The following is a 71,892-nucleotide window of genomic DNA, read 5'->3' on the forward strand; positions in this document are numbered from 1 at the left end:
CAAATATTTCAAACTTATTCAAATTTGGTTCAAATTTGAAAGACATACAAGTTATAGCACACATATTGCATACATTTTCACACAAACTGCACTAGATGCTAACCCTATAATTTGAGGTCATTTGGATGAGGTCGAAAAAATTCTTGGATTAGAATCGTGTTGTTCGAACCCCGTAGTTGGATTTTTTTGAACCCTTGATCCGTAGAACTGGGCAAAACCCGAGTTTAACCTATTTAATTATAGATTCGTATATCGATTTTTCTACTACCTTTTTATTATTACTATGCAGCACATGGGTGTTTGCCCGTCGAGTGAAACTCGGAGGAAGAGGGATCACTCGGAAGGAGAGAAGAAGGGAGACCATTATGGTGTCTCCCCTTTTTCGGGTGATGATGTTGACTTTTGTGCAGGGTTTGTCAGTGAGCAGGAGGTGCGAGCGAGCGAGTCGAGCGAGGCCGAGAATGAGAGAGATTTGTTTTTTTGTGAGAGGGACAACCGAAGGATCCAGAAGGACCCACAGACTTCCAATACGCATCCTGATGCGTCTTCTCTTGACAAAGAAGATGGCTGGGAGTTTGCGTACCTATTGCACGTGACTTGTGCTCACTGAAGTGTGGGACCTCAAGCGTGGGCACCACACGTAAGTGACATACCTGTTGGTGTAAAAACTTGATTGATTATTATAGTGCATTAGAACAAAGTTTCCTATGGTTTCAAGGGTAGGAAATCCAAGTTAACTCATTTACGTGTTAAACTTGTCTAAATCTTGGTAAAACCTAGGATTTGACCAAGATTCAAATGGGCAGAAAAACAAAAAAACAGAAAAATGAAAAACCAAATCACATAGTCTTCTTATGTCATATAGTAAGCATTAAAGTTGATAAACAAGGTCTAGACATATTAAACCAGACAAATCATGTATCTATACCCCTAACCCCTAAACTCTGTCTTATGAAGTCAAGCATGTGAAGAGAAGTGGTTTTGGGTTTCAAACATGGAAATTTCAAAAACCTCCCAAAAACTACATTTTAGAGTGACTAAGAAGGATACATGCTTCCCTTTTCATATTCATGTTTTAAGCTTGTTTAAATTATCTTGGTCAAACCTAGGATTTGACAAGATTCAAATGGGCATCAAAATTGAAAAAAAAATCAGAAAAAGAAAACCAAAGCAAATAGTTTTCTTATGTCATATAGTAAGCATTAAAGTTGATAAACAGGGTCTAGACATATTCAAACTAGACAAATCATGTATCTATACCCCCTAACCCCTGAACTCTGTCTTATGAAGTCAAGCATATGAAGAGAAGTGGTTTTGGTTTTCAAACATGGAAATTTGAAAAACCTCCCAAAAACTTCATTTTAGAGTGACAAAGAAGGATACATGCTTCCCTTTTCATATTCATGTTTTAAGCTTGTTTAAATTATCTCGGTCAAACCTAGGATTTGACAAGATTCAAATGGGCATCAAAATTGAAAAAATCAGGAAAAAGAAAAACCAAAGCAAATAGTTTTCTTATGTCATATAGTAAGCCAATTAAGTTGATAAACAAGGTCTAGACATATTCGAACTAGACAAATCATGTATCTATACCCCCTAACCCCTAAACTCCGTCTTATGAAGTCAAGCATATGAAGAGAAGTGGTTTTGCTCCCAAAAGCTTCATTTTAGAGTGACTAAGAAGGATCCATGCTTACCTTTGCATTTTCATATTTTAATCTTGTTTAAATCATTATCAAGCCTAGGATTTGACCAAGATACAAATGGGTGGGCACAAAATTCAAAAAAATTAGAATAATGAAAAACAAAAGCACGTAGTCTTCTTATGTCATATCGTATGCATTCAAGTTAAACGAGGTCTAGGTATATCCAAACCAGACAAATCATGTATCTACCCCCTGTTGATCTTATGAAGTCTAGCATGAAGAGAAGTCGTTTTGGGTTTCAAACATGGAAATTTCAAGAACATCCCAAAAGCTTCATTTTAGAGTGACTAAGAAGGATACATGCTTCCCTTTTCATTTTCATGTTTTAAACTTGTTTAAATCTTGGTCAAACCTAGGATTTGACCAAGATTCAAATATATGAGCATAAAATTCAAAAAAAACAAAAAAATGAAAACCAAGGCACGTAGTCTTCTTATGTCATAGAGTAAGCAATCAATTAAGTTGATAAACAAAGTCTAGACATATTCAAACCAGGAAAATCATGTATCTACCCCTAACCCTAGCTAAACTCTGTCTTATGAAGTCAAGCATGCATGAAGAGAAGTGGTTTTTGGTTTCAAACGTTTAAGCCAAAAGGTAAGCATGGATCCTCCTTAGTCACTCGTAAAATGAAGCTTTTGGGAGGTTTGTGAAATTTCCATGTTTGAAACCCAAAACCACTTAAGACAGAGTTTATGGTTAGGTGTAGATACATGATTTTTCTTGTTTGAATATGTCTAGACCTTGTTTATCAACTTGAATTTTTTACTATATGATATAAGAAGGCTATATATGTGCTTTGGTTTTTCATTTTTTGATTTCTTTCGAATTTTTTATGCCTATTTAAATCTTGGTCAAATCCTAGGTTTAAACAAGTTTAAAACATGAAAATGAAACGGTAAGCATGAATCCTTCCTTACTCACTCTAAAATGAAGGTACTTGAAAATTTTATGTTTGAAACCTGTGACGCCCCAAAACCGGTACCATGAGGATCCCAGCGAATCCGCCGAAATCCGCACGATATCGATTCTAGGAGACGCACCACCAAGCGCCTCGTACACGCCGAAGCATGCACGCGACGCGGGTGGAATCAATCACGAGCAGTAACATTACAACAGGTTTACAATTGAGCCCACAAGAAACATATACTACAACAACGACTCCAATGAGTCAAGATACAAATATACAACTCAAGATCTGAATCGTACAGAAGATTAAATACGTCCGAGTACGGACAAGATACAAATTGGATTAAGAGTCCTGAAGATAACCAAGTGGCGTCCATAGCCCTGCCTAGGCCAAGCCGGAAGGGTAACCTCGCTAGCGTCGTTCTTCATCGTACCGATCTTCATACCTGCCCGGTTATATCCCGTAGAAGCAGCAATAAGTACGGGTTCGTACTTAACAAGACTTCAAGACGTATAAGCATTCGTCAACCAGTCGTCCTTTGTACTTGAGGCACGCAGGGGACTTAGAGGACGCAAGAGGAACGTCATATGCAATATGGTGGGGTTAAGCGGCAGCGCGCAAGCACTAAAAACCTATAGAGACACTCTACAACAGTCGTCTAATCAGAGAAGGTGAGAGAGCGCACAAACTAACAGTTCTATACTCTGCAAACATAACACAACCGACGTGTTCCCCCTTCGCCAAGAAGTACTTACAAAGGCACTCACACGGTTGTCAAGTTTTAACCATTTATTATTGAAGTTGTACTAACTTACTACGCAAGTTATTATTAATGAACAACAGGTGTAAGTTGTCTATGGTCGAGTCATACAGCTCCAAGTCGTCCATAACCGCGGACGCGGCTTATCGATAAGATGTAACCCTGCAGGGGTGCCCAAATGTGCCCACACGCACGATCAACCCACTTGCGACAGGTGGATATAACGACTCGCACTCTCCTTCACGACAACAATGTCCAGGAAGCCACCTAACCAAGTTGAACCCGAATCGAAGTCCGGCCGTATCTCCGAAACGGACTTAGCTATTTGCGCCTACGGCTTCCGAGGGTCAAAACACACACTGGGGCGAATGACCCGCTTCAGCATCGATGAACGAACGTACCGCATCCTATACGTGCATACCAGAAACAAGGGATACAAGGCACCCAGGGGCTTCCCAAAATAAAGAAGTAACAGGCTGGCATGCACGCAAACAAGAAATGGTAAAACATAGCAAACTAGTTGTGGCCACTGGACAAAGCTGTAGATTCCGGCAGTGGTCGAGGGGAGACCCAGAAACATACCCACGTGTGGTTAGAGCGCTCAGTCTCGGAACAGATAACAAGAACTCGGGTCCTAGGGGACATTAGTGAGTCAAAGTTCCAATGCTTTCGCAAAGGGGCTCGCAGATGCCTCTGCTTATCATTTTAGTTGTTAACAATAAGTAAAGCATGATTATCTCCAACAATATATCCATAGACCATGTGTCATGATTCCCCAACAGATAAACAGATAAGATAACAATAACGGTAACAAGATAAAACAGCACTAGCATGCACTATGACTCGCAAGGCAGACTCAATAACCAATCAATAGCTATAGGTGGTTGTTGGAGGCAATATAGGCTGCTTGAGGCAACAAGTGGAAGGGACACGTGACAACAACGCAACTCAAGGATAGCATGAGGGAGAAGGCAAAATAAAATAGGTAAGCGACTCCTGCAGGGACAGGAGTATAGGGGAAATGCTTGCCTGTTAAAGCTTGCCGAGGAACATCCGGAGAACTTGTCGTATCTCACCGCACCACTTCGTGATCCTATCCGGGAAGAAGCAAATGCTACAAAAAACATTGGATGCAAAGCTTATAACTACGGAAGAAGAACCAGCATGATCAAGATGATATGCATGACATGACAAAGATGATGCGATGCAACTTATCCAATTTAAGCGGAACCGGAATCCCGACAAACAATTGTTAGGTTTGAGTTGTTTTTCTACCCCGCATATTAAATGTTGGTTAGCATGGTATAAGCATGGCATGGGTGCGCTACACAAATTTAAATGGAACCGGAATAAGAGATAAGTAGTCCCGCACAATTCCATGTTTAATTAGGTGATTCACTATTTACCCGAACCCATGAGATATGCGGTGCGATGCAACATGTATGGTAATGCAACAAGTTATAGATGGCACATTTATAAAATAGGATAGGATTGGCTTAGGGTCGGGGTCTCACGGTATCGGAACAAAGATGGTCGCCGGATTCGGGTTCGGAGAGGAAGAAGATGAAGCGAGATCTCGGACTTCAAATCCGTGAAGGAGAACTTGGGTTCAATGGCGAACTTGGATTTGCACCGACGATCTTCAGGTCAGGGTCGCACTTGGTTGCGCGGAGGCAGCGTTCTCGGTTTCGCGGGGAAGTGCTCCATGGTTTTACACACAGCTATAACTTCACATCAAACGCAGCAGCAGACACGGTCGTCATCGAGGAAGAACTTGGCGGAAGAGATACTCGCGTTGAAACCAGGAGGCAACCACTCCTGCGAGGCTACCAGACATGCTCGACATGAGAACGTTTAGCAGGTTCTGTAGCACCACATGAAAAACAAACACGGGAGCAGCAGATACCAAGGACGGAACGCGTCACAGGGAACTTGGACGGCGCGAGAGCAGGGCGACGAGCTCAGGGAAAACAGCGGGCGACGCAGAGCATGTGGCGGCCGGCGAGGTCGGGTGCTGCTGGAGGGGATCAAGGCGGTGGCCGGAGCTTCGCGTTAGAGAGGACGGCGACCTTGGAGGCGCGCAGCCAGGCGCGCGGACATCTGCGAGAGGTTGCTCGAGCGCGGGGTCGAGAGAAGGAGGCCATGGCGACGAGGACGTCCGCGTCAGGGGTGCACGCGGGGAAGAACTCGACGAGGTCGGGGCGGTACTGCAGCTCATGGGAAGGTGCAGCGGACGAGGCGGACGCGCGGCGACACGCGAGAAGCTGCGCAGGGGCGCGCATAGGAGAGGAGCTCGGCGGGGCGAGCCAGGCAGTGGCCGCACGAGCTCGGGGACGAGGACGGCGTCGCGGGGCAGAGAGACGGAGCAGGGAGGTCGAGCGGCGGCACTGAGGTTGGCGGCGAGCAGACGGGAGCGTCGGGGGAAGGAGGCAGGCGGGGCGGCTGCCAGCGAGGGCGAGGGGAGCGCGGGCGCTTGGGAGGTGCTACGGGGCGGCGGCCGGAGCAGGAGGATGGAGGGCGCGGCTCACAGAACGTGCAGGGACGCGGGGCGGAGCCGGGGAAGGGCCGGCGGCAGCGCCATGGCTCGAGCAGGGAGAGAGAGGCGACGGGGAGCGAGGCCGCGTGGGGCGCTCGGTGACGGGATCGAGGTGGAGCGGCGTGCGCAGCTGCACTCGTCGCGTGAGGAGGGGAGGAGCGAGCGCGTCGGGGCTCGATCTCCTGCGGGGCCGAGAGGGAGAGGTGGGAGGACCCGATCGAAAAGGTGGCCGGCGGCGGGAGGGGGTGATTGCAAAACTGCCAGGGAGGATCCGGTTGGGGCTAGGGTTTGGAAGGGAGGCCTAGGTGGGCTGGTGTTGGGCTGCCGGCTGGGCCACTTTGGCCAGGCCGGTTGGAGTCTTCCTCCTTTTTTTATAAAACCTTTTTCCTGTTTTATTTTTCTGTTTGTTTTAAAACCATTTCCAAAATAGTTTGATACTAGAAAAATAATGGATTTAATTTTGGGATAGAAGAGAGAGAACAATTTTAGAAACAAATTAGAGTTTGATAGAAGTAATTTTGAGTTCAAAAATATGCATGAGGCCCTGATTATGCAAAAAGGAAAATAACAAACAAAAATCTAATAGGGGATTTTTCTGGGTCGCTACAAAACCCAAAACCCCAGTTCTCTTCATATGTTTGACTTCATAAGACAGAGGGTTAGGGGTAGATATGATACATGATATTTCTACTTTGAATATGTCTAGACCTTGTTTATCAACTTGAATGCTTACTATATGACATAAGAAGGCTATATATGTGCTTTGGTTTTTCATTTTTTTTGAATTTTTCTGAATTTTTACTCCCATTTGAATCTTGGTCAAACCTCAAACCCTAGGTTTGACCAAGGTTAAAACAAGTTTAAAACATGGCAATGAAAAGGTAAGCATGGATCCTTCTTAGTCACTCTAAAATGAAGCTTTTGGGAGGTTTTTGAAATTTCCATGTTTGAAACCCAAAATCACTTCTCTTCATGCTTGACTTCATAAGGCAGAGTTTAGGGTTAGGGGGTAGATACATGATTTGTTTGGTTTGAATATGTCTAGACCTTGTTTATCAACTTGAATGCTTACTATATGACATTAGAAGACTATGTTCTTTGGTTTTTTCCGTTTTTTTTGAATTGTTATACCCATTTGAATCTTGGTCAAATCCTAGGTTTGACCAAGATTTAAACAAGTTAAAAAATTGAAAATGAAAAAGGTAAGCCTGGATCCTTCTTAGTCACTGTAGAATGAAGCTTTTGGGAGGTTTGTGAAATTTCCATGTTTGAAACCCAAAACCAGTTCTCTTCATATGTTTGACTTCATAAGACAGAGTTTTTATCAACTCGAGTGCTTACTATATGACATAAGAAGGCTATATATGTGCTTTGGTTTTTCATTTTTTGATTTTTTCTGAATTTTTATGCCCATTTAAATCTTGGTCAAATCCTAGGTTTGACCAAGGTTTAAACAAGTTTAAAACTTGAAAAGAAAAGGTAAGAATGGATCCTTCTTAGTCATTCTAAAATGAATGAAGCTTTTGGGATGTTCTCACAAATCGATCTAGTCTACATGACTTTGATACATTTTAATTAAGAAGCAGCAACTTAACAATAATTACCCAAAATCTAACAGCTGGTTCGACAACAACCTGGACGTTACGCTAAAATGAACTGCGAAAACAATGAACAGCAGTTTTGTAGTACTGTACTCGGTACTCCGTACTTGCTCCAGATAATCCCCATTGCTTCACTACTACAGTAGTACTACCCTGGCTCGCATTCATTGTTTCCCCTGACTATTCAGAGCTTTGGACGTCCATCAGAGTAGTAGTCAGTAGTACGATCTGCTAGCTCGATTAATGGCGTGCTATAAAATTCTATACTAGCCGACAGATATCCATTCCTCGGGTTGCGCGCCAGAGCCTTCGAATAGAAGGTAGCCGCTCTGTCCCGTTTATTTACGGTGGACGGACAGGATACTCCGGACCGCTCTCGATTCATTTGCTTCTGCTCCCGCGTCCTGACCCTTCGCGGACTGAGATCCAGTGACTTCACTAAGAGAAGTCACCATGCGACTTTACACACGTGAGCCATTCGATCAAGATCCAACGCTCGCGGTTGATCCAAATTTCGAACTTAAACTAAACTAATATTTTAAATGGACTGGAACTTTCCGAGAATACGTCTTAATGTAAAGTTTTTCTGTTTTTTTCTGAGCTACATAAATTTTAATTTCAAATTTTAGATCGACCATGTTCGTTGGATCTTAACCTGATGGCTCGTATAGGTAAAGTTCATGGTAACTTCTGTTGGGTAAAGTCACAGGATCTCAGTTCGCAAGGGAGCCCCCTCTCGGCCGTTGATTTAGGATGGGCGGACCAGGGTTCTCGAAGCGAGGGCAGGAGACGGCTGTCTGGTTTTAATAGGGGGAGTACTTCTTCCATCCCCTTCTTGCTTCACTTCCAGTCTCCTTCCACTTCCAGCGATGCCTCCGAAGTCAAGGCCACCATCTCGCTTGAAGAAGCACCATCTAGTGTTGACCAAGGACGCGGAGAGTTCCCGCCGGCGGTCTATCCAGATGCTGGCCGCGAGAAAGGTCCCGCCAGAAAACGAAGGCCCTGCTGCGCGCTCGTCTCGGAACGGCGTCAGTCGTGCGGTCGAAGATTCCTGGTTGGTTTCCATCGCCATGTTTCTTGATTCTTCCCGGCCCGGAGGTCCCAACTCTTTATTCCGTATTAATCCTTTTTATACATATCTCAGTGCCCCACGACGCACCCTGACATCTTCTCATGACGACTTCAACCCCTGTCTCCTGCGCTTAGAGGTTACCACTGATTGGACATTTTCGTCTTCCTCTCATCACTTTGTTTTGGTACTGATGATATTGCCATGCAGGAAGCATCGGCGTGTTTCAGAGATGAGCTTAAAACTCTCGTGGAACTCGCCTCCAACTTTCGCGATGTTGTCGATACTTTGAAGGACGAGGTCACCGGCCGGGGCAAGCTGCATGATGTGAGCGTTCCATCAAGTGAGGAAACGAACTCTGTCATCAAGAAGCTCAAGGGCGAGAATTTGATGCTTAAGATCGAGTGCGGCTTTCTTCGCGAAGCAAACGTCGAGCTATCAAACAGGTGCGTTCAAGCTCTCAACGGGAGCCTCAACACCCAACATGATGCGGTGAAGAAGATGATGGATGACAACATCTTGAAGAAAAACAATATGGTGGAGGACACGCGCGGGATGGTCGATCCAATCCAGGCACCGCGGAAGGAAGTCGATGCGCTCCGAGTCCAGCCACCTTTGCGTAGGTCGCCGAGGCGCCCTCGCGCAGGTCACTGAGGAGCGCACGTCGCCGAGTAGGCTGGGGGATAAGGAATTCCAACGAGAGAAGCGGAATCACCACCTGTCCTGATGGAGGGCCACTCCGCCAAGTAGGCTAGGGGAGAGAAACACTGCCTCTCATTGTTCTTTAGCTAGTCCTCCGATCCATATTACTTGATGTTAAAATGGATGTATCTACAACTGAAATATGTCTAGATACATATATTTTAGTATCACAAAGTAAGTATCAACGTTTATATTGCCCAAGTCTTATTATCCATCCCTAAGGTGGTGACATAGGCATCCCAAATGGGCCTGCCGAAGATAGTACCCGGGGTTTACTGAAGGCCCATTACCCGAAGAATAAGAAGATTCGGGAGCCCAAGATATATTAAGGAAAGTTAGAGTTGTAATAGGAAGTGTTATTTGTAATTTGGCGGGATGAGTTAGAAACCGTCCCGGACTCTGTAACTTGTACAACACGAATCCCTCGGCTCCGCCTCCTATATAAAGGGGGAGTCGAGGGACGAAGAGATCATCGAATCATTGTTCACAAACCCTAAATTTCATAATCGTCGAGTAATTTTCGGCTGAAACTTTCGAGATCTACTTGCCCTCTACTTCCAACTAAACCCTAGCCTACAATCCATAGGCATTGACAAGTTAATACCTTGTCAATTGGCGCCGTCTATGGGAACTAGAGGCGTAAGGATCTGATCTCGATGGCACGTTCAAGATCTTCGACATCATCAACCGCAAGCAACACAATGGATCGAGGTAAACAGATCGCTGCAGGTCTTGTCGATTTTGTTCCTCACCCACCCTCCCGTTTGGATGCATATGCGTACCTGGCGGAGCCTATGGAGATGACGTTCGGAAGGTTTCGCTTTCGCGTCGAGAAAGAAGGATCGTATCGTGTCGAAATTCCGATTTCATCGGGATCGTCGGCGGTCGAATCCGATTTTTCAAGCTATACATCGTCAACCGAATCAGGAGAAGAAGAAACTTCGTCGACACGCTACGTCAGCACCAGGGCAAGAGAGAAACTCGCTAAGATCTTCAGCGACATGTCGTTTGAGTCATCCGCGGACTCATATATAAGCGATGGCTCAAGCGATGTCGACAGTTATGACTTCATCGACAAATCTATCACAGTGGGCAAGGTCTTCATCAATCTCAACGATGATGTCACCAAACCCAACATAGATCTGAATACAAAATATCATCAGATTTATGCTATTGAAGATCAAGAGGAAACATCTGAGGCTTTCGACGATCTGGGAAATCCATACGTCGATCCCTCTGATCTGCGACGAGGCCTGGGAAATAAATACGTCGGGCCACAGCCGCGAGACAGAGTTCAACTTTCGCAAGCAGCGTGGGACAGAGCCGCGAGAGCTATGAACGGTACAGAACCAATGGCTACCACGGCCACACCAGAGGAATTACAAGCATATCAATATAGGCTCGCACGAGCTGCCGCGAGAATTGGAAAAACAGACAGCTGAGTTAAACAGGAGAAAGGAGGCAGCTTCGCATCCAGACAGAGAAGGGCAGATCTAAGTCGACAATCTAGAACTTCGGGTGATAGCCACATGGAGGCTCGGAACGAGAGGAAGATCAAGGTTACAACACATATCCGAAGCAGAAAGAGAGCACTTGGTTCAAAACCTCGACATGTCCTTTATGTCGATAGATACAAGAGGGAACATTATCCCTAAGACACCAGAAGCTGGGTATATGGCGACACAAGCTTTTATTCTCGCATCTAAACCACCTCCAGGTGATCCAAGGGAAACACTATACAATATGGCGATAGCAGGAGTTGGAGCTATGGGGACAGCGTTTGTATCAACGCCTCCCGAAGGAGCGGCAAGGCAAAATAGTCCACGACCTGCAGCAGCAACGGCGGCAGCCCCTGAAGGACCAAGCGGAGCAAGAGACACGGCAGCACAAGCAAGGGTCGATAGAGCGCAGCAAAGCAGAAGGGAACATCGGCAATCCCCGAAGCTTAACGATGAAGATATGTGCGGCTTGCCGTGTTTCACGAGGAGAGTCCGAAAAACTCGAGTCCCTTCAGGATTCAAGTTACCCGGCAACTTCAAGAAATTCGACGGCCTTCAAGATCCAGAGGATTGGCTAGTTGATTATCTCGAGACAGTAAAGCTCACAGGAGGAACCAGAGCAACAGCTATGCAAAGCATCCAGGTGCATCTGAGTGGAGCAGCACGATCTTGGATAAAGAAACTTACCCCAGGATCAATCGACAGTTGGGAAAGCTTCGAGGATGTGTTCGTCAAGAATTTCCGGTCCACATGCAAGAAACCTGCGTCGTTGGAGGAGTTGAGAGCATGTCGACAAAAGCCGGACGAGCCAATGAGAAAATACATCCAAAGGTGGAACATCATCAAAAACTCGGCAGAAAATATATCTGACGAGAGAGCGATAGATGCGTTTGTCGCAGGAATCAGGCGCGGAGATTTCGTCGAGGACTTGGGAAGGACCAACCCAAAGACAGTATCCGCATTAATGGAGATAGCCAACAGATGGGCAGATGGAGAAGATGCTGTCCACAACAAACGGCACAGGTCGCCAGAGGAGGACCGTGGTCGAAATTATCAACCGAGGCGACGATTTCCTCGGCAGTACCAGAACTATGACGCTCCAGGACAAATTTCGGCAGGTTTTCAGGCAAACACAGGAGGAAACAACAGATATGATTATCAGAGAAGCAGTGAGCAGCGAGGCGATAACAGGGACGATTCTCGCAACAACAGGCAAAATAATGGGCCCAGGTTCCCGAGGCCTTTCGTGTCCCCCGAAGAAATGATGAACGGACCGTGCCAGATGCATTTTTTCCTCGACAGCAACGGAAAAAGACAGTCAGGACACCTACAGAAAGATTGTCGCAATTTCCAGGCAATGTTAAGGTACGCAGAGCACGCTAATGCTCGAGCAGCACAGAGAAATCCTCGGGAACCCAGGAGCGAGATTCACTTGCCACCACCTCCCGCGATTACAGACGACAATCGACATCAGCTCAGAATAGCAGCAGCACCTCCACCACCACCTTATGTTGATCCTAACTCCAATGGAGTGGTGTCGATGATTCAGAAGGGAAGGCCATCCAATAGAGCTCAGAAAGTAATTTCACGACAGGTGTTTATGGCAGAAAAAATGCCTCCACCAACAGTCGAGTATCTTAATTGGTTAGGACAAGATATTGGCTTTACCATAGCGGATCATCCGCAGCAAGTCCCTCGACCAGGGCAATCAGCACTTATTCTGCCAGCAGTTATTGCGGGATTTGATGTCTCTCGAGTGTTCATAGACGGCGGTAGCAGCTTAAACCTTATGTATGCAGATACATTGAGGAAGATGAACATATCCTTAGCAAACTTGAAGCCAACAGACACAAGGTTCCACGGCATCACACCGGAGAAACCAAGTTATCCATTGGGAAAGATCAATCTCGACGTTCAGTTTGGAACCCGAGAAAATTATAGAATCGAGAGGCTGGAATTTGAAGTCGTGGATTTTCCGTCGCAATACCACGCTTTGTTGGGACAACCAGCATATGCTAGATTTACGGCGGTGCCACACTATACATACCTGTTATGGAGATTGCCTGGACCAAAGGGACCAATCACAGTCAAAGGAAGCTTCGCCTTAGCAGATAAGTGCGACAAGGATTTTCATCGGCTATCAGAAACTTTCGGGATGCAAGCTGAGTACTTGGCGTCAAAAAGTATGACTGACTACGACGTACTGCCAGACGTTGGAAGGCCAAATAAAGAATCAACTTTCAATACCGAGAAAAATTCTAAATAGGTGCAGATTCACCCGACAGACCCGAAAAAGACGACGTCCATTGCAACAAACATGGATATCGCATAGGAAAGCGCGCCCGTCAAGTTCCTCCGTGAGCACTGGAAAATCTTCGCATGGTGTCCAGCTGACATGCCAGGAGTACCCAGGGAACTTGCCGAGCACCACCTCAACTTGGATCCTCTCGCGAGACCAATCAAACAACCCTTGCGGCGTTTTCGGAACCAAACCGCAAAGCTATGCTATCGAAATAAATCGACTTAAGGATGCTGGTTTTATCAAAGAGATATCTACGGAAGCCACATGGGTAGCTAACCCAAGTGATGGTGCCGAAGAAACACACGACAGTCCTTCGCATGTGCGTCGACTTTACGTGTCTCAATAAACATTGTCCTAAGGATCACTTTCCCCTCCCAAGGATCGATCAAATCATCGACTCCACGGCAGGATGTGAACGTCTTTCCTTTTTGGATGCATACTCGGTTATAACCGAGATCAGATTAAAAGAAGATGATGAGGCCAAAACAGCGTTTATTACACCTTACGGCGTGTTTTGCTACGAACAATGCCCTTTGGTCTAAAAAATGCGGGAGCAACATATCGAGGATGATGCGAAGTGTTTGGCAACACAGATTGGGAAAAACGTGCAAGTATACATCGACGATGTCGTCATAACATCAAAAAAGGGGGCAACGTTGATCGAGGATCTCAAGGAAACCTTTGACAACCTCGACAAATTCTGCCTCAAATTGAACCCGACGAAGTGTTCGTTTGGCGTCCCAGCAGGAGAACTTCTGGGGTTTCTAGTTTCGGCAAGAGGGATTGAAGCAAATCCCGACAAAATACAAGCTATCGTAACAATGAGGAAGCCAACAAAGTTGAAAGAGATACAACAGCTAACTGGGCGAGTCGCAGCTTTAAGCAGATTCGTCGCCAGGCTAGGAGAAAAAGCGTTACCATTTTACGCTCTAATATAGAAAGGAGACAAATTCCAATGGAACGAAGAAGCGGACAGAGCTTTTGAGGACCTCAAACGCAAAATCTCGACACCCCCCATCTTGGTGGCGCCAAAAGAGAAGGAGGCTTTGTTACTGTATATTGCGGCCACACCCCAGGTAGTAAGCACAGTCCTTGTCGTCGAAAGGGAGGAAGAAGGAAAACTCCACGGAGTGCAGAGGCCAGTATACTTCGTCAGCGAAGTTTTATCGCCCTCAAAACAAAGGTACCCTCAGTACCAAAAGCTAGCATATGGAGTGTTCACAACAGCACGAAAATTGCGCCACTATTTTTCGGCACACCCGATCATAGTGGTCAATGAAGCTCCCTTGTCAAATATACTAAACAATCCAGAAGTTACGGGTCGTGTCTCCCTTTGGGGAATAGAACTTTCCCCTCGGGACATCACGTATGAAAAAAGAAAAGTAATCAAGTCGCAAGTTCTGCCAGACTTCATCGCAGAGTGGATGGAGCTGCAAAACACGGGACCCCCAGACTTGTCGAGAACCTGGACCATGAACTTTGATGGATCCAAAAGACTAGAAGGAGCTGGCGCAGGAGTAGTACTCATATCACCTGAAGGCGACAAGTTGAAATATATCCTTCGGATGACGTTCCCTAACGCATCCAATAACGAAGCAGAATATGAAGCTCTCATACACGGGATGAAGATGGCGAAAGCTTGCGGTGCAACTCGACTAAAAATCTTTGGCGACTCACAATTGGTGGCTCAGCAAGTTATGAACCAATGTGACGCAGATCAATGATAGCATGGTAGCATACAAGGAGGTGTATAATGAGCTCGAGAAGTTATTTGATGGATGCGAGGTAAATCACATCGTAGATTGAGCAACGATGAAGCCGACATCCTCGCAAACATCGGGTCGCAGGTGCCTCCCAATCCCGCCAGGAGTATTTTGGGAAGAAATAGCGGAGAGATCCACGAAGCCAAAAAAGGTGCGTAAAAAGCAAAAGAAGAGAAAACTTCGACACCCCTCACGTAAACCACGGAGGATGAAGAGGACCAAGAGCTTGTGATGATGGTACAAGTTCCTTGGATGCAAGCATATATATCATACATCCTCAGGAAAGAAATACCCGATGATCCAGTTGAGGCAAGGCGAGTAATTCGACGCTCCAAAGCTTTCACGGTGATCAAAGGAGAATTGTACAAGCGAAGTATTTCAGGCGTCCTGCAAAGGTGTGTCACACCCGAAGAAGGAAGAATAATTCGAAGGATGTACACGAAGGAATATGTGGCCACCACGCGAGTAGTCGAGCTATTGCAGCCAAGGTTTTTCGGGCAGGATTCTACTCGGTTGACAAGCAATCGAGGACGCCAAGGAAATAGTAAGAACTTGCGACGCGTGTCAAAGGTTTGCCGCAAAACCTCACTCTCCAGCAGCAGAACTAACACCAATACCATTGTCGTGGCCCTTTGCCCAATGGGGACTTGATATGGTGGGCAAGTTACACAAATCCTGGCCAGGAGGAAAGGAGTACATGCTAGTAGTCGTCGACAAATTTACAAAGTGGATAGAAGCGAAGCCGATAAATTCACTCGGACGGAGCATCCGCAGTAAAATTCATAAAAGGCCTCGTCTTCAGATTTGGAGTGCCCCACAGCATCGTCACAGACAATGGCAGTAACTTCACATCCCACGAATTCAAAGATTATTGCGAAGAAGTGGGTATCAAGTTACACTTTGCATCAGTTGCGCACCCGCAGACCAACGGCCAAGTCGAGAAAGCTAATGGAATCATCTGCAACGGCATTAAGAAACGCTTATTAGCACCATTGGAGAAAGCTCGACACACCTGGCCAGAGGAGCTGCCCAGTGTATTATGGAGCATACGAACAACACCAAACACAGCAACACAAGAAACTCCGTTCTTCTTGGTTCATGGAGCAGAAGCAGTACTACCAATCGAGATAGAGCATGACTCTCCACGAGTCGTGGAATATGATGACGAGGTGTCGAGAAAAGCGCTAGAAGATGACGTCGATGCACTCGACGAGGCTAGAGACGAAGTACTATCTCGCGTAACCAAATACCAACAAGACTTGAGGAATTACCACAGTCGACGTTTGCGTCCAAGATCTTTTCAGGTGGGAGACCTAGTTCTTCGGCTCACGCAAAAAAGTCATGAAAAACTCGAGTCACCATGGCTTGGCCCTTACATTGTCACGAAAGTAATCGGAGGAGGAGCATACAGGATAAAGGACAAGAAGACAGGGGTGGAGGAGCAAAACCCCTGGAACGTGGCGCAACTCAGGCGGTTCTACGCCTAGATCTGAAATATAGTCCTTGTAAAACTTCAATGTACTGAAACGCCCGCGAGTTTTCAGACGCACTCTTTTCCTTTTTCGGGGCACCGAGTGGGGCCGGGAAAGGTTTTTAATGAGGCGGGCTCGCGGTGCTGCAATATAATAAATATAGTGTCAATATAACTTTTCTTCATCGACACGCTCAAAGTCTCCGACCCGACGAATTTCAATATAGTTCCTCGAAAAAAGAAAAGCCTCGCCTTAGTATTAAAATACCTCGCGAGTCAATAAAAATACAAAATAGTACTCAACAAAGAAGCTCGGGGGCTGATACTCGCCAAAACTACATATTGAATAAATGCCTTGGTTCAAAACCTCGCAATACACAAATACAGTAAATAGCCACCGAAACACTCGGAGGCTAGACAAATATAGAAATATGATGATTGCTTCACAATATAATCACAATCATGGGTTCCAAAGAAGAGTTATCTACCAAAGGAAAATAATTAGTCATGATTCAATATGTCATCAAGGGTAATTCTGTTTTCTTCAGGAGCAGCGCCAAGAAAATCAGCATAATGACCATCTGCAAAAAGTCGGCATCCATCCGAAGAAGGTCCTCAATCATTTCTTCGGCTATAGGCGAAACCTTCGTGTTAATTCGGCCGACACCAACTCTTCGGCGCCTTACCTTCTCATGAACTTTCGCAACAACTTGGGTCAGGTCAAGCTTCGAGTGGCGGATCCGAAGCATGATAAGGGCAAATCCGGCGCCGACTACCGCTGAGCTCTGACAAAACCATGGATCTTGTGGGAATCCTTAAATTTCCCCATTAACTCGGGAAGAGTTTGTGGTTGAACGTTCCGAGGAAACATGGAGTTATAAACCATAGACAGGGTCCTGGTACAGAAGTCAAGGAAGTCGCGAGTTTGAGAGGTGCGATCCTGAAATCTGACAATCTGGCGGGTCCTCTCTGGGGTAGCCCAAAACAGAGAACCATGGTCAAGGGAAAGGTTAACAAGGAGGGCCGTCCTAGTATTTACCCTCTCTTCTTCGGCAACAGCATCAGTAAAGGAACCTATTAAACAACAGAGCAGAAAACTTTAAGAGACGCAGCATGAAGACGGAAGATATCGTGGTTTTATAAAAAAAAAGAGGAGGGGAAGGATGAAACAAGCATACCCGACATATCCGCGCTGGCTTCGTTCATTAACTCGAGCATGAAATTTTCTCGAGTAGTCGCGTTTTCAGCCTCGGAAGCAGCGATTTCCTTAGCAGCCACGGCCTCGCGAGCTTGCTGAAGTGCAATTTTTTCAGCTTCAGATGACTTACGAGACTTTTCCATCATCACAAGTGTTTGCTTCTTTGCATACTGAAGTTGCTGCCGAAGTTCATCCAGTTCTTGCGGCAAGGAATCTTCGACAGGTGTAGTATCAGCAAGAGTTCTCCTTGAGCGAGAAGAAGAAGGGGAAACATTGGAAGGAGCGGAAGATGGAGTATAGTTATCAAATACCAACTGAAATTTAATAAAGCAAGACAACATCAATCAACAAGCAAAGATAGAGTTTCCATTAATCTTTCGGAATAGTTACAAAGGTCTTACAGTGGATCTAATGAAGTACGTGTCGCCAAATAACTACTTTGGCGACAAGAGCAAAAGAAACAGAGAAAGAAAAACAAAGAGGCATGCAACTAGACCTCCGGCCTTGATGAACTAGGAGTTGAAGCTGGTTTGATCCCGAGATAGGCCAAGATTTTCTTCGTGTTGGGCTTGGCTGCCTTAATCAGCGACCTCCATCTTGATCGCTCTATCCGATCGGTGTCGCCAACTTTCATCCAATCAACAGCTTGTTGGCTGTCGACAACCAGTGGCAACAAGTGCTTTCGACAAAGAATCTTCATATTTTCCTGGCGCATCTTCAGTCCAAGGTCCTCTGATGAATTGAAGCTCTTGGCAAGGGCAAGGAAAGTCGGGGGCTCCTCATTCTTCGGGAAGAAGTAGGAGAACAGCGTCGACAATCCTGCACTAGCATTTGCCACGCCTTCACGAATTTCGGATCCATGCAGCTCCAGATAAGAAAGTGCGTCAAGGAGAGGATCATTGTCGGGATTTTCCAGGTCAAACTCTTGGTTTGTTTGGCCTGCCACAAGAAACAAAACGTCGGTCAACAACAAGAAACAGCAGGTTTCATAAAAATAGAAGGGATCAATAATATTACTTTGAGTGTGTCGACTTTGTGATTTCAGGCGCTTGAGGATCCCCTGCTCACGAGTAGCCTGTGCAGCTTTGTGCTCGTTTAAAGCAGTTTCATCATCCTCAAGTCTTTTCTGCAGATTTTCGACACTAGCAGCTTTTGCTTTGGCTTCATCAGCCTCTGCTTTGGCCTCGCTAGCAACAAGTTCGGCTTTCTTATGGGCCGCTTCACTTTGCTCCAGTTTTTGAGCAAGTGCGTCGGCACGTTTGTTGGCCTCTGCAAGTTTCTCTGTCGGAATAAAAAAAAAGAGGAAAGGTCAAAAATGGTGACAAATGACGAGAGCAAGAAGTCAAAAATTATTACCTTCAGCTCTGCTGGCATATTCACGGTACCCAATGAATTGGGATCCGATACGGATAAGCTCTTTGATCATGGGCTGTCAAAAAAGAACAAAGAAAGAGAAATATCGGTATGAAAAAGCAAAATAGAGGAAATATAGATATTGGCAAGAAAATTCAAAAACTTACATCATCCAAGAGCAAAGTGGAAGAGCTACCCAATTGAGGGGCAGGCTCAATGATCGTCTCAACCCTCGTCCTTTTTGGTGAAGGAGCAAGGGGGCTTGATGGCGGAGTAGTGGTGACGACGTTTTGTTGAGGATGCGAAGATTCTTCTCCTTCAACTAGCGTGTCAGAAGCAAGTAAAGTATGTGACGTGCTCGTACGGGGAGCCACGTCAACAGTTCGTACTTCTTCCTCGTCATCACTGTGATTAAAAGAAGACAGCATAAAAAGCAAGACAAGATAAAACATTTCGGGTACAGAAATAAGGAGAAATAAAAATGACTTACGAGCTGACGAGGGATTCAAGATAAGGATCGTAAGTTGCCTTCTGGTGTGAAGGATCAACTTCTTCGGCTTTGGAAGTGCCGGAGTCTTCGACATCATTCCTTTTCCTTTTGCCTTTCGGGGAGACAGCGGGAGGAGGAGATTGTGCCGACGAAGTACCTTCTGGAATTACCCGCGATTTTCGTGAATCCACGGGTTCGTGCACAAAGGATGGAGCTTCTTGATTGTCATCCATGACAATGGCCCTTTCTTCGACTTCTCCATCTTCAGGAAGAGGAGGAAGGGAAGCCACAGTAGGATGGTTCTGCAGGAAAATAGCGACAAAAGAAAAATTAGAGAGATATCAATACAATGAGATGCAGGAAAAATTCGAAACAAGACAAAAATTCGAGAAGACAAAATACCTCAGGGAGAGGATTGGCGGAGCTGTATGGTTCCACGCGGCAAGAGGAGGGAATAGGATCCTTCTTGTTAAGCGAGGAAATTCTTCGAATCAGCTTCTCCAAGTCCTTTACGTAAAGATCATTGGAGAGCCTATTGGCGTCATTTTTACCAAAGATACGTCCAAAGGGGATTTTTGCGAGCCCGAAGAGGCTGCACTCTAATCCTAAGGAAGTAGGCGGTGATTTGAACACCGCACAGCTCCTTGCCTCGAGTATTTTGAAGCCGATGAATACGAGACATAAGTGCTTCGTCACCGTTTTCTCTTCTTCGAAGCTTCAAGCATCCCAGGAGCGGCGGCGCAGAACTTTGGCACTTCCGTCGAAAGGGACTATGTTGTGCTCAACAGAATTGGCACTTTCTTCGTGTATGTAGAGCCACCTTTTGCGCCACCCTTGGACAGAATCAGGAAATTTGACGTCGAAGTAATCAACGTCAGTTCGGACACAGATAACAACACCGCCTATGTTATAGGTGGCGTTGTGGGAGCCATTGCGGCGGAGGCAGAAAATGCGTTTCCACAGAGCCCAGTTAGGAGGGACTCCAAGGAAGCACTCGCAAAGAGTGATAAAAATGGAGACATGGAGAATGGAATTGGGGGTCAACTGGTGCAGCTGAATCCCATAAACAAAAAGAAGGCCGCGGAGGAAATCGTGAATTGGGGCAGAAAGGCCGCGGATGAGGTGATCAACGAAACTAACCCGGTACTCCATCGGAGGGGATGGGTAGCTTTCTTCGCTGGGAAAGCGGATGGCGTCCTCTTTCTTCATCAGGCCTAGCCTCTTCAGCATGTTGACGTCTTGGTTGGAGATTTTAGATCTCTCCCACTCAAGATCTTCAGCGGCCATCTTGGACTCTGGAGTACTGTGGCGAGTGAGTCGCGCGCGCGGTGGCATCAACGGCACTGGAAAAGCAGAGTTCGTGCGTGTGCAAGATCAAAGAGAGTTGGGTGCAGTGGAAGTTTTTGCAAAGAGGAACAGAGGTGCGGCGCAAACGAAGATGAGAACGGAGGTTGAAGAAAGTTTTATATAGGAATTGGGCGAAGCAATGCATCGTTGGATGAAGAAATCGTGTGGTGAAAAAAGATCTTGTAGATAAAGGGTAAAAAGGTATTTTTACTGAGATGGAATAGAACAGGCGTTACAGTACGTGCGCCAGGGAAAGCGGAGGACGTGTGTCCCCCACTTGCACGACGTGTCAACGTGGTGGAAACAATGGACCCACAAGGCAGAAAAATTACGACTATTAACAGAGATGAAGTAAATTTGACTAAGGGAAACATGCCGACAAGAAAAATAAAAGAAGATTGGCGACAGGAGAAGTTATTGAATACTTCGGGAGCCTTTGATCAAATACAAGTTTTTGCCCAAATGCTCGGGGGCTACTTTGACAAAAGTAAAATTTCGAGTATGGCAATATAGAAATTGTGGGAGCCTACAACCAAGCACAAGTCCTTGGCTGTAGCCTCGGGGGCTACTCCCATCGGGAGCGCTGTTCGCGCACCCGAGAGATGAAAAGAAGATCATATCGAGAAATAATGAAAATATAGCGATAAGGTGGACTAAAATGTTGAGCCTACAACCAAGCACAAGTCCTTGGCCGTAGCCTCGGGCTACTCCCATCGGGAACGCTGTTCGCGTGCCCGATGAAATTAAAAAAGAAAGATAGAAAAGCAAAAGAGTATATTTCGAGTTATAACTAACTCTACATATACTCCCATCGGGAGAGCAATATAAGTCATCTTTGATCCGATAAAATGTGCCATTCCAACAGCCGAAAAAGCACTCGACAATATATTCTCAGAACGCCAAAGTTGCGATCAATTTCTGAATGCCGCAAATTTGCGAAGGTAAGACCCCGTATCCGTTTCGCTGGGCGTGGCATCGCCGAAGACTCGCGCTCGCTACTTTTATCCGTATCAACGGATACGAAGAAAAATCCTAACGGACGCGTTAGGTACCCGATAAATTTTATCGGGACTCGACGGAATGGTAAGACCTTAAGCGGCGCCTGTCGAAGTTTACACCAGTATCCCGAGGTCATGTCCAGGGACGTGATCTTGAAGTAGGTTTTTGCGGATTGCCAAGAGAGCAGTTAACTAGTACCTGATCCATCAGATGAACTAGCCCCAACTACCATTATCCCTGTACAATATAGAATTTTTTGTGAAGAAATATAGAAAAGTTAAAGTTGTCGAATAAAAATAAACTGTGGAGATTTTCCCTGATTCTACGATTCAAGCAAAATCTCGGGGGCTACTGACATAGGCATCCCAAATGGGCCTGCCGAAGATAGTACCCGGGGTTTACTGAAGGCCCATTACCCGAAGAATAAGAAGATTCGGGAGCCCAAGATATATTAAGGAAAGTTAGAGTTGTAATAGGAAGTGTTATTTGTAATTTGGCGGGATGAGTTAGAAACCGTCCCGGACTCGTAACTTGTACAACACGAATCCCTCGGCTCCGCCTCCTATATAAAGGGGGAGTCGAGGGACGAAGAGATCATCGAATCATTGTTCACAAACCCTAAATTTCATAATCGTCGAGTACTTTTCGGCTGAAACTTTCGAGATCTACTTGCCCTCTACTTCCAACTAAACCCTAGCCTACAATCCATAGGCATTGACAAGTTAATACCTTGTCAGGTGGGTCGCTTTTGTAACTACTGATTGCAGATTCGACTCTTCTGCAGACCGAAAGATTTTTAGAGTAACTAAGAATGATTCATGCTTAGCTTTCCATTTTCATGTTTTAAACTTGTTTAAATCTTGCTCAAACCTAGGATTTGACCAAGATTCAAATGGGTTTAACAATTAAAAAAATCAGAAAAATGAAAAACCAAAGCACATAGTATTCTTATGTCATATAGTAAGCATTCAAGTTGATAAACAAGGTCTAGACATATTCAAACCACACAAAACATGTATCTACCCCTAACCCTAAACTCTGTCTTATGAAGTTAAGTATGAGGAGAAGTGATTTTGGGTTTCAAACATGGAAATTTCACAAACCTCCCAAAAGCTTCATTTTAGAGTGACTAAGGGCCCTTTTGTTGTGGCTTATTTTGGCTTTTTGGCTTTGGCAAAAGCCAAAAAAAGCACCTAAATAGGTGCTTTTTGGGCTTTTGGATTTTGGAAGCCAAAAGAATAGAATCTTTGTTCTTGACTTCCAAAATCCAAAAGCCCAAAAAAGCACCTATTTAGGTGCTTTTTTTGGCTTTTGCCAAAGCCAAAAGCCAAAAAAAGCCACAACAAAAGGGTCATAAGAAGGATCCATGCTTACCTTTTCATTGCCATGTTTTAAACTTGTTTTAACCTTGGTCAAACCTAGGATTTGACCAAGATTCAAACGGGCGTAAAAATTCAAAAAAAATAAAAAAATGAAAAACCAAAGCACATATATAGCCTTCTTATGTCATATAGTAAGCATTCAAGTTGATAAACAAGGTCTAGACATATTCAAACCAGAAATATCATGTATCATATCTACCCCTAACCCTAAACTCTGTCTTATGAAGTCAAACATATGAAGAGAACTAGGGTTTTGTGTTTCAAACATAAAAATTTCAAGTACCTTCATTTTAGAGTGACTAAGAAAGGATTCATGCTTACCTTTTCATTTTCATGTTTTAAACTTGATTAAACCTTGGTCAAACCTAGGATTTGACCAATATTTAAATGGGCATAAAAATTCGAAAAAAATGAAAAAATGGAAAACCAAAGCACATATATAGCCTTCTTATGTCATAAGCATTCAAGTTGATAAACAAGGTCTAGACATATTCAAACAAGAAAAATCATGTATCTACACCTAACCATAAACTCTGTCTTAAGTGGTTTTGGGTTTCAAACATGGAAATTTCAAGAACATCTCAAAAGCTTCATTTTAGAGTGACTAACAAGGATACACACTTCCCATTTCATTTTCATGTTTTAAACTTGTTTAAATCTTGGTCAAACCTAGGATTTGACCAAGATTCAAATAAGTAAAAACATGAAAATGAAAAGGTAAGCATCGATCCTTCTTAGTCGCTCTAAAATGAAGCTTTTTGGAGGTTTTTGAAATTTTCATGTTTGAAACCCAAAACCACTTCTCTTCATGCATGCTTGACTTCATAAGACATAGTTTAGGGTTAGGGGTAGATACATGATTTTTCTGGTTTGAACATGTCTAGACCTTGTTTATCAATTTGAATGCTTACTATATGACATAAGAAGGCTATGTGCTTTGGTTTTTCATTCTTACGATTTTTTTCTGAATTTTTATGCCCATTCGAATCTTGGTCAAATCCCAGGTTTGACCAAGATTTAAACAAGTTTAAAACATGACAATGAAAAGGTAATCAATCCTGGATCCTTCATAATTAATAAGTTAGTCTAATTAAAATGAAGCTTTTGGGAGGTTTTTGAAATTTTCGTGTTTGAAATCAAAAACCACTTCTCTTCATGCTTGACTTCATAAGATAGAGTTTAGGGTTAGGGGTAGATACATGATTTGTCTAGACCTTGTTTATCATCTTTTAAATGCTTACTATATATATGACATAAGAAGACTATGTGCTTTAGTTTTTCATTTTTCTGATTTTTTTAATTTTATGCCCATTTGAATCTTGGTCAAATCCTAGGTTTGATAATGATTTAAACAAGTTTAAAATATGAAAATGAAAAGATAAGCATGGATCCTTCTTAGTCACTCTAAAATAAAGCTTTTGGGTGGTTTTTGAAATTTCCATGTTTGAAACCCAAAAGCACTTCTCTTCATGCTTGACTACATAAGACAGAGTTTAGGGTTAGGGGGTAGACACATGATTTTTCTTGTTTGAATATGTCTAGACCTTGTTTATCAACTTTAATGCTTACTATATGACATAAGAAAACTATGTGCTTTGTTTTTTCATTTTTCTCGATTTTTTTGGAATTTTGATGCACATTTGAATCTTGGTAAAATCCTAGGTTTGACCAAGATTTAAACAAGTATATAACATGAAAATGAAAAGGGAAGCATGTATCCTTCTTAGTCACTCTAAAATGTATTTTTTGGGAGTTTTTTGAAATTTCCATGTTTGAAACCCAAAACCATGCACTTCTCTTCATGCTTGACTTCATAAGATAGAGTTTAGGGGTTTGCGGATAGATACATGATTTGTGTAGTTTGAATAAGTCTAGACCTTGTTTATCAACTTTAATGCTTACTATATGACATAAGAAGACTATGTGCTTTGGTTTTTCATTTTTCCATTTTTTTATTTTATGCCCATTTGAATCTTGGTCAAATCCTAGATTTAACCAGGATTTAAAAAACATTAGGCAGATTTAGGATTGGACACGCACACCCAAAAAAAAAAAGCAACCGCCCTATTATTGAACATCTCTAGATGTTCTAAATAATTAGAAACAGCTGTTTGTCGGTCAAATCCTGAGACGTCTGGATTGCAACAGAATTTGCTTGGCTTCATTGCTCAACCATCCGTTAAATTTTAGTTTGACGAAAGTGAATATATCAACAGTAGTGTTCTTCTTATTGCTAAGCCAGCGTACAGCAACATATCCAACCTGTCCCCACCTCAATCTGAACAAACAAAGAAAGTTCAGGCACCACAGCTTGGTCACAGCCTCACAGGGCAATCAAATCAAATAAGAAGTTAGAAATACAAGCACAAAAAAAACATATTCAAATGCATATTGTAACTAATGAAATTTGGTGGGGATTTGAGATTGCCACTAAATGTCTGACTTTTTTTGCGAAATTAGTTGTATTACTCAAAGAATCATATTACAGCCGGTATCGCAAATGTCTGCTAAACCCTTCGGAAGTTAGCCACACCGCCGTATGATTACTAGTTCTAGCATAGTTAGCCATAAAATGACTACTAGTATTCTGAGTTCTACTAATATGAGTAACACAAGTTGGTCTAATCTTAAGCAAAGATTTAATCTCCTCTATGATAGTCGAGTAGACTGATCTATCCATCTCTTCTTTCTTCAGTAAATTAATCAACTTCAGACAATCCACTACAATTACCAGCGGCTGATTGCACCAATGTAGGGCTAAAGATAATCCTTCTAGCATTGCAAAAACCACAGCTTCTAAATCATCACGACAAAACAATAGCTACGCAGACAACCACAATTGTACCGTCATGATCTCTAACAACAACACCACAACCTGCATCTCCATTAGCTCCAAAGGAACCATCAGTATTTACTTTGCACCACCCCCTCTCAGGCAGGATCCACAACAGGTTTTGGTTTTGCCGTTGCTTCTTATTTTCATTCTTATTATCCATGTCAGGGTTTAGAACGAACTTGCCCTTGCATATGTCATCCCCATAATTGATGTTTAATTTGAATCAACTAATCCAGATAGCTTACTAAGAATATCTTCGAGGTTTCAACTGGAGAAGGTGATTTATCATGGACAATCTCATTCCGAACACGCAAGATAACCACGGGGTCATCAACACCATATTTATACTCCTCTTTGGAATATTTGCTAGCAAATTAAGGAGCCACTTAGCGAAAATGCCGATCGGAACCCGGGTACGGGCGAGGATGAAAGTGCGCCCAATCTGAAAGCGACAGCTGTCTAATTACATGTGTATTTGATAGCAGGTATATGCGGTATGTGGTGTGTATTTGTCTGCTCACCAACGCTCACATTGATTGGCATTAAATCCTGCCAGGCTGCCCCGCATCGCTCGTTTCCATCTCTTCCCCATCGCCACCCAGCGCCTCCACCTTCCTTCTCTTCCGCACCGAGTGGGGGATGGCTCGACCCCAGGCCAGGCGGAGAAGAGGGCGACCCCGACCCTAAGGATCTGGCGGCCGGAGTGCTCGCGGCGTGTAGGCGAAGATGATCTGGCGGCAGCGGCAGTGCGGCGCTGCGGACCCCGACCCTAAGGATCTGGCGCACCGTCGAGCTCGAGCACGCCTCCTGGCCGGCGGTGATGCCCACCACGGTGCTGCGGGCTAGCTCGCCGACGACGCCGACCCGACCGCGCTCCGGTTGTCCAAGGACAGCAGCGCTAAGGGCGTCCAACCCGGCGGTGCTCGAGGCCGCCGCCGACGCCGACCCGGCCGCGCTCGTCGTCGCGCTCCGGTCGCTCAAGGAGCTGATGCAGTGCTTGGCCGCTGTGGGGGCGGCGCCGGCTCTGTCTTCCTCAGCCCACTGGCCCCCGGCAACAAGACCCACCAGGCCACCACCACCACGGCGGCCGTGCCGGCCCGTGCCGAAGAAGGTGAGTCGAGGAGGCGTTTGGCCGCGGTGGGGGCGGGGCCTCTTTCAGATTCTCCGGCCAAGCTCCTTGAAGAACCGCATCACGCCTATGGCGGGGCTGAGAATCAGTCGTTGTGTTAGGCCGGCCTTCAACGAGGGCTCCTCGAGCAGGTTCGTTGGATTGTTGCCCGACGTTCCGGTCAACTTCATCTGCCCATGGCACGAGCAGATCTCATCTGGCTATGATTCATGCCGTCCGTTCTGTCCACGTCCGATTTTGATCTTGTTCTTGATTTTCTTTCATTCCATCCATATTCCTAGAGTGTTCAGACTGCTCTATTTTGCATCTGATTCCGGCATTCCACCCATCCTGTCCATGTTCAATCCTATTTGCATCTGATTCATGTTCTTAGAGTGTTTAGATTGCTTTACGAAAATGAAATTATCTTGTTGATAGTGTCACAGATTTCCCATGAATCATTGTTGCTCCCGTGTATATGTCCCCGTTGAAGCATCAGCTTCCTTGTATGAATTATGGTGTCAGATTTTTTGTGCGACTCTTGACCTCGGATTTCTTGTGTAGATTTTTATGCTTCTGTTTCTGTCTAAAAGATTGCTAAATCTTTGTTTATATACAGGTATGAAATGATATGTGCATGTTGAATCCCCATAAAACAATCAAATCCAAAAAAATTGAATGCGCATGCTGAATCTAGCATGGATAATGCCTTTTTTTCTCATGTGCAAAGCTGAGGAATATATTCATTCTTTTAAGAAACCATCATTTCATTTTACTTCCTGGGTGCAACCATTGTGTGGTGGGAATAAGGCTGGGTCAACTCTAATAGTAGCATGCTAATGCTATGAGTATCAAGGATCACAGCTGAGGAATGAATTGATCACTTATTTCAGGTCTGATCTTTAAGTTGTTATCCTAATGGCTACGTTTGTTCCTTCAGATTGCCTAGCTTGATAATTAAATATTGTTTTCATTGCTGAACGTAGCTGAGTTTGACTTTTTTCTGTCCAAGTCACAATCCCTCCAAGAGCACTGGCGGTGAATTCTATAGCATCTTGCGCATAAATCACCCGTGTCTCACTAGTTTGACACATTGTGTAAGTACTCGAGTAGTATTATGGATTAACGCAGAGTTTAATGACAGAGAGAAAGCGGATCAAAAGCATGCATGCGCAATAACTTTGTATATGCAATAACTCTGCACTGATCTGCTTCTGTATTTCATCAGGTATCCAACTAGATATGAAAAGGTAAATCATCTGTATTAATTTCGTGCTATATTAAGTGCTAATCACATAGCATACATTAACGCAGACGATTTCGACCTCGCGCGTTGCCAGGTTCCAAACCTCCGGGTCGGCCACTTAGTGCCAATGTTCTGAACTGAATCAATATCAGGGAGTTGCCAAACCTTAGAAATAATGATCCACAGATCCTTCACAAGAGGACATCACACAAATGGGTGAAAATTATCCTCAGTTTCCACTTCACATAAATGACACTGATCGCATCTCAATGTTCCGTCGCTGTTTGCTACCCCATGTTGGTAGAGAAATTTTACTAAATGTATTACACTATTACTGCAGAGAAATTTTACGTTGTAAAACCAGGAGAGTGTGTTTTAAAGACGATAGCATCCACTCTTTTCAAACCTATAGAACATGTTGCAGGGCATTCAGAGATATTCTGTGCCTTGCAACATTGCCCTAGTGAGAACCCTATTCTGACCAGGAACATTGTACATTATAAACTCCAGAAGAATGCAGTTTCCAGACAAGAGCAACCACTATATCAGCAAAAATATATACTCCTAGATTAAGCAATTGGCACCAATTCGTGCCACAAAAACATCAATCTTCAGAATTTTTCCTCGAAAACAGTTTGAGTTGCACCCAACCTAGATGAACAAACTCAAGTTCTTGCACAAGCACAGGTAGAACAAAGCGCATACACCACCACAACCAGCAACAGAAGACACCAAAGTTCGCTTCAAATTCTCCCTGGGCAGGAAAGTAAACAGATCCATCGCCATTTGATTATATCGTAGTAGCACCAACAACTGCGTGCGAAGCTTGCTGTGAGTTCGGCAACCGCCCCCATGCTGCACCATAAGAGACAAAGCTTCGTAAGATGGTAGGATGGGCAGGAGAGGAGCACACTCTTCCCCTCAAAATCATTTCGTTTCTAGCTGTCTGGATGAAGTATCCACAACAGAACATGATGCAATCTGGAACTAGAATGTTGGAAGTACATAACAATGAAATCGCAGGCAAGGGTCTGGTGGATGGCTGGGACCAAGTTATCCTATCCAAAACACCACAAGAAGGTTTGGGTGCCCAACGCCCGCTTGGCTCAGACCAAAGCTCTGATCATTTAATTGTTCTGCAAACTGCTCTAGGTGTTGTGACTTGTGAGGGCCTGATCAGCAAAGCTTTGACTAGGTGAACCAACTCGTATGGCCTAACCACTGCAGGATATATACTAGAGCAGCCAAATAAACACACATAACCAACTACACATTTACCATGAAGTTCTTTGATCAGCTGCCTACTTAATCTGCCTAAGACCGGATTCCACACGGAAAAATCATTACTTAATCCACCCAAGGAAACATGGCAGGAAAAATCATGGACTACTCATAGTTTCCTACAGTCAACCAGATCTTCAGCAAAACTCAATATACAAATAATATGATGGTAAAAAGGATGGGTTTCTACATCTCTATGCGATCAAACAGAAAACCAAAAAAAAAAGCAGACATCCATACAAATATCTACTCATCGACATATTGGGAGCTAAAATTGTAGTCACACCACAAGAAGGTTTGGGTGCCCAACACCCGCTTGGCTCAGACCAAAGCTCTGATCATTTAATTGTTCTGCAAACTGCTCTAGGTGTTGTGAGGGCCTGATCAGCAAAGCTTTGACTAGGTGAACCAACTCGTATGGCCTAACCAGTGCAGGATATATACTAGAGCAGCCAAATAAACACACATAACCAACTACACATTTACCATGAAGTTCTTTGATCAGCTGCCTACTTAATCTGCCTAAGATCGGGTTCCACACGGAAAAATCATTACTTAATCCACCCAAGGAAACATGGCAGGAAAAATCATGGACTACTCATAGTTTCCTACAGTCAACCAGATCTTCAGCAAAACTCAATATACAAATAATATGACGGTAAAAAGGATGGGTTCCTACATCTCTATGCGATCAAACAGAAAACCAAAAAAAAAGCAGACATCCATACAAATATCTACTCATCGACATATTGGGAGCTAAAATTGTAGTCACACCACAAGAAGGTTTGGGTGCCCAACACCCGCTTGGCTCAGACCAAAGCTCTGATCATTTAATTGTTCTGCAAACTGCTCTAGGTGTTGTGAGGGCCTGATCAGCAAAGCTTTGACTAGGTGAACCAAGTCGTATGGCCTAACCAGTGCAGGATATATACTAGAGCAGCCAAATAAACACACAGAACCAACTACACATTTACCATGAAGTTCTTTGATCAGCTGCCTACTTAATCTGCCTAAGATCGGGTTCCACACGGAAAAATCATTACTTAATCCACCCAAGGAAACATGGCAGGAAAAATCATGGACTACTCATAGTTTCCTACAGTCAACCAGATCTTCAGCAAAACTCAATATACAAATAATATGACGGTAAAAAGGATGAGTTCCTACATCTCTATGCGATCAAACAGAAAACCAAAAAAAAAACAAGCAGACATGCATACAAATATCTACTCATCGACATATTGGGAGCTGAAATTGTAGTCAATGGCGTGTTTAGTGTTCATGATTCCATTACATGTTTGAAAAACAATACGGGGCTAATTTGTACCTCCAGTGTAGAAGCTCATGTAGGGCATGACCTTTTCGAAATAAAAACCATGAATCCTGTCGTGCACCTTCTCACATTTGCCTGACTTGAGATCAATTGTGTACAACCCATCCTCTGTTCTCAGGAAGATGACACTAACACCTTCAGCAAAACCAACTGGCAAGGCGTCCGACTTCTCCGAGACGGCAGCAGGAGGGAGCAAAGGTTCAAGCTCGATGACCCTGCGTTGCGCCCATCCTGCAGTTCCGCTGGGACCAGCCTCCATTGACCATAGGTAGAGTCTAGCATCCACCACGGACGCAAAAAACAGCATGCCGTCCTCCACCCCCATGAGTTCAAGGTACGGCTGGTTCTGATCCTGGTCCTCAAACGGGGCATCAATCACAGATAGTTTTTGCTCACCAAAGTTGTACTCCAAGACAGTGTCACTCTCCAGACACGGCACATAGACTTTACTCCCCACAACAGCACTGTGCCCGCAGCCATTGATGCAATTTGGGTACTGAACCTCGATCATGTCGCTCCACTCACCAGTCTCTGATGAGTAGACGATGGCGTGGGCTACTAATGCACCATCGGAGGAGCCCACCAAAGCCACGCGGAAAGGGCCGCCATGGCAGTCGAGGTGGTCACATCGGTCATTGGCGCAGAGTACCGCGGCATTACAGTGTATGCGCTCGAGTTTCTCGTCCTCGTCATCCTCCCACCACATGATGTCGCCGCACTTGGGGCTGGCGTGAATTTCCCACTCGTTGCCGGTGAGGAGGTCGCAGACAACGAAGTCCGCTTCCATTCGAGGGGTGTAGAAGAGGACGAGGCCGTGCCGGGAGTCGAGTGCGTGCCAGTAGGGGCGTTCCTGACACGCCGGCGGGCGGAAGGTCGCGGTGGAGACGAAGTGGGAGACCCAGTACGCCTCGTCGAACGCTCTGCGCGGGTAGTCCAGTTCCTCGTGGAGGAAGCCCAGCATGGGCGGCGCCCCATGGAACTCGCGGTACTCGCGGGCGAAGTCGGCGTCGCAGATGATGCCGCGCCAGCTCGTGCAGCCGGCGGCGGCGCGGACGAGAGCCCTGGGGTCGTGCGGCCGCACGCGCTGGAAGATCTCGCGCATGAGGTCGTCGACCAGCGGCGGAGGAGGTCTCGCCGCCATGGGGATTGGGGATTTTGGTGGAGGGATTTGGGTAGCATTCGGCGGTGGAAGTCGAGCACTGCCGCCGCTTGTGGAGTTTTTATTTTCCTTTTCGCTTTTTCTTTTCTGATGAGAGAGAGAGACGCTGCGAGAAGTGGTGGTTTTGCGGCGTGATGACTGATTACATGTAGGAATGGGCTGGGCTGGGCTGTTGCCTCTTGCGAATAGGTTAGAAGATAACTGAAAATATTACCAAATAACTCGTTAAAAAAACTAAACTAGGAGTAGAAATGATTTGTGCTAAATGGTAGTAAACCAGATATCTTAACCGCTCGAGGATAATCCTTGGGTTTATCTAATTGTTTTGCTTCACTAAATAAAATAAAGTGTCATCGAGCATACTCACGCGGGTGAATGTGAATACACGTCAACTTACAAATAGTACTTCCTCCGTTTGAAAATATAAGATGTTGAAGCACTTTTTTGGTTTACCCACATTAGTCTGTATCTAGTCTATTTTTAGTATGTAGATTCACTCACTTCAGGTTATATCTAGTCTATTTTATAAACTGCTAAAATATCTTACATTTCCAAAAAGGGAGGGAGTGCTTGATAAGACTATGCTGAATCTAAACCATTATTGTTATTGCAATCGAATTCCTTCCTCAGACTCACACAATCCATTAAATTTTAGTATAGTACTTAAACAAAAAAGACAATTAATTTTCTAGCATTGGCAGATGCATATATTTTTATGTGATGTTGTCGGCGGAAATACACTTTTGACCCAGGTACATATGATCCTGCCACTTGAAAATACATTTTTAAATGTTATAAAAATCGAACAAAAATTTCAAATATACATGTGACATTTTTTGTGTGCACGCCAATTTTCATGGAAATCCGATATTTTTGTGTCTCCTGATAAAGAAATGTCTTATTAAGAGCTATTTTTAGCACCGAATTATATCTTTTTTACACACGACACAAACAATATCGATTTTTTATGAAACGACTTTACGAGCACGTAGAGCATTGCGATGTACGCACAATATTTTTTGTCAGAATTTTTTGACATTTTAAAATATGTTTAAAATTCATTTTAAAAAACAGGAGCATCCACTCCTGGGTTTGTTTCAGGGTTTTCCGTTTTTTTACTTCAGGTTACCAACAAAACAAAGAAGAAATCACCTGATAAATTTTCCGAGGGTGGAGCCGTGGAGCATTGCTAGCTACTGTTGTGCCATATGAAGGTTTGCGCACACAAGTTACTGTTACCGGTTACAGACACAGTACACGCAGCTCACACAAACGAACTGAAGTCTTGGCTAGCACAAGTAAAACAACAGCGCATCCACCCTAGCCAAACTGTCCGAAACGGCCAGCAGCAAAGACAACACGAAGTTCACTTCAAGTTCACCCTGGGCAGCCAAAGAGAAACAGGTCCATCGTCTTGACGTCATTACATCACTGTAGCACCAACAGATGCTCGTCAAGCCTAGTCAGAGGTCGGCGACCGCCCCCATGCTGCACCATTAGAAGACATAAGAGCTCATAAGATGAACTTTTTTTTTGAGAAAGCTCATAAGATGATCTGATGACTTGATGAGGAGCACACATTGCCCCTGAAAATCATTTCATTTCTAGCAATCCAAAATCAAACAAGTAAGAGCAGCCAGAAGTAAGCATCCACATCACAACATGATTCTATCTGGAAATACCACAAACAAAGCTCTTGGCTCACAACCAAAATCTCTAATCATTAACCTGATTTGCAAACTGCTCTTGCCAATGCTAGGGCCTGATCAGCAAAGCTCTGACTAGGTTAACCGACCAATAAGGACTGATTAGCACAATACAAATACTAGAGCAGGCAGTGTAACTTACAGGACCAACTATACAATCATGTTAATTGGCAAGCTGTTTGGGTAATCTGCAAAGCCCGATTACACGCTGCTGGGAACTTTGCATATAAATGTCTATCTAGTTAAGCAGGAAAATGGAAAGAAAAACTCTACATGCTTATCACGTAGTCAAAGGTAGTCAATGGCATGTCAAGTTTTCATGCCTCATGTGCATATTTAAAAACAAAACGAGGCTAGATGGTACCTTTAGTGTAGAAGCTCATGTAGGGCATGACTTTTTCGACAGATTTATCTCCGTGTACCTTCTTGCTTCGGCCTGAATTGAGCTCAATTGTGTACAACCCATCCTTAGTACTCAAAAAGATGACACCAATACCTTCTGCAAAACCAACTACGGACATATCATAGAGGGCCGGAGGAGGGAGCACTGGTTCGTCGATGACCCTGCGTCGTGCCCATTCCTCAGCTCCGTTGGGACCAGCCTCCATTGACCATAGGTAAAGTCTAGGCCCCTGGACTGTCGCGAACAGCAGCATGCCATCCAGGGACGGAGCCAGGATCGAAACATGAGGGGGGCGAACTGTGTTGTGAACTTCATGAGGGGGGCAGACATGGATAAATCACCATGAAAAATCAGTTTAAGTGCCTACTATTCTTCACAAAATCTCAACCTTGGGGGGGGCCTAGCCCCCCCTCGTCCCCCCTTGTCTCCGTCCCTGATGCCATCATCCACCCCAATGAGATCAGCTCTTGGCAGGTCCACGTCCTCGTCGTCGTCCACTGGCCGATCAAACAGTAATAGTTCTTTCTCACCAATGTTGTACTCCACAGTAGTTACGGCATTTTCACATTGGAAATAGACCTTATCTCCCACAACAGCAGTGTGCCCCGCCATCTCGATGTCCTCTTGGTCCTCAATGGAGATCATGTCGCTCCACTTCCCAGTCGCCGATGAATAGACAGAGGCAAATGTGATACCCTGGTCCTCGTCGGAGCCCAAGAGAACCACCAGGAAAGGGCCATAGTGGCAGTACGTGTGGTCGCATCGGTCCTTAGCACAGAGCACGGCCGCATTCCAGGTTATGCCATCGTTCTCAACATGTTCCTCTTGCTCGTCCTCATCTTCGTCAGTGGCATCACCCCAGATGATGTCGGAGCACTCACGGCTGGCCTTGATTCTCCACCGGTCGTAGGTGACGAGATCGCAGACAACGAAGTCCTCGTCCCTTTTAGGAGTGTGGAAGAGGACGAGGCCGTGGCGGGAGTCGAGGACGCGCCAGTGGCGGCGCTCGTGGCACGCCGGCGAGCGGAAGGACGCGGTGGAGACGAAGCTGGAGACCACGTAATGCTCGTGGTTTTTGTTTCTACCTTTTCCCCATGACCTCTCATGGCGTGTGTTGCGGAGGAAGCCGAGCATGGGTGGCGCCCCGTGGAACGCGCGGTACTGGCGGGTGAAGATGAGGTCGCAGAGGATGCGGCGCCAGGTCGTGCAGACGGCGGCGGCGCGGACGAGGGTCTTGGGGTCGTCCGCGGGGACGCGGAGGAAGATCTCGCTCATGGCGTCGTCGATCAGCGCCGGCGGCGAGTGGCTGCCGCGTTGCGCCGGAGGCGGCAGACTCATTGAGAAGAGGATTGGGTCGGCGTCGCGACACGGATTGGAGTTTTTTGGTCTAGGGATTTTGGGGGTGGAGGAAATGGAGGAGCGCCGCCGCTGTGCGGACTAACGAGTTAGAGCATCTCCACTCGTCCCCCCGAACAGGCCCCCGGCGAGCGTTTTTTCCATCCGGACGGCGTAATTCGGCCCAGTCGCGCCCCGGTTCCTCGTTTTCGTCCGGATTTGGGCCTAAATCCATCCGGCGATCCCACGCCATCCCCGGCCCCCCGGGGAGCGCTCGGGGACTCCGGACGAGTGAAAAGCGGGCGTGGCCCCAACTTGTCGGCGACAATGGCCTCCGATCTACGGCAAAACCCTCGTCTTCCCGATCTACGGCAATACCCTCGTCGAACGAAAGCTTTGAACTCTCAAGTGGTGCAACATAGATAGATTATATATATATTTCGAATATAATTCGAATAAACATAGAAATTTTACATATAAAAACTTTAAAACTAAACTACTTCTTCTTCTTCTTAGAAGGCCCCGCCTCATCGTCGTCGCGGCGACGCTTCCGGCTCGTCACCTCCTCGTCGGAGGAAGTTGAGTCCTCCTCGTCGTCGTCCTCATCGGCCTCTTCGTCCTCCTCCTCCTGGCTCCTCCTCCCTGCTCCTCGCTCCTCCTCCTCTTCCTCGGCCTCTTCCTCGGCCTCGCTCCACGGCCTCTTCGTCCTCCTCCTCGTCGTCCCACTCGTCCTCGGCTGGCCGGCGGGGGGAATCGTCGCTGCTGGACGATGCAGCTGGATCCCACCAATGGCGCCATCCAGGCGGCTTCCCTCGCTGTCGGTGTCCGATGGCCAAGAGATATCGCTCATGGTTGACGGAGGATGGTGACGAGAGAACAGATGAATGGCTCAGCCCGTCGAAAACCGTTTATGTAGGTCTCTCGACGAAAGAGAGCGCCGGTTGCTCTTCCGCGGAGTTCGTGCTCCATTACGGCGGTTCTCGCATCGAGGCCACTTCGACCGTTCCCGCCGACGAGTCGTTTCGGCTCTCCAGTCCACTTCGCGACGGTTCAATGCGGCGAGGAAACTCCGACGATTGCCCTTCCCGGTGACTGCACCGTCGCTATGCACGCGGTGGGTGCGCGTCCATGGGCTCGCGGCTGGAAAAATGGGCCTCCCCAGGCCAAAAACTACATCCATCCGGCGCTAAATTTCGCCGGATTTGGGCGTGGGGAGCCCAAACGAGTGGGGATGCTCTTAGGGTTTATTTTGCGGTGGGGAGTTGTGTCTTGAACTGGTCGCTCAGCTTTTTTTTTTTTTTACAATCAATACCACATACTTAGCAACAAATAGTACATAGTAGAGATAGTAGAGATACATGAACTGACTCCAACGATTACAAAATAAAGTCTAAAAGATAGTAACAAATCTTTGAGGTCTTCAATTTTTTTTCTTCCAAAACACAATCTTGTACTCTTCTGAAGGCAGCCAAAGATAGATAACGAACCATAGACATGTAGATACCGACGAAACTTCTCCCATAATTTTTTGAGCCGTAATGCCAAGGCTGCACGCACGCAATCATTAAAGCAGACATACAACATCGGCAAGAGTACCAACACAAGTAGGTCAGGGAATAATAACCGACTAGTTTTGTCGTCGTCGATGGAGAGCCGAGAGTACGCATCACCATTGTCGAGGACGTAGTAGCCGGGACAAAAACTGCGAGGATAATCCTCCTCGCGGCAACAACGACAAAAGATCCAAAATCGATCTGGCGAAGCAAGATCCGAAGGCTCATACCTAGAAAATTGTGATTGTTCAACACCACCATTGACGCCGGGAAGAAGATCTCGTCGCTAAACGAAAGGCCGAAGATCACTTTGCAGACGATGCCATCTCCATAAAGGGGAAACCAACAAGAAGGCGGCTACCAAAATCCTAGCATAATCTAATGAAAACAATATTTTTACTCGAAACTCCACGCATAGATCAGGTTCCACACTCCTCCTAACACCGGCGAAGCCGACCGGAGTAGGGGAAACCAATCTATGAACTGGAGATGGCTAGGGTTGAGGCAGGGCGGCTGAGAAAACTGGTCGCTGGGCTGTTGCCACTTTGCTCTTAGAATTGAAACGATACAAAATTATTGCGGAAATGAGACGAAATTTTTGCTGAACGTGCACTTGGGCATTATGGTTTGAATACGAACTCCCCCATGGGTGCCTGCATTGTATCTACACACAGTTCAGTCTATTGCCATGGGCTCAAGATACAAGAACGAGAGGACGGGTTAATTATGATTCTATGAACAATCCCGTGCTCACTGTAATGTTATCACACAGAGACAAGGCAACATCGTTGCCCTTGTTGTGCAAATAGTACAAGACATCCTCGCGGTCGCAGAAAAACGGAAAAAGAAAAGAGGATCTTTCTTCACTGCCTCTTTTTCCCCTATTTGATTTGATGGTGATCTCTGTGGTACAGTACAACGTATGGCTCGACAATGACGGGCATCTATGCAAAACCACGATAATGGTATACAAAAAGCTTATACAGTGTAAATAGGTATGCTCCGGTTCCTCATGCTGCTACAGCTACAGGTCTCTTGCTGGTCTTAATTCCTTTGATAGCTGCAAAACCACAAGAGGCAAAGTATGAGAATTTTTTACTACTACACAACAGTAACAATCTTGACGTCAAATTTTATCTACACTGAATCTAATATTCAAGAACTTCAGAAGGTAGATGGTTGAAAATGGGTGCCATTTTACTGAGAAAAAAGAAGCCATACCTTCAGCGTAGTCTTTAGCTCCAAAGACCGCAGAACCAGCAACAAGGGCATTCGCTCCAGCTTCAATGACCTGCCATTTAGTAAAACGAAAAATTATATAATCAGCACTTACATGAATCCAGTAGGTAGTCCTAGGATTACTACACGCATGCGGCAATTCAGAGGAGAGCAAAAAACCAAAGGAAAATGCCATCATGGAAAAATCTGAACAGAAACTAGCAGCGGCACAATTAAAGAGGTAGAAACTAAGTTCACCTTGTAGGCATTTTTGGGACTAACTCCACCATCAACCTCAATCCAGGGGTTCACTCCCTACACCAACAGGAGAATGAATTCAATATTTAAAATATCAGCCTTGCGAATACCAACAAGACATGAGGGGTATACCTTCTCTTCACATAATTTTCTCAAGTCTGCAATTTTCTTTACTTGACTCTCGATAAAGCTCTGCCCACCGAACCCAGGATTGACCGACATAATCAATACCAGATCAACAGCTGCACAGGCAAACAAATACAATAGCTTGTCATCTGTCAGTACATGGTGGATGGTCAAGAAAATCATGAAAAGGTAGTAATATTGTTGGGCTAAACTAAAGATCTCTACTTGTCTAGTGCAAGCACATTAACAAATGCAACAAAGTTTAACTGGCGTTAATCTTAAGCAATTCACTTTTACATGGGAGATGCAGTGTAAGTTGCACATAATGGAAGTTTAACTATGAATCCTGTTAGGCAAATCTTATCCAAGGCATACCATGTCTGTACATGTGGGGTTGTCAAGAAAGTCGAGATGATCATGTGGTAAATACTGTCATCAAATCTCACAAGAAGCAGCATATTCCGGATCTCAACAGAAATGCTATCATGGTTATGATGATAGAACAAAACATGATGAGTAGCTAAATAATACTCCCTCCAATCCATAATAAGTGTCGGAGATTTAGATCAATTTAGTCCAAATTTGAACTAAAACCCCGACACTTATTATGGATCGGAGGGAGTAGGAGAGACTATCCAGATGCCCCAATCCACAGAATCACATGCTAACTAGTTCTCATTTAGCATGAAAAACTAATCTTGTACCATTAATTGATCTACCAAACCTCATGCACGTCCCCAAAATACTATTAATATTGCAGAGAGAAGAAATCTTACATTCAAGTACATATTCAATCGCACTGAGTGGGGTCCCAGGGTTCAGTACAACTCCGGCCTTTGCTCCAAGACTTTTAATCTGGCAAAATATAAAACATAAATAGGACCACTCCGGATTACTGTGATATAAAGGTATAATCACTCACAAGCATCAGTTATTTAGTTTTAGCTCAGAATATGGATATGGTGTTATAGCCTATTCGGTGGAACTACAATTAGGCAGGTGAGAGGCATATGGATTTAGATGCATACAGGCATATAGCAGTCCTCAATACCACATTACGTGACTTATCTTAGGACTAGCTGCTGACGGTAACTCCAAAGGAGCAAATACACAATTAGGACTAGCGTATTAAAAGATTTAAAAGAGAACTTGAGATGCCAAATGGTCCTATATTACAGAATGTAGCAGTTGTAGGTGTAACTCTAAAACACTAGCAACTAGAACATGTGCTCTGCCTACAACAGGAGCCTAGTAGTAACCCAGCTTATATAACAAATGAAGCTCAATCAATTCAGAAGGAATTCACAAAGCTGTGCTACTTCATGCATGAATAAAAAAAACAGCATAGTTGTCAAGTACAATACTCACTGACATCATCCGCAAGAGTGCACTAAAGAAAAATATATGAGAAGGGAGCAAAAAGAATGCCAGAGATGGACAATTGGGCACATACTCCAAAGAAAATTGAAGTAGTTCACATGTTGAAATGGAACTTCAGCGAATTTTTACCTGGTCGACTGTTCGGTGAAGATGGATGGTTGCCGTTTGCTCACAGTGAACACTAACAATATCTGCACCTGCCTTGATAAAATCTGGAATTCGCTGCTCAGGTTCCACAATCATCTGCAATTAAAATCAACACACTAAGGAGGGTTAATTGGGCAGGGGGTGAGATTATAGCACACAAATGCCAAGAACTTCACTAGGGAATCTCAAGAAGTACCAGATGCACATCCAAAGGAAGATCAGTCACTGGACGCAAAGCATCAACAATCAACGGTCCAATCGTGATATTTGGCACAAACCGTCCGTCCATGACATCGACATGAATCCAGTCACATCCTGCCAGCTCCACAGCTTTTACCTAGTAAAATTAAAATTGCGTCAGAAGACGAGCGTGAACTATTCACCAGATGCATTAGCAAACTGCAGTGGCACTATCGATGATTATGTGCATCATGCAGGTGTTAGTTGCATACAGCTAATACACCATGTCAAGCAATGCGTCCAGATAGTACATTAGAACTATTCTTCCAGATACTCCTGACACATGTTCAGTGGATCGATCATCTCAGAGCTACGCGGTACGGTGGTTGTTAGTATCTTAACTGACCTGTTCACCAAGCTTGGCGAAGTTTGCAGAAAGAATGGAAGGGGACACAATGATGTCGCTCTTGGAGAAACTGTCCACCCTCGATGCCTTCACTTGGAATAACTTCCTGGAAACCGTAAACAGAACAAAGTTTAGAGTTCAGAACTAAACGAGAAGACACACAAATCACTGATATGTAATCATCAACAGGTGACCTTGACTAGAGTTTTTATGGCAGACAGCCAACACCGATCGCTCAAGGAATAGCAGAGACACGCAGTTGGCTTTTAAGCATATGCAAACATGATCTATCATCGTTTTCAGAGTAAAAAACAAAATCCCCCCCTCTCCATATTCTCTTAAGTAAATGGTCTCACTACGAGACTAAAAAAACTTCAAATCGTGGGAGTCAGCCGGTGCTACACGAGCAATACACAGCTAAGACGGAACAGAAATCCCCAATTATTTCTCCACGGGTATCAACCTGTTGTTCGTCAGAAGCCTCTGGCGGAAAACAGACCGCTAGCTGCCTGCCCGCGATGACGAGCTAATTCGGTGCTAGCAGACAAGGGCTGCTCGATCCCAGGGCACGCTGAGCACTACCAGTTCCAGAAACATACTGCACCCTGGGCGACGGCGCAGCAGCCCATTTGTGCTCGATGCTCGGCGCCATCGGGCGGCAACGGCACAAGGGGGTCGTCCGCTACTCCGCGCAGATTGGCACCGAGCGGGAACCAGGATCGAATCGCCCGCCGGCGCGAAGTGCTAGGTAGGGGCGCGGGCGGAAACAGGGGGCAGAAGATGCCTTTGGCGTGGCGTGCTAGGTAGGGGCGCGGGCGGAAACGGGGAGGAGAAGAGGCCTTTGGCGGGGGTACCTTGAGGGGGAGAATCCGACGCGGCGGCGGGCGCCGAGGGAGGCGGTGCGCGGGTAGCCGAGGCTGGAGCAGAGCGAGGAGGACGGCGACGCCATCTGTCCTGTGCTGTGTTGCGTCCACCAACCCTGCTGCTCTGGCGGACGGACGAGGTAGACGAGCAGCCGAAGAATGGAAGGAAGGAAGCGTTGCCGATTTGGTGGGGGCTACACCTACACGCACGCGTCTAGGCCTAGGAGCTATGGATTCTTGGGGAATCGCCGGGCGCAGCCGCAGCCTCCGTTTCGTTATCTTCTCGCTGACCCCATAGCCACACAAATCGCAGCCTCCTCCTCCTCCTCGGCCTTTCGGCGCAGCAAACTCCAGAGTCCAAATCGTTTGGCTCGGGGGGCGACGGGATTTTTTTTTCTTTGGTTGGTGGCTGGCGGCCAGCGACCTCGGCTTCGTCCTCTACCGGACCTGCTCACTTGCCCTTTTGGATGCGTGTGTGCGGTGCGCGCCTCGGCAGCCCCTGACCTGTGCCGCGCACGATACCGCACCCAAAAGGGATCGAACACGAAATGGACAGAAAAATAGCACCCGGATCTCGCACTGGCATCTGTTTCTTTCCCCTTCCAGGGCTTCCCCTTCTTGCCACGGGGACCGGATATGCTATACTGGAGATGATGACAATCGCAAATCATCAATCTGGAGCACGGGTGATCATATCAGTATGGGCAACACGGATCGTGACAACAAAATCCAGTTTGCCAACAAAATCTTCTGAGACCAAACGAGTTCATAATTTCCAAAGTGAGATTCTATTAGCTTCGGTACAGTGATCGAAACAAAGACATGCTACTCCCTCCGGTTCATATTACTTGGCATTAATATAAATGTATCTAGATATATTTTAATTCTAGATGCATCAAATTTAGTGGCAAGTAATATGGGTCGGAGGACGTACTTTTTTCCCTTTTTATTTCGATAGGAAACAGTGTGTTCTACCGTAAGGTAGCAACAGAGATCGCTGATCTCAGAGAGCGCCCACTCATGGCAGGACCAGCACTAAGTTTTACACGGCAATTGTCAAATTCAAACTAAAGTCTACTACATAGATTACTGCTCGCCAAGTAAACAGAAACATAATACAATTAGTGATATCTGGGGATTTCCGTTGTAATACGAGGTGCAGCCACAGCTTGATGTGCAGAATCAAGCGGTTGAAAAACGTAGCGTTTATGAGCTTGAGTCCCCGGCGTTCCCTCTCTCTCCGCTGCAACAGTAGAAGTGGGGCAGCTTCACTCGACCGCAGCACCTGAAAGACAGCAAATCATATCCAGTCATGCCCCCTCGCAACATATCATAGCAGGGCTCTGTAGCTTGTACAACTGAATCATGCACATTACTAGTCTTCACTGGATAATTCACTTTTATGTTTTGAATCCTCAAAAAGTGGCCTGGAATAATGGAGTGAGGAGAGTTGGCTGATACGAACAGGAACAGTAATTGAAAGGTAAACAAATGTGAAAATTAAGATGACTTGCGCAGTTTCTGAGTCATCTGCAAATCTTTAGTTCTTATAAAGAAAAACCTCGCTAACCGCAATTAATGTTACTGTAGTCTATCTCTTCATGCAAGCTATCCAAGTCATCAGTTTCTTCAGACCACGGCTTTAATTAGTTAGCATGCGGCATCAATTAGGTACAATCCGAACATTGGTGGCCTTTAATTGGTCAAATGCACAACCATTCTATGTCGATTAAATTTGGCTTCCTCGCTACTATGATCAATTGAATTGTCCTTATTCCTGTTACAAAACTTTTCCACACGTCTTATGCGTACCCTTTGATTTACAGAACAACGTTTCTAAGGAGATCCCTGTTGCAACGAACAGGCGTCCTTCTAGTAACTGATATGCCATCCGCACAAACAAAAATGTTCTTTCAGAGTCTGTGAGACAACAAGATCACATGGACTACTGGCAACCTATAAATTCCGGAAGGTGAAATAAATTGTGTGACACAGTTAAAAACTAAAGTGTGTAGCTATCGGTAGCATTGCGTCCTAGGGAAGAAGCATCTTATATGCCACTATGAATTTGTCAAATTTCCAATCTGATAACCAATTTTGTGTATTTAACTATATATACCACTGGAAGGATGCGTTTTGGTGTTCTATACCATTTCAATGATCAATGGTGGGAAAGGAGACAAAAATACCCTGCTTCTGCACCACTTACACTATCCAAACATAAGACCTGTCCGTTCTAATGATTAGACTTGTCTGTATTTGGATACTAACAGTAGCAGCGAACAAGCATATTTTGATCTTTCTCAACCTTCGTGTTTGAAAGTGAGATAGAACATCAATTCCATATGTTCTCCAAGTGGCAAATACAATAATACACAAACACCGACGGCAGAACTGAACTTATTATAAATTTGAGTGGCATAGAAGATATGTGTCCTACATTCTATAAGTATAAGGTGATGGTATGGCTAAAAGAGTATCAATCAACAGTTTTGCATCTAAGCAGTCTGAAAGTGTTGAGTAAATAGTCAGGCAATCACAACCAAGCATAAGATTGCATAGGAAAATGTGAATTTATGTTCATACATAAATAACTCAGCACAACGTTAGCAAGATCATAACTAATTAGAAACACTGAAAAGCATATCTCAATTTTTAAGTGTACCTGCATCGGACAATCACTGGAACAGGCTTAAGGGCTTTGGGCCCATTTCTCAAACCCCTCTTATATTTTGAGATCTGCAATGCACAAGAAAGTATGAGGGAAGCAACGGCCATTATCTAGAAAGATAACATGCAAATAATAAACAATAATTTATATGAAGATCACATAGATAGCAGGCCAAATTATGACAGATCCTAATAAATAGTGTTGAGGGTGTTAGGTTACAGATTGTCCATAAGTTTGTATGATCCATCCATTACATAAGATTCTGGAAATTTGCATGTAAGTGAACGTCAAACATGTGTTGGATTATCAGCATTTCTGTCTTCAACCAGCAGTATAAGCCAACATACCCCTGAATCGGACATTGTGAACTGAAACTAGCTTAAATGCGAAACAGTCTATCATTAACCACAGACTAATCAACATGTAGTCTGCAACATATATCTATGTACGATATTCAAGTGGTGATACATTTTCTAAGGTCGCACTTCCAATTTCAACGCACCAGGCAATTGAACGAACACCTAGAGTGCACACTCTCAGTACTACGTTACAGCAATGCCAGAGGTCACCAAACCAGAAGCCTGAATATGCAAGAGAGAAGGATAAACGCGGAACATAGTGGGTTCTAAGCGACGAGACCTTCTTCTTGGGTACGGCCATGAGTTCCATCGCGGGGGCGATGGCGGCGCCAAGTCCGGGGAGCACGAGAGACTGAGCCTCGGGGAGAGGAGCGGGAGGAGGGGTTGGCATGAGGGAGAATCCGGAAGGCAGGCGAGGCAACGCTGCCGCCGATGCCGCTCGCCGGAGCCAACCCGCCGCCGCCATGGATCGCCTTCTGGGTCCGGGGGTCACGAATTGGTAGGTTTCAGCGAAGAGGAAGGGAGGGCCGCCGATCTGGCCGTTCAGTTTTACTGGACGGGTAGATCATCTGATAGTTTTTTCTTTTTTTTTGCGAATGATCATCTGATAGTTTTTTTTTTTTTTTTGAACAAGATAGGTCCCAAAGGAACTGGAGCATGAGACTGCATATATGGAACATGGGGTTCAAACCGGACTTTTCCACTGGAGTATGCATTATATCGCCGGTGGGAGCACAGTTACATAGAGGACCACAAGAAAAAGAAAAATTACAACCGAGTCCCTATATTTTGCAACAAGCACCCCGCATAGATGCGTGAAAACGCGATCGAGTCCAAAGCCGTCGCAGACAGTTGCTGACTTGTCGGCGCGACCGCCGCTTCCTTCACCGGGAACGAAACCACTTGGGGAAAAAGCAACGTTCATCGCCACGCCGTAGTCGGAGAAGTTCCTCCATCGATGGAGGAGAGAGCTCGAACCAAGTTCGAGCGCAGCAGGGCCAACCCTATGGCCGAAGATAGCGACGGCCGGAGCTAGCCGACGCTTGGAGACTCCTGCCGAGGTTGCACGCTCCAGGAACCTCGAGCGCCGCCTCTGCAGGGTCGTCGCAGCCGCACGCATCCTCTCCTCTCCCTCGCCACCGAGGTCGGCCAAGAGGAGATGGAGACGAACCGGGCCACCCAAGCAGAGATGGCGAGGACGCTTATTGAAGTAGGGGCGCGTCGGAGAAGTAGACCTCACTGTCTTCCACCACGGAAGAACAGCGGAGCCACTCAGCGGTGCTGGCCTGACGCTGCGTCGGCGCGCCAGGCTTGGAGAAGACCCCTGCCTACCTCCAGATGCGCAGGTGCTGTCACCATCCTCCCTCTTCTCCTCGCCTCCATGGCCGGCCAGAGGAGGAAGAGATGGAAGCCCAGCATCTCGAATCCAGGGGTAGCAGAGCTGGATCTTATACACGGAGATCCCTGGGTGGCAAATCTCACCGTCTCCGACCACCGGAGCTCGAGAAGACGGAGCCACGAACACAGGATGCTCAAGATCTGATCCAGAAGATCTTGAACCCTACTCCAAACTACCGGCACACAGCCGAAATCTAAAAAATTAAACCTAGTATCTACTCCGGCACCCCTCCTTCGCCATCTCCGGCCGGCAAAGCCGCCGGAGAAGGCTCGGGAGCGGCCCGGCCTCTCTCTAGGAGCTGTCAAGGAAGGGGAGAGGAGAGAGAAAAGAAAGGGGAAAGTGAGCACCGATCATATGATAGTTAGCGACAGGCTGAAATTGATGGGTTCGTTGCATGGAAAACAAAAAAATTCTACCGCGAATAAGAACAAATTCATGATTCAATCTAGGAGAAGGCAAGATCTAATCTATGAAGATCGAGGCAACGAGATGTATGTGAGACTAACCCTCGAAGATTCCAAAGCCTACGAGATTAGATCTCGTTGTTGATGTAGACATGTAGTCGATCGTCCTGTGCTGCAATCCGGCAGCACTTCCATACTCGGTCGTGCGTATGTAACTAGTGGTTTAATTGAGGAGAGTATTATGTAACCCTCTCTATGTGAAGATGCACAACTCTCAGTTGCTGTAAGGCAGGTTGGCAACAAGCCTTAATGTGTTTATGTTGGCTATTTTAGCAAAGATGTCTGTCCTACGAGCATTCTTGAAATAACACACCTATATGAGTCCGATTGTTAAACGTCGCAATCTATGAGATTTGGGTGATCTCTAGTAAACTCATGAAGAGACCATGAAGTATGACGCATATGCTTCACCCGCGGGGTAGGCTACCGGCAGCCATGTACTCGGTCATGACTTTGAGTGAAACCCTCGTTCACGCAAAACTTGCAATTCAAGGCTTAGTCCATTGTTCAAGTGTGAGTGGATGTAGCTTAAGGTTCTAGGCGGAAGTTCAACTTAACGTCTCCATCTGAAACACTCGGTATATAAACAAGCAACAGTATTGGTAAATCTCTAAATGGGGATTTGAGATCCGGTGGGGGATTGTTAAAATATTGGGCCCATTTTTACTGGACCAAATTAGATTTCAGTTTTTTCTATAAATCTCAAAGCCCACATAGTGGCAGCCTTGTGAGTTTGAGCCCAAGTTGGTGGCAGCTCACTAGGGAGTGGCAAGAGGTGGGAAGTTTAGTCCCACATGGAAAGTTGGGAGGAAGTTAGACCACCTTATAAGGTGGGTTGTTCCACCACTAGTAAGTGAGTGAGAATAGGAGTGCTACACGCGCGCTCCTCCTCCTCCTCGCTCGCTCGTCTCGTCTCGACTCGACTCGACTCGACACGTCACGACGCGCGCCGCGCTCGTGGTGAGTGGATTGAGCCTCGAGCCGAGACTTTCCTACTTTTGCGGCTCGGAAAACGATCGAGTCCTAGACGGACGCGTCGCAGCTTAGTCGGTTCGGGTCGCTCCGGATCGTGGGCTATCCGTAACCGACTCGAAACGTTCGTGCGACGTGGGTGTGGCCCACGTTGCCTGGCTTCCCGAGCCTATATAATCTCCGCCGCTACCGCGAAACACATCCAATACACGAGTTAGGGTTTCCACCTCTCTCGCTTCGCCGCCATCGTAGCCTACTCCATCCAGCGAGCCGGCGTGCATCGGCGAACGGGAGAGCAGGTCTCCGAACCGCTCGTCCTTGCGATCCCGTACGGGAGAGGGCGACTTAGGTTTTGGGAAGCGCTCGCGCGATCGCTCAAGCTCTTCATCACGGGTCGCCTTCCGTCCAAGTCGGGCGGTGCGCCTACCGTCGTCTTCAACGCCGTCTACTTCGACCCGTCGTCAACAACGTTGTCATCAACAACGTTACCGTTGCGACATCGTCCGCTACACCTCCATCGCTACCACCACTCGGATCGGTACGTGCGACATATCTCGATCTGTTTAGCGATGGATACTTTACCGTTAATCTGCTGCTACTCATGTTGATTAATGCATCTAGTATGTTTGAGTTTCACATGTTAGTAGTTGCTATCATCATGTTTTATATTCTGGAATTAATCATGGAAATTGTGCCTAATTATCCAACACTATCATTCTCATATACTTGTAAGCAATTCCGAGGATTCAGAAATTAACTGGCCAGCCAAAGATTCGCATGGAATCCGGCGTGAGCAAGGAAACACTAGTAGAAAAAGAGGCTTCCGCCCACCCCCATTAGTCCCGGAAATATTCGAACCGCGACTAAAGGGGGCTTTAGTCGCGGTTCGGGAGGCGACCCGCGACTAATACTCCATCCGCGACGAAAGGGTACCCCTTTAGTCGCGGTTCGGGAGGCGGCCGGCGGAAAAACTTTTAGTCGCGGTTGGGGACACACACCGCGACTAAAGGGTACCCCTTTAGTCGCGGTTGGGGACCCCAACCGCGACTAAAGGTTTTTCCGAGTTTTTTTACTCCCACGCACCCTGCACCCCCCCCCCCCGTGGATCGCCTTTTTTGGTTTGTAAAATACAAAAGAAAATGATAGAAAATTCAAAAAAAAAAATTGTTTTCAGATTCTTGTATGTTATGCAAGCTACTATTCGGAGAAATTAAGAAATTCGAATTTTCACTTTTTTTGCAAAAAAAGTTTAAAAAATGGTAAAACCGTAATAACTTTTGCATACGACGTCGGAAAAAAACGTATAATATATCAAAAAAATCCTGGGAAAAAGTTACATCCGAATTCACCCGGGTTTACCCGGTTAGCCAATTTTTAGATTCTCAAAATTCCAAATGGAAATACAAAAGCAGGAAGATTTTAGTTTTTTCTATAAATTATGGATTATATATTTTTTTAATTTTTTAAAACCTAAAATTAATAATTTCATTCTGCATAAAGATTACTATCATTTTTACCCAATTTTTAGATTTTCAACATTTTAGATTTTAGGTTTGGCAAAAAAAATATTTAATTAATTAATAAAATTAAAAATAATACAAATTAAAAAGTTAATGTTTATTTATTTATTCAATATTATTATTACATCATTACTTTTATTTATTAAAAGAATTATTTGAAATTCAAACAATAAAGAAATGTGACATCGATCAACATGTTAATAGGATTGATATGATACTACTATCACATACATGCGCGCGAAGCACTTGGATGCGGAACGGAATGGAACTCGGAAGTTAAGCGTGCTAGAGGTGGAGTAGTGGGAGGATGGGTGACCGGGCGGGAAGTTTGACCACGAGTAAGTAATTTGACTAGAGATAAGTGTAGTTAGAGATAGAGACTAAGCTATGCAAATAACTGAAATAAGAGAAATTTTGAAAAAAAAAAAGAAAAAAAACGTTGTGAAAAAAAAATTAGAAATCCAAATGAATTAAAAAAATTTAACGAAATAGCCTTTAGTCCCGGTTGGGGACACCAACCGCGACTAAAGGTCCTTCGCCCAGGCGCACGGTAGCCGCCCACGTGGACGGGCCTTTAGTCGCGGTTCGTAAGCAACCGCGACTAAAGGGGGGGCCTTTAGTCGCGCTTAATTAGTCGCGGTTGCGCAACCGCGACTAATGGCAGTTGCGAACCGCGACTAAAGGCCATTTTTCTACCAGTGAAAAAAAATCGACCTTTATGTCCATGGCTTGGTCGCGAACTTAGTGGATGCGCCGGACCTGGCCTTCAGACGCGGATCGTAGAGGTGTCGCAGGGCTGGCCGTGTCTGTGCTCTTCCTGTCGTGGGGCTATCCCGTGGAGACGCTGGCGCAACGACGCAGTGACAGAGCTCGCGCGCGGCAGCCTCGGATCGGCTCGGCGAGTGCTGGGAAGGCGCGCAATCCTTTTCGTCGCGGCGCTCGGACAGTGCGAGCGGCGGCGCAAGCGGAGTGTCACGCCTTAAAACCGGGCCTAGTCGTGACAATGCCACATATTTATAACCTTTCGATTATAAACATGTAAGGCTCAAAAGAACACAAATTTACAAAGCTAAAATAATACTTTATTCATTATCTTTTCTAATACACAAATCAAGATACACAATTTATTTTCCCTTCCCGTAGTACTATTCCTACGCTTTGCCATCATCTTCAAACTGTACTGACTTCTGTAAAAAAAATGAAAATAGCAAGGGTGAGTATAAAGTTATACTCAGCAAGTAGATACCACGGAAGAATAGATAACCAATGAATTAGGAGGAATCAAATGAAGAATAGCAAAGTGTTAGTCGAAACCGGATATCATGGATACAACAAAGGAATGAAACTTAACAGAAATGGATAAGGAAAATATTGGCATCACACATGACAACAAGCTTCCCAACCCGGGAGTCACAGGGGTGAATATCCACACTTTTACGCTCTGCAGAGGGGTACTCCGACATCGACAGTCTAGTTCCACCGACGCTAGCCAAGCAGTGCCCTTTTACCCGCTAAGACCCGGACACCCTGACCTACTGATGTCGGTCACTCCTACGGATCCATCACCGACACGTTCCCGTACAGAGGCCGTCCCCAGCGAAGAACACAGAAAGTCCCATACCTGAACTGTGACCGGTACAATATGTTTACCTTCGTAACACCAAGTTTTCTCTTATAAAAACATGTATCTGTCATGTTGATCAATTCCTCTCAATACCTGGTTAATGCACGGTTCGGATCGGTGGCTCCAGCGGATCCATCACCATATACCGACACCGGCACATTACCCCGCAAATATTTCAACGGAAATATTCACATCTCTACTAAATAATCTAACAACAATTTAATAGCAAAACATACTTTACAAAATACATGAATGGGTATAAGCCAGCTTGCCTTGATTAAAGATAATCCAGATCTATGTATCTTCTAACAGATCGACCGGCCATCACATAAATTGATAGCAGAACCAATATCAATCTACCAGCTCGGCTCTCCTCTACAATATACGCTCTCTGAAAACTCTCCTCTATCATGGGTTAACAGCACCTCTACTCTCTAATTTGATCTCTCCAAAATTAATATGCACGTATGGCCGGCCGGATCCTCTCTCTCTCACTCGTAAACTCACTCTTTCTTTCAGCTCTAGCCCTCGCTCGCTCTATCTCACTCTCTGCGCAGGGAATAGAGCAGCAAGGAAGCTGCCTATATTTATAAATGGGGAACGTCGGTTCCAAGGCCAGCTAAATATCTCACCGCTGAAGCTGATTACAAATATCAGCGGGCCGACATCCTTCCGTGAGCGAAAACAACACGAGGTACTGGCTGGCGATCATGCAGAAGTCCACACAAGAGAGTAAGGTGACTCAGCCACTAGCAGGCTTCCACGTATCCAAACATGCATGCATCTTTACTTAGCTTATAAGAATCTAGCACTAATACTAGCTTCATTTAGCTTCTAGTACTATTCTAAGCTAGTACAACGTACGACGGTGCAATTTTATGCACAGCTACAACACATTCATCAGATTAAATATCCAACCGGCTAGTTATCCATTTTCACAATAAAAACACTCGGTCGATGGATGTATGCATACAAGATTATTATTTTTTAAACACAAAAACATATCTTGTTTGCTCAAATTTAACTTAAACAAAAACATTATGAATTTAAACTACCATCTATAAATTAAATAATAACTTTAATAATCCTGGTTATTACATCCTCCCCACCTTATAAGAATTTCGTCCCCGAAATTCGAACTATAACACAATATTAATTCTAATCATCCAACTGCATATAGTAAAAACATGATCCAAAGCAAACTTAAAAGTTTATAAACACGGTAAGAAATATTAGCAATCATTTCAGCAGCCATGCGATGAAGATAAAAACCCAAACACACAGCAACAAACCAGTGGTGCAAGTTTTTCTAACTTCAGTTAACCAAGTGTATAAAAACGAGTCTGATCATGGCAATTTCGAAATCAAACAAGTGCTAAATTCTTTTATTACTAGCACGAAACATGAAACTATGTTTGTCGATGACTACTCGCGAAATCTACGACCTACCCATTTTCCCGTGTATTCTAAACCTAGAGCTCTGATACCACTTTAACTATCACGCCCCGAGACCGGGCTTGGACGAGACAGCCGCCGCGCGCCTATAAACCGAGAGGCTTATACTCGCGCAAGGCTAAAATTGCAGGCGTAAACCAGCACAGTGGATCTCGAGAAGCTCAAATACAACATTTTACATATTTTTATATACAATTACACCAGAGTTACAAATAGATTCTCTAACTCTTCCCACCCGCTGGTCCAGCCTAATCTCCGATCGACGAACTCTTCTGCTGCGCAACTCTGATAAAAACATTGGGGAGTTGGGGTGAGTACGACAAGTCATACTCAACAAACCGATTATACACAATCATATAAATTGTAAATAGAAATGCTTTTTGAAAAAAAGGTGATTAAAGTAGTTAAGCATATTAAAAATGCATGGTGCCACACATGAAAGTAAGTTTCCCTACCCGGGAATCACAGGGGTGAAATTCACACTTTTACACTCTGCAGAGGGGTACTCCGACATCGACAGCCTCACCTCTCTCGATGGATGTATGCATACAAGATTATTATTTTTTAAACACAAAAGCATATCTTATTTGCTCAAATTTAACTTAAACAAAAACATTATAAATTTAAACTACCATCTATACAATTAAATAATAACTTTAATAATCCTGGTTATTACACGGAGAGAGGACGCGTTAAACGGCGAGGCTGTGGTGAGGGCGAACGCCGACGTTCGGTCGGGAGAGGCGAGGCGGGGGCGAGGACGAACACCGGCGAGCAGTCAAGAGCGGCGGCGCAGGAAAGGCGTGCAGAAGGGCGGCGGCGCGAGCGTCAGCCTCGTCGGTCTGCTTCGTCAATATTTGACGAGTAAAAAACGCGAGGTCTCCCAGGCGTCTCCAACACACTTCTACCCGACGTGGTTTGTGGGGTTTGTTGGGTTTCAGTCCAAGCAAAACCGGGCTACCAAACGATCAGGGAAGTGTTGCAGTGTATTTGTTTGGGCCGGGAAAAGACACAGAAATACACGTGAAAACCGGCCTGCCAAACAAGGCCTTAGGGTTTTGGGGAAAACCCTAAGGGTGGCCGACTTGGGCCTTGAGGGGCATGTGCCCCTGGCCCATTAGGCTAGGGTGCATCCCCTCGGCCCATGCTAGGCCTCCTAGGGTCGTGGCCCCACTGGTGGGACCCCCGGAACCTTCTAGAACCTTCCCGGTCTTCCACCGGAAAAATCCCGAACTTTTCCGAAACCTAGAAATCAACTTCCCTTATATGAATCTTATTCTCCGGACTATTCCGGACCTCTTCGTGATGTCCTGGATCCCATCCGAGACTCCGAACAAACTTCGGTCTCCATCTCATATTTCGAATCTACTTATGCAACATAGAACCTTAAGCGCGTCACCCTACGGTTCGTGAACTATGCGGACATGATCGAGACTCCTCTCCGACCAATAACCAATAGCGGGACCTGGAGATCCATAATGGCTCCCACACATTCAACGATAACTTAGTGATCGATTGAACCATTAACATACGATATCAATTCCCTTTGTCGCGCGATACTTTACTTGTCCGAGGTTCGATCATCGGTATCTCCATACCTAGTTCAACCTCGTTACCGACAAGTACTCTTTACTCGTTACCGTGGTATGTCATCTCTTGTGACCTTGTCACATGCTTGCAAGCTAATTAGATGTCATTCCACCGAGAGGGCCCAAAGTATATCTATCCGTCATCGGGATGGACAAATCCCACTCTTGATCCATATGCCTCAACTCATACTTTCTGAATACTTAATCCCATCTTTATAACCACTCATTTACGCAGTGACGTTTGATGTAATCAAAGTACCCTTCTGGTATAAGTGATTTACATGATCTCATGGTCAAAGGACTAGGTTACTATGTATCTGAAAGCTTATAGCAAGTTGAACTTGATGACTTGATCTCATGCTATGCTTACTATGGGTGTGTGTCCATCACATCATTCACCTAATGATATGATCTTGTTATTAATAACATCCAATGTTCATGATCAGGAAACCATGATCATCTATTAATCAACAAGCTAGTTTATACAAGAGGCTTACTAGGGACTCCTTGTTGTTTACATAACACACATGTATCAATGTTTCGGTTAATACAATTATAGCATGGGATGCAAACATTTATCATGAACACTAAGATATAACAATAACTAATTTATTATTGCCTCTTGGGCATATCTCCAACAGTCTTCCACTTGCACTAGAGTCAATAATCTAGTTCACATTTGTAAAGATGTGACACCTTGGCCTTCTGGTGCTTATCATGTTTTGCTCACGGGAGAGGTTTCAGTCAACAAATCTGACACTCTCAGAAACGTATGTATTTTGCAATTCATTTGCGTCTCCACGCATCACTCATTTTCCAAATGAGTCGGCATTAATCATATATGTTCAGTCTTCTGGTGGAACCTTAATTCCGTGGTCTGAAATATGTCACTAATATTGTCACACACAATATAGCTTCAAAGTTCTGACACTATCGGAACTACACCATGTTCTCAAAGAACTTCTCGACTTAACATCCGCAGTCATTTGTCAAAACAATGACATACTCTGCCTATGTTTGTAGAATCCGTCACAATATTTAGAACTCATCTAAATCTAGCATAGACTTCTTCTAGCTAATTGTGATACCTTTTAAACAACACTTAGCCTAATTGAGATTTAAAATTTTATATTTGTATGTGACCAAACTAATATCGGCGCAACACCTTACAACGATTTGTTTGTCATTACCCCATACAAAACTATAAATATATCCTTGGTTCTTCTAAAGCACTCAGGGATATTCTTACTATTGTCCAATGATCATAACATGAATCATTCTGGTATATGCTCCTAACTCTTTAGAGCACAGGACATATGATTGTGTACATATTATTCGTGATCTAAAATCACTCATGTGTTTTTACTCATTGAGTGTCAGATACACTCAAGTCTTGTCAAACCTTCACATGAAAAGAACACCTTCTTAATATTTTTATATTGAACTAGTTCAATATTCATTCTATGTACTTTGACTTAAACTTATTATGCGTTTCAATATATCTTCATAGATCTTGACGCTAAATATGTTTTAGTCCATATTCTTTCATTGAAGTTAATTATCAATGAAACCTTTTATTCACATCAAGTACATAATTACATCATTTATAATCAATGATATGTCATCCACAAATAATATTATAACTATGTCTTAGCGCTCCCACTTAATTTCTTGCAAATGCAAGCATCTTCATCGTTGCTGATGAAATCAAAAACTCTTTGATTATTTCATCTGGTGAAGATTCCAACTCCACAATACTCACTTCATCCAATTGAAGTTTGTATACCTATCTAGCTAGTATTCCACGGACCAGCAAAACTCTTGGTTGTATCTAGTATATACATCCTTTATACACACTTCTGGTAAGGAATGTATTTCTGCCATCCTACTATCATATCTCATAAAAGAAATATGTAGCGATTACTAGTATAATCCATATAGACTATAAGCATTGCTACGGAATATCTAATCTTATCATAGTCAACTCTTTGAACTTTGTCGTAAACAACTTTTCGACAAGTCGAGCTTCTTCAAGGATATTCCATCCAAGTCCATCGATTTTATAGATCCATTTACTTTCAAAAAGTATTCACCTATCTTGGATTTCTTGGCGCATAGACATTTTAACGGAGTCAGGGCCCATCATAACTTCTTTGTATGTAGTTGGTTTATCATTGTTCAAAATCAATCCTTTGTCCACAAATATTTATTTGATCACAAAGTAAACCACATCTACAAGGTTCAATAGGTACTTTGATCTTCATGACTATAACACTTTGTAGACATGGGAGCCATGATCGTCGTGGCCGCTTCCGGAACCATTTCCGATGATGTGCTACTCTGATCATCGTGCTCAGGTTCATGAACCTTATCAAGTTCCATTGTCCTCCCACTCAAATACTTCGCTAAAAAACAATTTTTTGGAAATAAGTAAGTAACATTAACAAACACTTTTGTCTTTTACTTCATAGTGGAAAGAATTCCCAATTTGTTCTCTGGGACAACAACAAAGACATTCATCCGGTATTGGTTGTAAACTCATTTACTTATGCTACGTATACCAAAATTTAAGAAAGGACTATTAGGGCTTATACCCATGCCATAACTCGTATGGTGTCATTTCAACGGATTATGATGATGCTCTATTTAGTGTAAAAGCGGTAGTCTCTAAAGCATAATCCACAAAAATATAATGGCATCACTTTATTTTATCTCATCATTGACCCAACAAGGTTTGGATACGTTTCTCGGATACTCCATCATCACTATGATACTCCAAGAAACGTGAGTTGTAGAACAATTTCATAACTCTCTTAGATGTTCGCTAAAACTCGTAATTCAAATATTTCCACCATGATCCAATCATAGATATTTGACTTTTCTATTACGATGATTTCCACTTCATGCTGAAATTTATTTGAATCCATTCAAATGTTTCAAACTTCTTCCTTATCGAATAAATATATCCACATATATATACTCAATTCATTGTTGGAAGTTTTTATGAAGTACAAGAATCTCCCGCACACAACTATGCCTAGTGAACCACATACATCATCATGTATGTTTCCACTAAGTTAGTTACCCATTCAACTCTTGGCCTATGAACGGTATTTCAGTCATTCTCTTTAGAAGATATTTGGAAGCACCAGACGATGAAAAATCGAATGATTCCAAAAATCCATTTGCATAGAGTTCCTTCATGCGTTCCTTTCTAACATGACCTAAATGGTGGTTCCACAAATAAGTGGAATTCACATCATTTGCCTTATGACATTTTAGCGTCAGTGTTATGCATATGTGTTTCACCATAAAGACTTATAATAACTTATCCATCGTACATGGAATACTGTCAAAATTTGAACAACTCATTGTTTTATTTGACCAGAACAAAACAACAATTATAAAATTCTTTATTATAAATCTGAAGGGCTAGGTAGAATGCCAACGACGAACACAATAACACTTTATTTTGTTCCAGACGTGCATTCCTACCATATTCCTTGTCAGTCACTTAGGTCATTGTATTCTTGTATTGCGTTGTTTTGTATGACACCTCATACCAACCAATATGGTACAAATACCCAAGAATTTCATTGTGTGACCAAACAAGGAATACATTCATAACATGTATATCATCTATATACACCTGAGCTAGACTTTCTAGTCTTTTATTTCTTTCTGCCAAAAATCTTTTGTAGTTTCTCTTTTAGCTTTCCTCATTCTCAGAAAACACTTTACCTTCAATAACTTCTAGGTCCATTGGTCAATTACCAATAACCTTGAGGTTCTTACTTTGAAGTTGATCATCACATGAAAAGTGTTCATGATTTCACTATAGTAACTTTTAATGTGATGAACAATTTCACTCATAATTTTATCCATCAAATCATGACGACTTTCCGAGATCATGTTTGTACATGCTAGGCTCGTAAAGTTTAACCTTAGTATTCACATGCGCAAATCTGGCTTGCACCCGTTGTATGCACACGTAGAATCTATAACACCCGATCATCACGTGATGCTTCGAAACGACGAGTCTTAGCAACGGTGCATACTAAGGACGATCACTTCATGGATATGCGAATATCGTTAGTGCCCAACTAGTTGGAGGATTGGGACGCCTAGTGAATGGATCGTAGCGAACAAGAGGGGGGTGAATGGGCGCTACGTCAAGTTTTAGCCTTTTTCAATTTTTAGTGCAACGGAAGGTAAAGGTGATAACTTTAGCGATGGGGGTGATCCTACAATGATCCTAGAACAAGTGCAACAAGCAAAGGAACAATCACAAGATAATAAGAGTAAGGAGCGGGACAACCGGAGGGCGCGAAGACGAGGCGAGGTTTGTTGTCGCAGTTCCTCCCACAAAAGGGAGTACGTCTGCGTTGAGGAGGTGCTAACCTCACACAAGAGGCTAGACGGCCACACCACGAAGGAAGGCCTCACCTTCTTCCTCGAGAGAGCTCCACAAAGGTGCTCCCCTTCTCCACTAAGGCACCGGTCGAGGCGGTGATTCCTTCACAAGGTTGGGGCGAGCTCCACACCACAAGGAGGCTCCCAACAACCCATGGGGCTAGTACATCACCAAGCTAGCCTCCATGGATGCACTTCTTCCAAGATTCCACTATAGGAACTCTACCACCCCACTAAGGAGTACAACGAATTGGTGAAATTTCTCTCGGTAGAACGATAGATCGGGGTCTCCTCCACCACTCCTCAAAGTATGGGCAAGATTGGTTGGGTGGGGAGAGAGATCCTCTAAGTTTGAGCTCAGCAACAATGGAGGAGAGGGAGAGAGAAGAGCTAAAAACGAGCTGGGGAAGAAGGGGCCTTTATATAGGTCCCTCCAAAATCCAACCGTTATGTGCTGTTTTTGCCTAAGCGGTACTACCGCTTCCCGGAAGCGGTACTACCGCTCCGAGTTCGAATCCCCACAGTAACTTGTCCACGTGGACACATTGCGGTACTACCGCTCGCGGTACCGCTTGAGGTACCGCAATAGGGTCCGGACCTTATCGGATCCAAAGCGGTACCGAAGCGGTACCAGAGCGGTACTGCCGTAACATGTTACGGTACTTGAGCGGTACCGTGGGCGGTACTACCGCTTGCAAGCGGTACTACCGCTCATGGTACCGTCAAGGTACCGTAACCTGTTCTGTGGGACAATCTCGTGTGCAATCCTCAGAGCGGTAGCTCTGAGCGGTACAAGTAGGGTAGCGGTACTACCGCTCCTGGTACCGGTAGTACCGCTATGGCTAAACCAGCTTTTTCCTCTTTTCCTCTCCTACCATGTTACCTCACGACACACACACAAAACCGTGAAAACCTAAGATCTACGCTTCGGTCTTCCGATCATAGTGTGTTCGGCGAGGGCACCGTACACCTACAAATCCATCAAAGATAATCTTTGTGCACGGTTAGAATTGTTCGAGTGTTGTTATCAAACACACAAAACAAGGGTCATAGATCTTGCTCTTACAATCTCCCCTTTTTGGTGTTTGATGACAACACACGAATTTGCAATAATTCATAGGATATTATGATAAGGTATATGATTTGTAAGAGTAGACGAAGCTCCCCCTAGATGTGTGCATATTTAGAATATGCACTTGTATACAAATGCACACATCCTAGAGAGAAACTCCCCCTAGATTCTACAAACCAAGCATAAGTGCTAAGAAGAACATATGACAAGATCATATAGCACAAGCACACTATGGAGGCAAGTATAAGTGCATATAGGGGAGTTTGGGTGAAACTTTTCATACCTTTGCCTTGAGAGAAAACCCAAACTCATAATAATAAAAGCCTCCATAGAATTGATGTAGCCAATCAAGGATAAATAGTGAAGACCATTAGGCTACGAACGATTAAGTCTTAATACAAACCGGGGGATCGGGAGATCCACAAATAGAGTAGCGGGCACACATACGAATAAAGATCCAAATAACTAGGGAGAGTTTTGATGCCAAGGCCGAAAGAACCAAAACGAAGCACCAAGCCCTTGGCATCCCCATGCAAATTCCCGTCCTAATAGATCAACTTCTCCCCCTTTGGCATCGAGACACCAAAAAGGGAGAAGGAGCATACTAACGTCCCAAGGTGGATCACTCGTCGTCCTCTTCATTATCATCATCGTCCTCATCTTCATCCTCGTCGCCCCCATCCTCAATGTCCTCCTCCTCTTCATCTTCGCCTTCATCATCATCGTCTTCCTCTTGGACATGGCCTTTGCCATGAGGTGGCTCGGGGATGGAGTCCTCGGAACTTGACCAAACGAGTTTCGACTTCCACTCACCGGGAGGTGTGATGTTGTCCTCGGATCCCTCGGAGACCGGGAGTTGCATGTGCCTCATCATGGCCTTTTGGCGTTGGCGAATCTTCTTGTTGTCGTGATGAGCTTGATACATCCTATCTTCGAGATCCCTCTTGAAGCAAAAGGACTTCTTGAGGCGAGCGGTGAGCTTGGCAAAGAGGCCCTTGGTCTTGACGGAGTTGGGCACATAGTCGGAGTCATCATTGTCGTTGTCGTCTTCGTCCTTGTCCTTGGGAGCTCCCTTGCCAAACCTTGGAGGATCATGTTTCTTGACAATGGGGCTCTTCTCCTTATGGATAGAGATGTTGGGGCGGCATTGCTCAAGAAGATCTCCACGGCCAGCTCGATCCCACTTTAGGCAAATGAGCCTCATGATGAAGGGAGCATATTGAGGGAGCTTGCGGAGGAAAGCACAATCACGCATCTCATGCCAAATGAAGTCCATGATATCCAATTGTTTCCCCCTACCTCTCATCTCATCGGTGCGCACGAGGAGGTTTACAAGAAAGCCATGCACCTCATCATGGTTGGTGTCTTTGGGGTTGAGGGTGCTGCGATAGATGCGGTTCATGATGTCGTAGACGGGAAGGAGGTTGTAAGCACTTCCACATAACATCCTCCCGGGAATGTAAAGGTTGGCCATCTTATCTTTGGCCATAGGCTTGGCTTGGAGATGAATCTTGAAGAAGTTGATTTCAAACTCGGGAAGTTCATATCCAATGCCTCTCGCAAATTCTTCCCATGTGGCTTCCATCACATGCTCCCTAGTCATCCACTTCAAAGAGCGGAAACCACCCTCATCCTCAAGGAACACGACAGTGGCATAGAACTGGCATATTATCTCTTTGGAGTAGTTGTGAGAGAAGGTCATCAAAGGAATAAGACCTTGTTCTTCGCATATCTCGAGTGCTTCCCCAAAGTACTCGGGCTTGGCTTGGAGCTTGTCCATGTTGATGGAGAATTGAGGGCAACACCGGAATTCCTTTGACCCATAGACATCATTGTAAATCCTCTCTTGATCGGCATGGTAGAAGAAGGTGTTGGGGCAGAGACGAGAGTTCTTTGGCACAAGGTAGGGATTGGCCCCTCGGACTTGCAAGAATTGGGCTTTCTTGAGATCTTTCATAGACTTCTGAGGACCTTGGGCGGTCCTAGCTGCTGCCTCTCTCTAACGCTTGGTGGTTCTTGCCGGTACAATCTCCTCTTGCTCTTCTTCCTCTCGTTGACGACGAGAGGATGGCTTGACCTTGCCACCACGGGTCCTAGGTGCTCCTGTGAATAGCAAAGGTTTGGGAGGGAATAGAGGATAAGTGCACAAGCCGAGAAATTAAGGATCAAAGAGGACACTAACAAGCAACATTGGTGAAACTAGTCAAAGCGGTAGTACCGCAATTTCGAACCGGTAGTACCGCTTGAACCGGTAGTACCGCCCGTCAATGAGCGTTACTACCGCTCAAGCTCAGCACATCGAAATCGAGATTGAGGACATGGCAAAGTAGTTCATAGTCTCACACATTGTTGCTAGCTAGTATCCCCGCACATGTAGAGCTTCCAAGAGAGCTTTTCCACCATGAATCTCTATCAAACCCTAGCCTATGCATCTAGGGAGTTCAACACACCCTAGAGAGAGGGATTAGGGTTCATACCGGAGGACATGGCGGAGAAGGAGGTGGGGAAGCTTCTCCACGGAGGAGATTTGGCCGGCGGCGGCTGGAAAAGGAGATCGGGGCCGATCTCCTCGAGGTCTTGAGCTTGGAGGAGCTTTTGACTTGAGGTGGAAGAGGGGCTGTGGTGGTTTGGGGTAAACCCGACCCCAACCGGTACCCCTTGTCAAAAGGTGCAAGCGGTAGTACCGCTCCTAAGAGCGGTAGTACCGCTTACCGGTACTGACCCGGTACTTAGAGCGGTAGTACCGTTCTGGGGATAATTGTTCAGTTTCGTCAGAAAACTGCCCCAGAGCGGTAGTACCGGCCCAAGAAGCGGTAGTACCGTCCTCCAAATTCAAAAACCTCAGATTTTGGTGTAGACTTGTGCTTTTAGACTGAGTTGGCTTGAGGGATAGATCATGGCTTAGGATTAGATGATGGAACTGTTTAGGTACTACTCAACCAAGCTTGCAAGAATCAAAGCAAGAAAAGCCAAGCTTGGGTGAATCTCCCATGAAGACTATAATGAGAAGAGAACCAAAGGCAAATGAAGAAACCCAAAAAGAAAAAGAAAAGCTCCTCAAAGAGGAGATTGGTGGACGAAGCCACCGTGTAAGAGTTTAGTAGTGTGAGATCGCGTAGATATATCTAGGATTCACGGCTACAACTCAACATGAAGCTCATTAGTCACTTAGTTGACGGATAGCATATGTTTCGAATTTCTTTATGCATTATGGGGGGAGGGATAGCTCAATAAGTTTAAACCGCACTCCCCCTATATCCATGCGTGCTATCCATCTAGACATGTAGCATGAAGGTGGTATGATGGCCACACTCGATGCAATGTCCGGATGAAGCGCACAAAGGTAGAGAAGCAAACCTTGACGACTATCGGTAGAGAGTGAGACCATCATCTTGTTGGACTCATTTGGAAGAATTGTGACTTGGGGTTGCTATACCGTTGGACCCCCTCATATCTTGCTCTTGAGGATGTCTTGTACTTTGCTTGAATTATGAGAGAGTCTTGACGCATTAGCACCCCGGCGAGAATGGACCAAAAGGATAGATTCTTGTGTGGTCACTCAATCTTCATCATGGTTTAGGTCCTCGCCTTGACCCTTATTGTAGTTGATGTCGAACTTGAGGTTGTGGTAGAGATGATCTAGCACTTGGTTGTCCAATGGAAGATTCTTGGCCTTGTGGTGTAGATGGCTCCACATGGGTGGAACTTCGTCCTTCCCCGGTACACATAGAAGGTAGCTTTTGAGATCGGCGTGTGCCAACACTCATCCTTCCTATGGTAATCGGGGGAATTGCATCTCCTTTCTCACAAGAAGCACTTCGCCTCCTCCAAAGAACTATCATATCCATTGAGATGTCTCATCACTCAATACCACAAACCACACAAGTGGACTCATCCTCCATCATCATGTTTGAGAGTCTTCATAGGTTTGTTCCTCACTTCCGGCAACCCTAAGAGGTTAGGGTAAGAGAATGGCTAGGAGCAGAAGGTTGATTCCTTCTTTGCCAAGGAAGATATCCAAGATCTTGAGCACAAACTCCGTTCCATTATTGCTTCTTTTTGCAAGGATTATGTCATAGAACTTGTATTGAAATCGTTTGAGAAGTTTCATCATGGTTCATTTCCTTCAACACAATTCCTACAAAACACAATCTCTACACAAAGAAGCAAATTCCATTAGTCCTAGGCCGTGGCCTCTTGAAGAGACTAGCTCAACAAGAGAACCACTACATGTTCATAATAGTAGGTACAAAGACCCAAGAGTGTAATGTAATGAACAAAGAGAATATTGTAGACAAGGGTCTTGACAAGGCCGGGTGTTGCCACCGCCTTGTCAAGGCCCAATACCTTTAAGATTGCTTTGTATTGCCGTCATGAGAATGATAGAGATAAGTGGCTTGATGACGACAACAAATTCCTTGCTTCCGGACATAAGACTTGTGGCTCCAAGGTTGACCACCCAATAAGCATCTCCGAAAGCAAGGTTCTTCATGGATCAAGAGTCGGAGATAGGAGCCCATTTTTCAATGGGCCCTATCTTCACATTCTTCTTTTCATTGATCCTTCTTTCTCTCTCGATCTTCCTTGGCATGATTGCCACTTCTCCTTCATTGCATGAGTCCCCATAGACTTCAATGACCCCTTCCAAGAATTGGACTTGGACTTGGAGACTCTCAATCTCGGACCTTAAGTGGTTAACTTCATCTTCGTGATCCGATAGAGCTTTCTCTTTACTCAAGTGATAGTATTCATTCAAGGCCTTCTCTTGAGTTGAGATGACTTCCATGAATTTTGCATTGTGTCTTCTCAAGAGGCAAACTTCGTCAAGGAGCTTGTCACAACATGAACTAGGACCTTCATCTCCTTTCTTCTTGGCAAAGGTTGCAACATCCTCAAGATACCTTTCATGTTTTTCTTCAAGATGACACTTCTTTGCCTTGAGCTTGTCTATCGAATGGTCTTGATCTCCTTGCATGTTTGTTCTAGGCTTCTTGGTGGAGGAGATCTTGATGACGTTGTTGTTGGAGGAAAGCTTGGAGAGCCCTTTGGAGAGAGGTCCAAACTCGCTCTTGCAAACGAGCTTTCCATCATGTTCATCTCTTCTCTCATAGATACATTCCGCAACAAGATGCCTTTTGTCACCACAATTGTAGCAAGATGATCTTGATCTTCGTCTTTTGAGGAAGAGCATGTCAAGTTTGTCCCAAGCTTCCTTGGCGGTCTTGAGTGAGCAGATATGAGCGCGATCCTTGGGAGTAATGGCCAAGTGGATCATGTTGATGGCGATGGCGTTGTGTTGGTTGTCCACCACTTCCCTTCTTGTCAAGTTCATTTGGTCTCGTGGTGAATAGCCTTCCTCAATGATACGCCAAAGCTCGGTAGAAGCACTGCGCACATAAGAACGCATTAAGAGTTTCCAATCACCAACCCGATTATAATCAAGTAGTAGTGGTGGAGAACCATGAGGCAAAATGCATGGCATGGGTATTGGGACAATTAAGGCATGATCACTTGGTGAGAACATGGCATGAATATCTATTAATTGTCCCGCAACCGGAGATATATCCTTCCCTTTTGATGAAGTCCCAATGTCCTCAAGTTCCCTTTCTCGAGGTGGTTTTGTCGATTGCGCGACAAAATCAACAAGAGGAAGGGTGTTGACTTGTGGTGGAGGAACATCGACACTTGCCTTGGAGGTTGATTTGGGAGCAATCAACTCCATCATCATAGCCTTAAATTGAGATACAATGGATGACTCCAATTTCTTGAGGTCATCCAAAGTAGCCGGAGTGCTATCGACAATTGATGGTGGAGGTGATTGCTCACCGGGAAGGAACCCATTCTATCCATTCTCTTGTTCGGCCATTTCTTAGGCGGTAAAGCCCGAGCAAGAAAACCTTGCTCTGATACCAATTGAATGGATCGTAGCGAACAAGAGGGGGGGTGAATGGGCGCTACGTCAAGTTTTAGCCTTTTTCAATTTTTAGTGCAACGGAAGGTAAAGGTGATAACTTTAGCGATGGGGGTGATCCTACAATGATCCTAGAACAAGTGCAACAAGCAAAGGAACAATCACAAGATAATAAGAGTAAGGAGCGGGACAACCGGAGGGCGCGAAGACGAGGCGTGGTTTGTTGTCGCAGTTCCTCCCACAAAAGGGAGTACGTCTGCGTTGAGGAGGTGCTAGCCTCACACAAGAGGCTAGACGGCCACACCACGAAGGAAGGCCTCACCTTCTTCCTCGAGAGAGCTCCACAAAGGTGCTCCCCTTCTCCACTAAGGCACCTGGCCGAGGCGGTGATTCCTTCACAAGGTTGGGGCGAGCTCCACACCACAAGGAGGCTCCCAACAACCCATGGGGCTAGTACATCACCAAGCTAGCCTCCATGGATGCACTTCTTCCAAGATTCCACTATAGGAACTCTACCACCAAGATCCACTAAGGAGTACCACGAATTGGTGAAATTTCTCTCGGTAGAACGATAGATCGGGGTCTCCTCCACCACTCCTCAAAGTATGGGCAAGATTGGTTGGGTAGGGAGAGAGATCCTCTAAGTTTGAGCTCAGCAACAATGGAGGAGAGGGAGAGAGAAGAGCTAAAAACGAGCTGGGGAAGAAGGGGCCTTTATATAGGTCCCTCCAAAATCCAACCGTTATGTGCTGTTTTTGCCTAAGCGGTACTACCGCTTCCCGGAAGCGGTACTACCGCTCCGAGTTCGAATCCCCACGTAACTTGTCCACGTGGACACATTGCGGTACTACCGCTCGCGGTACCGCTTGAGGTACCGCAATAGGGTCCAGACCTTACTGGATCCAAAGCGGTACCGAAGCGGTACCAGAGCGGTACTGCCGTAACATGTTACGGTACTTGAGCGCTACCGTGGGCGGTACTACCGCTTGCAAGCGGTACTACCGCTCATGGTACCGTAAAGGTACCGTAACCTGTTCTGTGGGACAATCTCGTGTGCAATCCTCAGAGCGGTAGCTCTGAGCGGTACCAGTAGGGTAGCGGTACTACCGCTCCTGGTACCGGTAGTACCGCTATGGCTAAACCAGCTTTTTCCTCTTTTCCTCTCCTACCATGTTACCTCACGACACACACACAAAACCAGAAAACCTAAGATCTACGCTTCAGTCTTCCGATCATAGTGTGTTCAGCGAGGGCACCGTACACCTACAAATCCATCAAAGATAATCTTTGTGCACGGTTAGAATTGTTCGAGTGTTGTTATCAAACACACAAAACAAGGGTCATAGATCTTGCTCTTACACCTAGCGTCTTCAACCTTCGTACATTCCCATAAAACTTATGAGTTTATGTAGTCTCACCAGATTATATTCTATCATCTTGCAACAAGGTCTTAGATATCACATATATCTCATACCTCGCTTATTTCTGAAAACAAAATTTCCAGCTCCTTATTTTTCAAACGGATTTGAACTTCAAGTTTCACGGAGACAAGATGATTTTAGGTACTAATTGAAACCATTGCTCTTTGAATCAACAATGTGAGGTTTACTAAAAGTTTGCAATAGGACTTAATAATTTCTTGATTCTTTAACAATACGGTACCAGTCCGTAAAGTTGCTTATCTGACTTAACAATGTTTCTATCTCAATTATAAGACTAGCGCATGGTAGATAACGGATGCCAATTCTACAAATTAATTCAAAATACTATTCAGACTATGTTCATGAAAATTAGTTCATGTTTTAATCTAATTACTAATGAACTCCCACTTAATACAACATCCCTCATAGTTGTTTAGTGGCACACAACCCATATCCGCTACACCAAAACCGATCATCACGTGAGATGATGTAGCTTCAATGGTGAACATCAACATGTTGATCATATCATCCATATGACTCGTGTTCATCCTTTCGGTTTCCTGTGTTCCGAGGCCATGTCTGTACATGCTGGGCTCGTCAAGCAAACCAGTATTTCGCGTGTGCAACATGGCTTACACCCGTTGTATGTGAACGTAGAGTCTATCACATCCGATCATCACGAGATGCTTCAAAACGATGAACTGTAGCAACAGTGCATACGAGGGGAGAACACTTTATTATCTTGATATTAATGTGAGGGATCATCTTATAATGCTACCGTCGCGATCTAAGCAAGATAAGATGCATAAAGGATTAACATCACATACAATTCATAATATGTGATATGATATGGCCTTTCTTCTTGTGCTTTTGATCTCCATCTCCAAAGCACACGATCATGATCTCCATCATCACCAGCATTGCACCAAGGTCCATGGCGCCGCTTCATGGTTGTCCATCACTTATAGCTACTATAACAACTACTTGAAATAAAGCTATTACATGATGAATAGACATGCAGGTCTTAACAATTTTAAAGACAACCATTAGGCTCCTGCCGGTTGCCGTAATACAATAATGAACATCTCATACATCAAATATAATCATCATCACATCATGGCCATATCACATCACCAAACCCTGCAAAAACAAGTTAGACGCCTCTAATTTGGTTTGCATATTTTACGTGGTTTAGGGTTTTCGAGTAAGATCCAATATACCTACGAACATGAACCACAACGGTGATACTAATGTTGTCAGTTGAAAGAGTAAATTGAATCTTAACTATGGTGGGAGAGACAGACACCCGCAAAGCCACTTATGCAATACAAGTTGCATGTCAAGCGTGGAGCAAGTCTCATGAGACGCGGTCATGTAAAGTTAGCCCGGGCCGCTTCATCCCACCATCCCGCAAGATGCAAAGTACACTAACCAAAAAAAACAAGAGCATCAACGCCCACAAAACCATTGTGTTCTACTCGTGCAACAGATCTATGCATAGACACGGCTCTGATACCACTGATGGGTTCGTTGCATGTAAAACAAAAAAATTCTACCGCGAATAAGAACAAATTCAAGATTCAATCTAAGAGAAGGCAAGATCTAATCTATGAAGATCGAGGCAACGAGATGTATGTGAGACTAACCCTCGAAGATTCCAAAGCCTACGAGATTAGATCTCGTTGTTGATGTAGTCGATCGTCCTGTGTTGCAATCCGGCAGCACTTCCGTACTCGGTCGTGCGTACGGTGTCGATGAAGCCCGTCCTCTCCCTGTTCCAGCAGGCAGCGGAGGTGTGGTAGATCCCCACGGAATCCCAGCAGCACGACGGCGTGGTGGTGGTGGTGGAGGAGAAAAGCTGCAGGGCTTCGCCAATCCGGAGCAGACTTGCGGTGGAGGAGAGAGGGGCGAATGATGTCTACGCACGCTTCTATTCCTGTAGACAGTGTTGGGCCTCCAAGAGCAGAGGTTTGTAGAACAGCAACAAGTTTCCCTTAAGTGAATCACCCAAGGTTTATCGAACTCAGGGAGGTAGAGGTCGGAGATATCCCTCTCAAGCAACCCTCGCAATTAAGATACAAGAAGTCTCTTGTGTCCCCAACACACCTAATACACTTGTCAGATGTATAGGTGCACTAGTTCGGCGAAGAGATAGTAAAACACATGTGGTATAGATGGTGGTAATATTGTAGGAAGTAAAGATGCAGTAAAACAGTAAACAAGCGGTGCCAGAAAATAGCTTGCTGGCGTGGGAGGCAATTCTCTGTGGTGTAACTTTTCTATTCGGAAACAAGGCCTAGGGATCCTACTTCCACTAGTGGACACTCTCAACAATGATCTCATAAATAAATAACTTCTCTTCCTTTGTGCTACATACACTCTTTTGTTGGATGACAAACACCATTCATTGTGTAGGGCTACAAGAGCTCCCTCAAGCCGGAGTTAACAAGCGCCACAACATTCGGTGTTCATATTTAAGTAACCTGTAGAGCATAATAGACCGTTGCAATTTAGACCGAGTACTAACATAGCATACACACTGTCACCTTTAAGCTATGAAACGGGGAATAGATCACATCAATACTATCATAGTAATAGTTAACTCCATAATCTACAAGAGATTACAATCATAACCTACGCCAAGTACTACATGATGCACACATCGTCACCTTTACATCATGAAGGAGGAATAGACTACTTTAATAACATCACTAGAGTAGCACATAGATTAATAGTGATACAAAGCTCATCATATGGATCTCAATCGTGCAAGGCAGTTCATGAGATCATTGTATTGGGGTACATGAGAGAGAGATTAACCACATAGCTATCGGTAGACCCCTTAGCCTCGAGGGAGAACTAGTCCCTCCTCATCATGGGAGACAGCAGCGGCGATGAAGATGGCGGTGATGTCGATGGAGATGCCTTCCGGGGGCAATTCCCCGTCCCGGCGGCGTGCCAGAATAGAGACTTCTGTCCCCCGAATCTTGGCTTCGCGATGGTGGCGGCTGCGTAACTTTTCTCGTCCCGTGGCTTATTCTTTTAGGGTTTTCGCGACGGAGGCTTTATATAGGAGGAAGGGCAGCCTCGGAGGAGTCCTGGTGGAGCCAGACCATAGGGGGCGCCCCCCCTTGGCCGCGCCGCCTTGTGGGGTGGGGCCCCCCTGGCTCCCCTCTGGCCCCTCTTCGATGCTCTGGAAGCTTCCGGGAAAAATAAGATGCCGGGCGTTGATTTTGTCCAATTCCGAGAATATTTCCTTTGTAGGATTTCTGAAACCAAAAACAGCAGAAAACGAGAACCGGCACTTCGGCATCTCGTTAATAGGTTAGTTCCGGAAAATGCATAAAAACGATATAAAGTATGAATAAAACATGTAGGTATTGTCATAAAACTAGCATGGAACATAAGAAATTATAGATACGTTGGAGACGTATCAAGCATCCCCAAGCTTAGTTCCTGCTCGCCCTCGAGTAGGTAAATGATAACAAGAATAATTTCTTAAGTGACATGCTACCAACATAATCTTGATCAACACTATTGTAAATCATATGAGATGAATGAAGTGATTCAAAGCAATGGTAAAGATAATGACTAAACAACTGAATCATATAGCAAAGACTTTTCATGAATAGTACTTTCAAGACAAGCATCAATAAGACTTGCATAAGAGTTAACTCATAAAGCAATAAATTCTTAGTAGAAAGCTTTGAAGCAACACAAAGGAAGATATAAGTTTCAGCGGTTGCTTTCAACTTCAACATGTATGTCTCATGGATAGTTGTCAACATAAAGCAATATAACAAGTGCAATAGGTAAACATGTAAGAATCAATGCACACAGTTGACAAGTGTTTGCTTCTAAGATAGAAGGAAGTAGGTAAACTGACTCAACATAAAGTAAAAGAATGGCCCTTCGCAGAGGGAAGCATGGATTACTATTTTTGTGCTAGAGCTTTTCATTTTGAAAACATAGAAACAATTTTGTCAACGGTAGTAATAATTCATATGTGTTATGTCGTCGTGGCGAACAGACAGATGCCATGGGATGGCTTAAGTTGGGACCGAGTTGGACGCTAGAGGATTCGGGGGAGGGTTTTGGATTAGATAGGATGAACTTCCAGGTGCTTTCCTCAAGAACTTGGCCAAGGCCAGAGGTAGAAGAAGAAAGACACAAAGATGAACTCCGTTCTAGATCTTCTCTATTCCATAATCAACAAGGTTACAAGTTTTTCTACACAGGGATCATCGTGCCCGCGAAGGAGCATGCCCCCTCTCCTTATATAGGCGAGAGGGTGGCTTACAGGGGAAGAAACCCTAATGGCATCTTTGAACAGACAAGCTACTTTACAAAGCTACTTTAATCATAGGTGACGCCGGTATCTTCTTTAATCAGGGAGGCTGATGTCCTGATGTCTACGGGAGCTTCTATTCTTGTAGACAGTGTTGGGCCTCCAAGAGCAGAGGTTTGTAGAACAGCAGCAAGTTTCCCTTAAGTGGATACCCAAGGTTTATCGAACTCAGGGAGGAAGAGGTCAAAGATATCCCTCTCATGCAACCACTGCAACCACAAAGCAAGAAGTCTCTTGTGTCCCCAACACACCAAATAGGTGCACTAGTTCGGCGAAGAGATAGTGAAATACAGGTGGTATAAATAAGTATGAGCAGTAGCAACGGTGCCGGAAAAGTGCTTGGCGTGTAGTTGATGGTGGTGGTATTGCAGCAGATGAGTAACGCGATAAAACGATAAACAAGCGGTAGTAACTCAGCGGTATTTAGGAACAAGGCCTAGGGATTACACTTTCACTAGTGGACACTCTCAACATTGATCACATAACAGAATAGATAAATGCATACTCTACACTTTTGTTGGATGATGAACACATTGCGTAGGATTACACGAACCCTCAATGCCGGAGTTAACAAGCTCCACAATAATGCTCATGTTTTAGTAACCTTTAGTGTAAGATAGATCAACGCTACTAAACCAAGTACTAGCATAGCATGCACACTTGTCACCTTCATGCATATGTAGGAGGAATAGATCACATCAATATATCATAGCAATAGTTAACTTCATAATCTACAAGAGATCATAATCATAGCATAAACCAAGTACTAACACGGTGCACACACTTGTCACCTTTGCACACGTGCGGGAGGAATAAAACTACTTTAATAACACATCACTAGAGTAGCACATAGATAAATTGTGATACAAACACATTGCAATCATAAAGAGATATAAATAAGCACCTCACTATGCCATTCAACGAGTGAATAAGTATTCTGTGAAATCTAGCCTAAGAGACCCACACGGTGCACACACTCGTCACCTTTACACACGTGGGACGAGGAGTCTCCGGAGATCACATAAGTAAAACTCACTTGACTAGCATA

The 71,892-nt window shown here is 44.8% G+C and overlaps 4 protein-coding genes across 4 annotated transcripts; all 4 read right to left on the reverse strand.

Annotated features, from left to right (window-relative positions):
* Window positions 1–29,068: 29,068 nt before the first annotated feature.
* Window positions 29,069–32,033, reverse strand: LOC124694782. The gene is made up of 2 exons (XM_047227731.1): window positions 30,887–32,033; window positions 29,069–29,133 (listed from the first exon to the last, which is right to left on the reverse strand). Exons 1-2 carry the CDS (start codon window positions 32,031–32,033, stop codon window positions 29,069–29,071), a joined length of 1,212 nt encoding a protein of 403 aa, XP_047083687.1.
* A 1,232-nt stretch (window positions 32,034–33,265) lies between these two features.
* Window positions 33,266–35,498, reverse strand: LOC124694783. The gene is made up of 3 exons (XM_047227732.1): window positions 34,605–35,498; window positions 34,122–34,419; window positions 33,266–33,539 (listed from the first exon to the last, which is right to left on the reverse strand). The coding sequence occupies exons 1-3, from the start codon at window positions 35,496–35,498 to the stop codon at window positions 33,511–33,513; spliced, it is 1,221 nt and encodes a 406-aa protein (XP_047083688.1). The 3' UTR covers window positions 33,266–33,510.
* Window positions 35,499–37,748: 2,250 nt separating this feature from the next.
* On the reverse strand, window positions 37,749–41,749 carry LOC124701541 (ribulose-phosphate 3-epimerase, chloroplastic). Its single transcript, XM_047233621.1, has 9 exons — window positions 41,618–41,749; window positions 40,764–40,869; window positions 40,374–40,514; window positions 40,160–40,273; window positions 39,427–39,505; window positions 38,657–38,766; window positions 38,525–38,581; window positions 38,270–38,339; window positions 37,749–38,108 (listed from the first exon to the last, which is right to left on the reverse strand). The coding sequence occupies exons 1-9, from the start codon at window positions 41,710–41,712 to the stop codon at window positions 38,059–38,061; spliced, it is 822 nt and encodes a 273-aa protein (XP_047089577.1). The 5' UTR covers window positions 41,713–41,749; the 3' UTR covers window positions 37,749–38,058.
* Window positions 41,750–42,398: 649 nt separating this feature from the next.
* On the reverse strand, window positions 42,399–45,200 carry LOC124695933. The gene is made up of 3 exons (XM_047228733.1): window positions 44,937–45,200; window positions 44,292–44,365; window positions 42,399–42,911 (listed from the first exon to the last, which is right to left on the reverse strand). Exons 1-3 carry the CDS (start codon window positions 45,120–45,122, stop codon window positions 42,833–42,835), a joined length of 339 nt encoding a protein of 112 aa, XP_047084689.1. The 5' UTR covers window positions 45,123–45,200; the 3' UTR covers window positions 42,399–42,832.
* Window positions 45,201–71,892: the final 26,692 nt, after the last annotated feature.

This window comes from Lolium rigidum, chromosome 3 (assembly GCF_022539505.1).
Source record: "Lolium rigidum isolate FL_2022 chromosome 3, APGP_CSIRO_Lrig_0.1, whole genome shotgun sequence".
In the NCBI taxonomy this organism is placed as follows: domain Eukaryota; kingdom Viridiplantae; phylum Streptophyta; class Magnoliopsida; order Poales; family Poaceae; genus Lolium; species Lolium rigidum.

Excerpts from the sequence above, each read along its gene's own strand:
- LOC124694782 (XM_047227731.1), bottom strand. The coding sequence starts at position 32,033 with ATGGCGGCGAGACCTCCTCCGCCGCTGGTCGACGACCTCATGCGCGAG. Across the intron at positions 29,134-30,886 it reads CATGAGCTTCTACACTGGAG|CATGGGGGCGGTTGCCGAAC; the intron begins GTACAAATTAGC and ends CTTATGGTGCAG.
- LOC124694783 (XM_047227732.1), bottom strand. The coding sequence starts at position 35,498 with ATGAGTCTGCCGCCTCCGGCGCAACGCGGCAGCCACTCGCCGCCGGCG. Across the intron at positions 34,420-34,604 it reads CTGATCTCATTGGGGTGGAT|GATGGCATGCTGCTGTTCGC; the intron begins GATGGCATCAGG and ends GCTCCGTCCCTG. Across the intron at positions 33,540-34,121 it reads CATGAGCTTCTACACTAAAG|CATGGGGGCGGTCGCCGACC; the intron begins GTACCATCTAGC and ends CTAATGGTGCAG.
- LOC124701541 (XM_047233621.1), bottom strand. The coding sequence starts at position 41,712 with ATGGCGTCGCCGTCCTCCTCGCTCTGCTCCAGCCTCGGCTACCCGCGC. Across the intron at positions 38,767-39,426 it reads GATTGAATATGTACTTGAAT|CTGTTGATCTGGTATTGATT; the intron begins GTAAGATTTCTT and ends TTGCCTGTGCAG. Across the intron at positions 38,109-38,269 it reads AGCTAAAGACTACGCTGAAG|CTATCAAAGGAATTAAGACC; the intron begins GTATGGCTTCTT and ends GTGGTTTTGCAG.
- LOC124695933 (XM_047228733.1), bottom strand. The coding sequence starts at position 45,122 with ATGGCGGCGGCGGGTTGGCTCCGGCGAGCGGCATCGGCGGCAGCGTTG. Across the intron at positions 44,366-44,936 it reads TGGCCGTACCCAAGAAGAAG|ATCTCAAAATATAAGAGGGG; the intron begins GTCTCGTCGCTT and ends TGTGCATTGCAG. Across the intron at positions 42,912-44,291 it reads CCAGTGATTGTCCGATGCAG|GTGCTGCGGTCGAGTGAAGC; the intron begins GTACACTTAAAA and ends GCTGTCTTTCAG.